Below are 72089 nucleotides of genomic sequence, written 5' to 3' on the forward strand. Positions count from 1 at the left end.
GTAGGTAACCAGAGTTATGTGATTGAGTAATTGTATGCTGTGTATGTTATGTGTTGTACTGCATGATTTCTATGTGATTTATGTAGTGCATGTTATTCAGAGCTAGAACCTGAGGGTTCAAGGAGTTTGGGTGCACGGACCCATAGAGTTATAGCCTCGAGTGGCTAATATGTGTTATATGTGGTATTTTGGGGAACTCACTAAGCTTTGTGCTTACAGTGTTGATGTTATTGTTTCAGGTACTAGTGACGACCGCGGGAAGGCGCCGGCTTGATCCGTACACACACACGTTTGGAGTTTTTACATGTTGATCTTGGGGATTTTGTACTGTTATGTTGAACTATAAAAAAAAAATGGTTGTTTTTATGAGAACAAGTAAATGGTTGTTTTTATGAATACTATCAGGATTACATTTTTAAAAAAAAAAAATTTGGCTTTAAATCCTCGGTGTTACAAATTGGTATCAGAGCCTTGGTTTGAGGGATTCGGGTACACCTTCGGGGGTATTTGAACTCAAACTGAGGAAATGAAGAGATATTTTCAAAATACTAAGAGTAAAAGGTTTTCCAGGAAGAAACGTGTGTACGATCAGTCAGCGCCCGAACGGTGAATTCCCAAAAATACCTTTTATTATGAAATAACTATTACTATGATGTGTTTGCATGCTAGAGCAAGCTAGGTATTGCTGATAGGACTAGGGTGGCCTGTTTTGTGATGCCGTAGCTTAGGGTATGGTGAGCTGCTATGAGATGCTGAGAGTAATTAGGTAGCAGCTAGGGCTGTGTGTGAGAATTGTTCCAGAGCGATTTACGTATAATAGAGTACTTGGGGACTGGGATCCGAAGAGGACGATTTGGGGTGTGTACGGAGACGGTGTGGACAGTAGTATTGGGCCCGTACTACTGAAAGCACCGGAGCGGTACACAGTTCAAATAAGAATCTAAGGATGCCAGGAGTCAAGGAGGGGAGGATTGTTGAATGTAAGAGTATTCGAGTAAATTCTGATTATCGCATGTTGTATTTCAGAGGTTGATCATGGTGAGGACGCGACACATGCCGGAGGATGCCGGGTCTAGTGATGAGGACATTCGGCAGATCATTCACGAGGAGGTGGCTGCGGTCATCAGAGCTGAGATACCAGAGATGTTCGGGTCTATTAAGACCGCCCTGATTGAGACATTTGATGAGCGCTATGCCGCTCTTTCTGAGGCCGCGGTCGCGGCAGCTACCGCAGCGATTGCTGCGGCGAGATCCCAGGGAGGTGATGCGACGTTATTCAGGGAGTTCAGCAACACCAAGCCACCAGAGTTTGATGGTACGCAGGACCCGGTGGCAGCTATGAGATGGATATCCGATATAGATGGATGCTTCTTCACTTGCTCGACCCCTGAGCATTTGAAGGTCCGGTTCGCACTGAACCAGCTTCGCTTGGGAGCGAAGGACTGGTGGAAGTTTGTGTCTGCACATTTCTCACCGACTGAGCTTGCGGCAGTGACCTGGGAGAGGTTCACTTCCATGTTCCGGGATGAGTACGTTCCTCAGGTGGAGAGGGAACGTCTGGCGCAGGAGTTTTTGACCCTCAAGCAGGGTACTGAGTCGGTTACAGCGATTACGAGGATGTTCCAGGAGAGGGCGATGTTCTGCCCTGAGCACGTGTCCACCGAGCAGGCACGTATGAGCCGTTATCTGAGTATTTTGAGGCGGGATATTCGGGAGTTCGCTGCGAACTCCTCGTACCGGACATTTGCCGAGCTTCAGGCAAATGCTCGGAAGAGGGAGATTGAGCTGGAGACCCAGGCTAGGGAGGAGGCGGAGTCTATGGGGAGGGATCGGCGACCGGCACAGTTCCAGCCGGCAGCCAAGCGGGCCAAGCCCGCTGATCCCAAACCCGGGAGTCAGAAGGGCCGCACATGTGGGAAGTGCGGCAAGGGTCACGATGGCGCCTGTCGGGCAGGGTCTTGCTACAAATGTGGCAAGGAGGGGCACATGGCCAAGGACTGCCCCAAGGGATTCGCAGTGTGTTTCCACTGCAATCAGACTGGACACCGGAAGGCGGAGTGTCCGCTGCTACGCGGGGCATCTCAGGGGACTGCTCCCGCCGCCATCAGAGCTGCTACTACAGAGAGTCGGCCTGTGAAGGCCGAAGCACCGAGGGCTCGGGGGAGAGCCTTCCAGCTGACTGCGGAAGAGGTCCGCGCTGCACCCGACGTCGTGGCTGGTATGTTCCCTTTTCATTATTTATTTTCGGTGTTGAGATATTATGCTTATATCATGCTATGCTTAGGTACCTTCCTTGTGAATTCTGTACCCGCTTTAGTGTTATTTGACTCGGGTGCGAGTCGATCTTTTGTATCCTTGGCATTTGGTCAGCATATCAGTGTCAGTCGAGGAGTATTGAGTCGGCCTCTGCGGGTTTCCATAGCCGCCGACAGGGTGATTTGTGCCACAGAGGTTTTCCGGGGATGCGTATTGGAGATATTCGGGGTCGAGTTTCCGATCGACCTGATTCCGATTGCGATGGGTGATGTTTGTGTTATAGTGGGCATGGATTGGTTGAGCCGTTTCGGTGCGGTTATCGATTGCGAGAGACAGCTGGTGACTATACGAGATCCTAGTGGGGGAGTCCTTTCAGTATACGGCGAGGGTACACGTTCTGGATCAGCCTTTTGCTCGGCTGCTAGAGCGAGGCAGTGTTTACAGCAGGGCTGTAAGGGTTATGTAGCGTATGTGATGGATACGCGAGTGATTTCGGAGAGACCGAGCTCTGTGGATGAAGTTCCGGTGGTGCGGGAGTTTCCAGATGTATTTCCCGAAGAGTTACCAGGTGTGCCTCCCGTGAGGCAAGTAGAGTTTGGCATCGATTTGGTTCCTGGAGCTGCGCCTATTGCTAAGGTGCCGTATCGCCTTGCGCCTCCAGAGATGCAGGAATTATCCTCGCAACTTCAGGAGTTGCTGGGGAAGGGGTTTATTCGGCCAAGTAGCTCGCCGTGGGGAGCACCCATCCTGTTTGTGAAAAAGAAGGATGGCTCGCATCGCATGTGTATCGATTATCGGGAATTGAATAAGTTGACGGTCAAGAATCGTTACCCGTTACCGAGGATCGACGATTTATTCGATCAGCTTCAGGGGGCATCTTGGTTTTCCAAGATAGACTTGAGGTCGGGCTATCATCAGGTAAGAGTGCGGGACGAGGACGTCCAGAAGACAGCATTCAGGACGCGTTATGGGCATTATGAGTTTGTGGTGATGCCTTTCGGGCTCACCAATGCCCCAGCTGTGTTCATGGACCTCATGAACAGGGTATGTCGGCCGATGTTGGATCGGTCGGTGATTGTTTTCATTGATGATATTCTGGTATATTCTAGATCCAGAGAGCAGCACGAGGAGCATCTGAGGGAGGTGCTTGGGGTTTTGAGAGCGGAGAAGCTTTACGCAAAGTTCTCCAAATGCGATTTCTGGTTACGGGAGGTCCAGTTTCTGGGACATCTCGTTAACCCGAAGGGGATATTAGTCGACCCGGCCAAGGTTGACGCAGTGATGAGGTGGGAGGTGCCGAGGTCACCTTCTGAGATCCGGAGTTTTCTCGGGTTGGCAGGGTATTATCGGAGATTTATTAAGGATTTCTCCAAGATTGCGGTTCCCCTCACCAGATTGACCCGGAAGGGTGTGGCATTTGCATGGGGTCCTGAGCAGCAGGCTTCCTTTGAGACGCTTCGCCAGAGGTTGTGTGAAGCTCCAGTATTAGCCCTTCCGGAAGGGATGGAAGGTTTTGTGGTATTCTGTGATGCATCGATCCTAGGGCTGGGAGCGGTATTGATGCAGAGGGGTCATGTGATAGCGTATGCTTCGAGGCAGTTAAAGCCTCACGAGACGAGGTACCCCACACACGATTTGGAGTTGGGGGCAGTGGTGTTCGCTCTCAAGATTTGGCGGCACTATTTGTATGGGGTTCGTTGTACGATTTACACGGACCATAAGAGTTTGAAGTACTTGATGGATCAGCCTAACCTAAATATGCGGCAGAGGAGATGGTTAGATGTGGTCAAAGACTATGATTGCGAGATCTTGTACCACCCGGGCAAGGCTAATGTGGTAGCCGACGCGTTGAGCCGCAGGGCGGAGAGCACTCCCCTGCGAGATGTATGTTTGAGATTGACCGTGATAGCTCCAGTTCTAGATGCCATTCGTGGGGCTCAGGCTGAGGCCGTGCGTCCGGAGATGCAGAAGAAAGAGCGGGTTGTTGGACTGGTTTCTGAGTTTGTATCGGATAGTCGAGGTCTTATGACTTATCAGGGCAGGATCTGGGTACCGTGTGTGGGCGGTACACGTGCTACATTGATGGAAGAGGCTCATAAATCAAAGTTTTCGATCCACCCCGGGGCCACAAAGATGTATTTGGACCTAAGGAAGGAGTATTGGTGGCCCTGTATGAAGAGGGATGTAGCGTGGTTTGTCGAAAGGTGATTGACCTGTCGAAGGGTAAAGGCCGAACACCAGAGACCGCATGGCAAGTTGCAGCCATTGGAGGTTCCCGAGTGGAAGTGGGAACAGGTCACCATGGACTTTATCACCAAATTGCCGAGGACTGCCAGAGGATTTGATACGATCTGGGTGATCGTAGATAGATTGACCAAGAGCGCTCACTTTCTTGCCATCAGTGAGAGTTCTTCGGCGGAGAAGTTGGCGGAGATTTACGTGAGGGAGGTTGTATCTCGGCATGGGGTGCCGATCTCGATTGTTTCAGACCGCGATGTCCGGTTCACTTCCCGTTTTTGGAAGAAATTTCATGAGGAGTTGGGTACTAAGCTGCATTTTAGTACCGCATACCACCCCCAGACCGACGGTCAGAGTGAGCGGACGATACAGACACTCGAGGACATGCTTCGGGCCTGTGTTTTGGACTTCGGGGGTAGTTGGGACACGTACTTGCCTCTGGCGGAGTTTTCCTACAACAACAGCCATCATTCGAGCATCGGTATGCCACCTTTTGAGCTGCTGTATGGTAGGAGGTGTCGGACTCCCATATGTTGGGGAGAGGTTGGGCAAAGAGTGATGGGCAGTACAGAGATCGTGAATCAGACGACAGAGCAGATACAGCTGGTCAGGCAGAGATTATTGACCGCTCAGAGTCGACAGAAGAGTTACGCGGATAGGCGTCGATCTGAGCTGGAATTTCAGGTCGGTGACTTTGTTCTCCTGAAGGTCTCCCCTTGGAAAGGGGTGATCCGGTTCAGGAAGAGGGGCAAATTGGGGCCCCGGTTTATAGGCCCGTTTCGTGTGATTGCCAGGGTAGGTCGGGTAGCCTATCGACTGGAGTTGCCAGCAGAGTTGGGACAGATTCACAACACGTTTCATGTGTCGCAGTTGAGAAAATGTATAGCCGATGAGTCGGCAGTGGTTCCACTTGAGGATATCCAGGTCGATGCGAGCCTGAATTATGCGGAGCGACCAGTGGCTATTAGGGATCGGAAGATCAAGGTTTTGAGGAACAAGGAGGTATCTCTGGTGTTGGTTCAGTGGCAACATCGGAAGGGATCAGAGATGACCTGGGAGCCGGAGAGTATGATGCGGGAGCAGCATCCGGAGCTGTTCTAGAATAGGACTTCGGGGGCGAAGTCCAGTTCTAGTGGGGGAGAGTTGTAACATCCGGATTTTTACCAGGTATCTTGAAAGTTTAAATTTTTGTTATTTGTGAGAGGGACTCGGCGAGTCAGAGCTCAGACTCGCCGAGTAGAGGCGCGGGTTTGAGCAAGGATGCGCGCTTGGACTCGGCGAGTCCAGGGCATGGACTCGGCGAGTCTGCGCTGTGTTGAGAAACCCTAAAACCCCGGGTTTGTGGCCTATTTAAAGGACCTTATGGCCGACTTTGTGCACACCCAACCCCAGAGAGAGACCCTAAAGAGATCTAGAGCGTTTGTGAGGAAGGAGAGGCCAATCTTGAGCTTTTGTGTGTGTTGTTGCAAGGAGGAAGTGTTCAAGGCAAGAGGAGGCTGAAGAAGGTGCAACTTTTGAGGTCTTTGCGTTCATAGAGGCTGTATTGAGGTATTATTCCCGAACCTTCTTCACTTTTGGTGTGGATTCTTAGTGTTAGGGTTTTCTAACCCTTTTTGAGGACGATTAAGTGGAGTAGTTGGTCCCTCCTCGAGTTTGTGCCTTGGATCTGGACCCAAAGAGGTCCAGAGACCTTAACCCATGAAGCTTTATGAGTTATTTTGGGAGTCTTGAGCTTGGAATGTCACTTTTGGGGCTAAATCGCCATTATGAACCATTTAGTTGTTATATGAGCGTCAAGATCGTAACTTTACGTGGTTATCATGCTTGGGGAGGCCAGATCTATGATTTTATGGAACAGATCTGACCTTAGAAGTCGTTTTGAGTTCGTGCATGGCATGAACTCGCCGAGTCCAAGAACAGACTCGGCGAGTCGGATGAAGGTTGCCCGATAACCACTCAGCGAGTGGACTTGTCGAGTTGGGGAATGACTCGGTGAGTCTGGGAGAGTCAGGGGTCTGAGTTCAAGTTGGAACTCGCCGAGTTGTTCTTGGACTCGGCGAGTTGAGTCGTGGTAGCCCCACAACTCGTGCCAGGTGGAGCTCGTCGAGTAGGAAGAAATACTCGACGAGTCAAGGAAGGATTTCAGGGAAGTTGGTGCATGCGCATGAACTCGCCGAGTCGCCATGGTGCACTCGCCGAGTCCGGTCAAAGTTGACCGTTGACCAGCGTTGACCAAGAGTGATTGTTATAGTGTGATCAACTTCAGATTGAGAGAGAGTTAATTAGGGATGTGTTGTGCTATAGGTGGACTTCAGCTCGGCGGATCGAGTGTTTAGTGATTTCAGGGTTACGAGTTACCGAGACACACCCGAGGTGAGTCTCCTCTCTATACTTTACCTTGAGTAGGTAACCAGAGTTATGTGATTGAGTAATTGTATGCTGTGTATGTTATGTGTTGTACTGCATGATTTCTATGTGATTTATGTAGTGCATGTTATTCAGAGCTAGAACCTGAGGGTTCAAGGAGTTTGGGTGCACGGACCCATAGAGTTATAGCCTCGAGTGGCTAATATGTGTTATATGTGGTATTTTGGGGAACTCACTAAGCTTTGTGCTTACAGTGTTGATGTTATTGTTTCAGGTACTAGTGACGACCGCGGGAAGGCGCCGGCTTGATCCGTACACACACACGTTTGGAGTTTTTACATGTTGATCTTGGGGATTTTGTACTGTTATGTTGAACTATAAAAAAAAAATGGTTGTTTTTATGAGAACAAGTAAATGGTTGTTTTTATGAATACTATCAGGATTACATTTTTAAAAAAAAAAATTTTGGCTTTAAATCCTCGGTGTTACAAGACCCTTCTCCCTGATCTGGGTCTCAACATTCTTAGCAGCCCAGATGGCAGCTTTCAATGTGGTTGCTCGCTTAACCATTATACCAAAATCCGTTGGTAAACCATGTGTAAAATTATTGACCTTAGAGAGTTCAGTTGGAAATAAGTATGGAATAAGCTTCATCTTTTCTGTGAAACAAGTAGCATATTCAGTAACGCTCATTTTTCCTTTCTTCAAATTCTAAAACTCATTATTGATTTCCAGAAGATCCTGCTCAGAGCAGAATTGCAATTTCAGTTGTACCACAAAGTCTTCCCAATACATCTTGCTAGCTTCTCCCTTGGGCATCGAGTTAGCTAGTAACTTCCACCAACTCAATACACCAAATTTTAACAGAGGAATTGCAAGTGCGGTCTTCTATTTGTTGCTGCACTCACAACTTTCAAACATTGTCTATATTTCGGAGATCCAATTTATAACTTCCACCAGTGTCGGACTTCCGGATAGACACGGTGGTTTGGATGCCATGAAATCTTTGTATTTGCATCCACGTCCATCACCTCCTCCATCCTGGTTGTTTTGTCTAACTATCTGTGGGTTGGCTTGACCAACAGTCCGACTGTAGTTCCCTCCTTTTGATTGCCCTTCATTCAATTCAGGTTGTTCAACATGTATCGTAGTTTCTTCCCTATTCTGTTACAGTAATCGCCTTGTCTCCTCCATTTGGAGATCCAACATCATCTGTATCATCGCTTGTACTCCATCCATCGTCATTGGCTCAGGTGCAGCTCCTGCATCAGGTGCTTGCTCAAGTACTGGGGGTTGATTCCTATTCCCATTTGCATTCCCAGCTCCACTGTGGGTTCTTGCCATCTTGATCTATACACCGAATAGGGTAAATTTAGATCTTTATTCACTATAGACTTCGAAACGTTTACATGCTAGTTCTAATATCGTAGTCATATGCTTAGAATGCTACACACATAAGGTTTCCAGATCCGGTTGGCAACAGACCATAGATCTGAACAATTAATGGCATAGATGGTAAACATATATCATTTAGCACATAAAGGCATTTTAGGCAACTTTCCTAAAATATACTATTGCTCGTGTCTTAAATATGGTAGACACTCATCTCACAATCATCACTTAGCATTCTAAGTTTAAGTCTAGAAATCCTACAAATTCCTAGTTCGCTTAAACTAATGCTCTGATACCAACTGTGACATCCCCAATTTCACGGCCAGAAAAGACCAATTTAGGTTATGCTTTTATAATAAAATCAGAGTAATCATTTGATTAAAAGTGTTGCGGAATTTGTTCCTAAAATAATAATATGATAAAGATTTATCAAATCATTTACGTAGAAATGTATTTCATTAAAAAGATTCAGGATGTCATGTTCGATACAGATCAAAAGCATAAACAGTATACTACAAGCCTTACAACAGTTATTTACAAATACTGGCCTAGAATCCAAAAATCCCTCATCATCATCCAAATTATGCTCTGGGTCCACTACATGTAAAAAAGAAAGCTGAGTGGGTCAGGCTTGGGAGCCTGGTGAGCATATAGGGTTTTCAACCCACAAATATTAATAAATTTATTAATTATATAGACCAACAATAAATTTATTAATTTCATCAAACCAATAATAACCCTGATTACCCATTCCCGTTATCCTCACTTTACGTTCCTAAACACATATATAAGGAACCTAGTCTAAGGATTTTATCATCGGGATGGACTTTACTACTAAGGGGATTCCTCAGCCATATATGTCCGTAAGGCAACCATGAGGGGGATGGAGTACACCAGCGAACATATAGTTCACCAACACCTACAGGTTGCGAGCCTGCTAGCGTTCCACTGGACTATCTAGAAGGGTCCGTGGTCGTCATCTATACTCCGGTAGATGACTAGAACAACAACAACAACAACATCAAGGTCTCTCATCATTTTATCACACATCAACTATTTCATCTACCCATGTTTTACCCAACATATTTGTAGATAAAAATACATATACAGTTTAAATCATTCTAAACGTGTATAAAATATTCATTAGACATACATCTCAAATAAACAAACAATATATATATACACATAGCACGTATTTTATATAAAATACTTCATATTTATGTGTAAGATGAAAGTGACTATACACTCACATGATTTAACGATAATCGGGCAGCACTTTGTTCCCTAAAACGATCGTTTCCAATAAAATCGGGATGTTTCCTAAAAAACCGGGCTTCACGCTGGCAGAGTTTCGACTCCAAAAACTCTTTTTCTTGAAGACGCCGGGCTCTCCGGGGCTTTCTTATGATGCTAGGAAGGTATTCTAGGCTTAGGGTATTTATTGCAGCTTAAAAGAAAGTATCAGGTGTAAAGGAGTAAAAGTTGTAAACAAAAATTGGAATGCCTCGCGTTCTACTTATAGTGCATGTATCATGCTTAATATTCAAAATATCTCTCTTTGATGTCGTGTATGGCAATTCGTAATGCAACGTATCTTTTAACAAAGGCATCCACGTCCTTCTATTAATTAAATTATATCCATTCTATAGCATCTTGATTGCCACGTTCCAAACCATTTTGAATGCCACGTTATGAAGTCAATGTTAATAGATAACCTTCCTTTATGGTCAAAAGTCATATATATATATATATATATATATATATATATATATATATATATATACATGTTATGAATTCAACGTGATTAAGATATGTTAAAAAATAAACTAAAATAACATACATAAAGAAACTTGATGGAGAAGAAGATTTAGAAAGATATATGATATTTTATCTTTTGTGAAATTGTTGCACCTTATTCTTACAAGAGCATGTTATATATATACAACAAAACTACCTATCATACGTAATATAAATAGTATGGCATGATATCTTTTACCAATTCACCAATTATTGGTTCCATTCAATAATTTACAACACTCCCCCTTGGATGACACCATTTCTAATTTAGAGTTTAGTTTTGAAGTACTGCCTCATTAAAAACCTTGCTAAAGAAAACCCAGTGGGAAAAAACTTTAGCGAAGGGAAAAAGAGAGCAGTGTATAGTTGACTCCCCCTTATTTAGACATATGTTGCATTATATTCTATGCACATGTCGCATTCCAATGCCATGTACATGTTTCCTGAAGGTTGTAGTAGGAAGTGCCTTCATAAAAACGTCTGCTACATTGTTGCTGGATTGAACATTTTTGATTTCAACTTGATGATTCTTTATAAGCTCTTGAGTGTACTCAAAAAACTTTGGAGGTATATGTTTTGTCTTGTCGCTCTTGATATATCCTTCTTTCATTTGAGTGACACATACTGAGTTATCTTCATATATCAAAGTTGGACCTATATCTTTTTCAACTCCACATGAAGTTAAAACTAGTTGTGTCATCGATCTCAACCATGTACATTCTTTACTTGCTTCATTTAGTGCAATCACTTCAGCATGATTTGAGGATGTGTCAATAAGTGTTTGCTTTTGAGAACGCCAGGAAAGTGCAGTACCTCCATTCATGAATACGTATCCAGTTTGAGATCTAGCTTGATGAGGATCAGACAAATAACCTGCATCTGCATAACCAATTAAACCTTGTTTTGAATTGTTAGGATAAAATAATCCTAAATCACTAGTTCCTCGAAGGTATCGAAAAATATGTTTGATTCTATTCCAATGTCTTTTTGCTGGGGCTGAACTAAATCTTGCTAGCAAGTTTACAACAAAAGAAATGTCAGGTCTAGTACAATTGGTAAGATACATAAGAGCTCCAATTGCATTAAGGTATGGTACCTCTGGACCAAGGATTTCTTCATTTTCTTCGCATGGACGAAATGGATCCTTGTCAATATTTAATGATCTAACAACCATTGGAGTGCTTAAAGGATTAGCATTGTCCATATTAAAATGTCTCAATACTCGTTCTGTGTAATTTGATTGATGTACAAGTATTCCGTTAGGCATATGCTCAATCTGTAAACCAAGACAATATTTGGTTTTTCCAAGATCTTTCATTTCAAAATCTTTCTTTAAAAGTTCAATCACTTCAAGGATTTCTTTATTCGTTCCAATGATGTTTAGATCATCAACATAGACAGCTATGATCACATACCCAGATGTTGTTTTCTTAATAAATACACATGGACAAATAATGTTATTTTTATAACATTTACTTGTCAAATAATCTCTCAAACAATTGTACCACATGCATCCAGATTGCTTCAACCCATACAAAGATCTTTGTAATTTTATAGAATACATTTTTTTGGGTTTTGCACTTAATGCTTAGGGCATTTTAAATCCTTCAGAGATTTTCATATAGATATCACTATCAAGTGATCCATATAAGTAAGCTGTAACAACATCCATAAGACGCATCTCTAAATTTTTAGAGACTTCCAAGCTAATTAAATATCTAAAAGTGGTTGCATCCATTGCCGGTGAATAAGTTTCCTCATAATCAATTCCAGGTCTTTGAGAGAAACCTTGAGCAACAAGTCTAGCCTTGTATCTTACAATTTCATCTTTCTCATTTCTTTTTCGTACGAAGATCCATCTATACCCTAATGGTTTCACAACTCCAGGTGTGAGGATAATGGTCCCAAAAACCTTTCTCTTGTTAAGAGAATTTAACTCAACTTGCATAGCTTCCTTCCATTTAGCCCAATCACTTCTTCTTTGACATTCAATGATAGATTGTGGTTCGGGATCATCATTCATAATATCACATGCAACTGAATAAGAAAATGTTGTACTTATATTTTCAGTTTCATTTTGGTCACATATTCTATTTGTTTGACCATAATTTTGTGCATCATCCTCCTTTCCTGGGGGAATTTGAATAATTTGTGTCTCTCCATGAACACTTTCCTCATGATCCAGTGCAGTTTCTGATCCTCTTCTTTTTCGTGGGTTCATATCCTTAGAACCAAATGGTCTTCCACGCTTTAGGCGTGTTTTAGAATCTTGAGTGACTTTATCATCAGATTGTCCATGTGGAATTTCAATTCGAGCTGGAACATTGACAGCCGGTATATATGATTTAGTCAATCTTTTTGTTTCAGTAAATGCATCAGGCAATTGACTTGCCATTTCTTGGAAATGCATTATCCTTTGAATTTCCATATCACATTGCTTTGTGCGAGGGTCAAGATATGATAAAGAAGGCTCATGCGATGACACATCTTTTTCCATAATCTTCTTTTCTCCCCTTAATGATGGGAAATTTGCCTCATCAAATTGGCAATCTGCTAGGCGTGCTGTAAAAACATCACCTGTTAACGGTTCAAGATATCTTATAATAGATACTGACTCAAAACCAACATATATCCCTAACCTTCTTTGAGGACCCATTTTGGTCCGTTGAGGTGGTGCAATAGGGACATATACTGCACACCCAAAAATTCTCAAATGGGATATATTTGGTTCTTGACCAAAAGCAAGTTGTAGTGGAGAATATACATGATATGAACTTGGTCTCATGCGTATCAATGATCCAGCATGTAAGATTGCATGGCCCCAAACAGATACAGGAAGTTTGGTCCTCATTATCAATGGTCTAGCTACCAGTTGGAGACGTTTAATCAATGATTCAGCTAAACCATTTTGTGTATGTACATGAGCAACTCGATGCTCAACAACAATCCCTACAGACATACAATAGTCATTAAATGCTTGTGAAGTAAATTCACCAGCATTATCAAGTCTCACTCTTTTGATAGTATAATCAGGGAAATGTGCCCTTAATTTAATAATTTGGGCAAGAAATTTTGCAAATGCCATATTACGAGTTGATAATAGGCAAACATGAGACCATTTGCTGGATGCATCTATTAAGACCATAAAGTATCTAAATGGTCCAGATGGTGGGTGAATCGGTCCACATATATCACCTTGAACTCTTTCTAAAAATCTAGGTGACTCCCTTTCAACTTTTATTCGAGAATGCTTTATAATTAACTTTCCAAGGGAACAAGATGCACATGGTTTTATGTTGTTGGATTGAGGGAACGTTTGGTCCTTCAATGGATGCCCATTCGTATTTTCAATTATCCTTCGCATCATTGTTAATCCTGGGTGGCCCAACCTATCATGCCATAAACTGAATGTCCCGGGATCACAATTTTTTTCTTTAATTATCATATTTGATTCATTCATATGTATATATGTATAATGAAGACCAGAATCAAGCGTTGGTAGTTTTTCAAGCACATGATTTTTGTCTATAATATACATGTATTTCTTATTTTCAATGGTCACAGTTTTTGTATCATATCCTTTGAAATATATGTCATTGAAACTGAGTAAGTTTCTATTAGACTTTGGAGAAAATAAAGCATTTTCTATACAAAAACTTGTACCATTTGGTAATATAAAATGGGCTTTCCCGGTTCCCTCTATCATGTCTGCAGGACCTGATATTGTATGTATGATTGTTTTTGTTGGTACTAATTTTGAAAAATATTTATTTGATTTCAGAATAGTATGTGTACTACCACTATCTGCTATACAAAGATCTCCAATCTTTTCTTGGTGTTGCGCTTCAGTTGGACTCATATTAAACTTCACATATAAAAGGAATAATAAGTGAATAAACATAATAATAATTATTATTAAAAAAGAAAATTCATTTATTGAAGGAAAGGCATTACATAAAAAAAAACAAACGAAGGAAAAACAGTTTTACTAGAACAATAATAGATTTTTTTTTTTTTAGTTTATGTCTTCCATGTCATTGCAGAAATCAGCAACATTTAGCGGAGTGAATTCAACATTATCAATGAGGTTTGCTTCTTTTCCTTTTCCTTTAATGGACTCTTGATAAAGTTGACAAAGATGTGCAGGTGTGCGATAGGTCCTTGACCAATGGCCTGTGCTACCACATCTATAACATGAACCATCTGATTTTTGTGACGTCCCAACATCATGCTTTGACCCTTTGGTCTTATCTTGTGTATGGACATTGCTTCTTTGTGAAGATTGGTAATTATATCCTTTCTGGCCACGACCACGATTATTACCTTGTCCACGACCAAAATTATGGTTTTGATTATGGATTTGGTTTCGATTAAAATAGCCACGGCCTCGTCCTCGGCCACGACCACGCCCTCATCCACGTGTATTGTTTCGATTACCATCAGTATTTGTAGCATTTGCTTCAGGAAGTGCTACTGATCCTGTTGGACGAGATTCATGGTTTTTCATCAAGAGCTCGTTGTTTTGCTCTGCAACAAGCAGGAATGCATTTAGTTCAGAATATCTTGTGAACTTTTGCATTCGATATTGTTGCATCAATGTAATGTTTGTCGCATGAAATGTGGAGTAAGTTTTCTCCAACATATCTTCATCAGTAACTTCTTGTCCATGATACTTGCGTTGTGAACATATTCTGAACAAAGTTGAGTTGTATTCATTCACTTTCTTGAAGTCTTGAAACCTTAGTGTTCTCCATTCATCTCTAGCATTTGGAAGTATAACTTCCTTTTGATGATCAAATCTTTCTTTCAAAAGATTCCAGAGAATACTTGGATCAGTAACATCAAGATATTCAAATCTCAACATTTCATCAATATGCTTACGAAGGAAAACTTGTGCTTTTGCTTTGTCTTGTGCCAAGCAATTATTAAATTCGTATATAGCATTTGAGATTCCCATGGACTCAAGATGCATTTTTACATCTATCATCCATGGCACATAGTTTTTCCCACTAACTTCAAGTGCTGCAAACTCGAGCTTTGCAATGTTGGACATAATGTAACTATAAATTTTAAACAAAATAAAAAAAATTAAAATTAAAATCCATTTGTTTCAATAAATATTACACAAAAAAGAAGCAGTAAAGCTAATATTGTATACAAGCCTAAAAGTAGATGAAATTCCATATTATCTTCGATGTTAAGAATTGGAATGAGAAGTAACATGACTATTATAGTCATGATTATCACAAAAGGGTGAATCATCTTGAAGCTTGATTTCTTGAAATTGATTTGTTTGATAGAAAAGAGAAAATATTTATTGTGGGTAAAATAAACAGGGTAAAGATGTTTATTTATAGTAAAAAAATATAGCCGTTGTTTTTGCTGTTTATAACCGTTACATATATATATTTGTTGTGTGTATATGTATTCTATAAATCATCTAATAACACTTATAACCAATACATAACCTTACTTGGCATAATTTAATAATTAGAAACATAAATAAATATTAGTAAATGTTTAAATAAAATTAAGAAGAGTATCTAAAATATAAATAAACATTGACATGTATAAATAAATATAATTTAAGTGTTAGTATGCATAAATAAAAGTTAGTTGCATAATGTAAATGTTAGTTTGCATAAATAAAAATTAGTTGCATAATGTAAATGTTAGTATAGATAAAAATTAGAATACATAAAGAAATGTTAGTATCAGAAATAAAAAAAATTGTTAGTAGTCCATAATGTATAATTTTATTAATTCATTAGTATTATTGTTATTTTAATATGATGGGGGGTTTTTATAATTAATATTGTTTTACTAAGTAATACACACCTTGATTAAGATATATGTGATTTCCACTTGGTTAATAACTTTGATAAGAGCTTTCGTGATGATAACGTGTTATGAATTCAAAGTGATTAAGATATGTTAAAAAATAAACTAAAATAACATACGTAAAGAAACTTGATGGAGAAGAAGATTTAGAAAGATATCAGATATTTTATCTTTTGTGAAATTGTTGCACCTTATTCTTACAAGAGCATGTTATATATATACAACAAAACTACCTATCATACGTAATATAAATAGTATGACATGATATCTTTTACCAATTCACTAATTATTGGTATCATTCAATAATTTACAACAAATATATATATATATATATATATATATATATATATATATATATATATATATATATTAAACGTCTTCACATTTCTCTTATTATATGCATATAGATAATTTAATGCATAGAATGACTTTAGATCAAAACATTTATTTATTTATATTAATCATATAAGCTTTAGTTTATTTTATTAATATGAATATATTTTAAATCTAATAACTAGACATATAATATTTGTTTAATTAATTTATTGAGCCTTTTTTTTTATAATGAATAAAGTATTTATCAAAAAAATAAAATTTGTATATATAATATACGAATTCCAAATATTATTAAATAAATGTTATTTCACGACCTATCTAAATTTATAATAGATGGATTCTTATTTACGAGTATATCAACTCTCGTTTATATTGTTTTGGCTAACAAGTCACCAATATTTGTTTCATAACTTCATCGTTATAACTTGGATTTCGATTTTCTTTATATATCCGGAATCCTTGTCACGACCACTACAACTTCCTTTATAATCAGCTTTATCTAAAATTTATTTTCGATGTTTATTTTTTTTATTGTTAGTTTATTAAATTAAAATAATTAAGCATAAAACACATAATTCATCTTTATTTCTTCAAAATGAGTTACAAAGGTTGACCTAGACTATTACACCATTATTAATGCTTTAGCCCAGAAACACGGGTGTTACAATCCACCACCTCCAGTAGGCTTTGGTCATGGACAACACAAACAGGATGGTAAGTCTTATTATGATATATTTATTAGCTATTTTTATCCATTTATTATAAGCTATCGTGAATAATATTTTTAGTTATATTGTTCAACCAAGCTTTCTAAAAGGAGAACAGGCATAGCAAAAAACATCTATCTATCAGAGCTGACACGAGCAAACAAGGGAAAGGCCCTGGATTTGTATTTCTACAGAGAGCTCACATATACCCCTATCGAGAACCGTGGTAACTGGTTTACCCGTGAGATTGGGAGGTATATGTGTATGAACATCCCTTTGAACATATTTGGTTGGGAAAATGTTTCTCCTACTTTAAGGAATGCCACCGTCATGCATCTAAAGGTAAATTGGATAATATTTTAAGTTTAGTTGTGATTGATATTTAATTAACTAAATTTTTTATATTTATAGAATAAGTTGTATTTGGATAAGGTTAAGTTGGATCCCGAGCATGCTCAGTTGTTGCAGAGCATTGATGAGAATTAACAAATAGTTTATAGAGGCTGAAAAATAAAGTGCATACTAATTTTCAGAATGTTAGGGGGCTTACATATATCCTAAGGGCATTAGCCACCCCCCCTCTCGGCGCCCGCCCCGATGATATGTCATGTGAAAATTAGGCGCAAGCAGTCGAACATATTTAAACTCCCAAAAGTTTAAAGCGTTCGGTGTCAAACAAACGAGTCTGTGCACAACGACAAGTTATAAACAGAGGGGGGGGGGGGGGTCGTGCTCGTATAACAGTGCATGTTTCAAAGAAGTAAGCTATGATATATTTAACTGTTTATTTAAAGTATAATTAATCTAATTTTTAATGTTAATTAGGACATCACTCAAACCGAATCATTTCATAAGGCTAACATTGATCGTCAAGGGGTATTTAGTAGTCTTGCAGTCGAGCAACAATACGTAAGTGGTTATTTTGTATTTTCATATAAGTGTTTATATCGTCAAGGGGGTATTTAGTAATCTAGTTTTTATGATATTTATCATTTTCTGAAAACACAGAATGTTTTACTCCTTGAGATCAGTCAACAAACTCAAGCTTCTTTTGAAGCTAGCGGTATAACACCAAAGGATACAAAAAATTGTTTTGAAAGAATATTGGGTGTTCGACGAGGCCATATAAGAGGCATCGGGCGTAAACCTTATACGATTGTGTCAATGTACGACGAGGAACAACCACTAATACAATCACAGGTGACAAAACTATTTAATTTTGGCAGTTGTTTCAAATGTTGGTTATTGTTGGTTTAGTAATAGTTTCAAATGTTGGTAATTGTTAGTTTAATAATAGTTTATATGTTGGTAATTGCTAGTTTGGTTATAGTTTGATATATTGGTATTTTTGTAGTTTGGTAATTGTTAGTTTATGAAAGTACAATGCTATAATGGAAAAAATGAAAAAAAAAGTACAATGCTATAATGTGTTATATGCAATATGTGTAGTTTGATAATTGTTAGTTTATGAAACTACAATGCTATAATGGTATTCTATAGTTTGATAATTGTTAGTTATAGTGCAATGCTATAATATGTTACCTACAATATGTGTAATTTGGTAATTGTTATTTTATGAAAGTACAATGCTATAATGGTATTTTGTAGGTTGCTAATATTTAGTTATAGTACAATGCTATAATGTGTTATATGCAATATGTGTAATTTGGTAATTGTTAGTTTATGAAAGTACAATGCTATAATAGTATTTTGTAGTTTGGTAATTGTTAGTTATTGTACAATGCTTTATTTTGTACTTTGTTTGTATGTGGAACGTATATTTTGTATATAGAATGTTATAATCTTGGTTTAACTTATAAGACTATGTTGTTTTATTTGTAGTTGTGAATGCTTCAAACAATTAAAAGATCCGTCATGTAGTGCCGCACTTGAAGATTGGTTTCGTTCGTTGCCACAACAAAATGAAACCGGAGGAAACAAGGAGAGCGATGATTACGAGTAGCTGGTTGTAGGATTTTTATATGTTTTGTTTGTGTAAGTATTTTAGACTAGTATTTTCGGTATTTGGTATTATGTTAAATTGGATGAGTATTCTAAACGAATGTTGGGTTAATATTTTGGAATGGAATGATGTATGATTAGATTAATTAATATCATAACAGATTTTATATTTTCCTATACATTTTTTTTTCCAGTTTTAATGTGATATAAAAAAATACCAATACTGGCGACGCTCGATTATTAGAGGCAACATGCCTTTAGCGGCGACATTTTGATTATCAGTGAAAAAGTATCAGCGGCGACCTTTTAGCGACGACCTGTCGCCGCTAATACTATTAGCGTGACAAACGCTACTTTTAGCGGCGACGTCTGTCGTCGGTAATATTCTAATTTCTTATAGTGAAATGACATTGCACGAGTGTCAATGTTGTTGTATCATTATTTTTTACCTTGCGAACTTGATTTAATATGATTATACATACTCCTTATATCATTATTTTTTACCTTGTTGATTTAACATGATTGATACTTCTAAGTTACTCATTAAACCTCAATTTATTGTCTGTGCTTTACTATCTACATAGCTTCCAATTTCTTTAACTAAATCAGTTTACCTAAGTTATATATTTAGTCCCACTTTTATGAATTTGCGTTTTACATTTGTTATTAATTTAATTTCCTTTTTAGTTTTCCCTCGTGACAATTCACTAGAAGAGAGAGCAATATATCGAAAATCTTAACCTGACTCGACTCGGTTCCGAATTATTATATTTGTATAATTGGTTCGACACTCAGTACCATATTTTATGTTGCGAAATTAAATAGCCTCTTACATTTTATTCGTATTCATCCTCCTATCATATTGATAAGTGGATTAAAATATTATCAATTTCATTAAATGTATCATTAATATGTACATGTGTCATATTTAATAACACATTTAATGAAATTAATAATATTTTAATCCATTTGTTACCATTTGATATGGTAGAAGGATGAGCAAGAAAATGTAGGAGAATATTTAATTTCTCTATTATATTTGGTTCAATACTCGGTTTTGTTTTTGCACCCAATTCATTACTCGATATCACGCACATCCCTACAATTCACCACAAATTTATATTCCATTTATAAAAAAGTGTATTTAGAGGCCCATTTTTACTCTTCCGAGTCTTCAAAATTAATGTAACAACCCTGGTTAGTATAGTAGTTATCTTTGATAAAAATAATAAACAGTAAAACTTCATTTGAAGGTCCTTGATTGGTTATCTATTAACTGACATCCTCACCCAACAATTTTTTTCCCTAAAGTTTAAAAAGATCACATGATTTTCATTTAAATGATATCTTTAGACAAACGAAAGTGAGCAATGCATATTGTGTGAATGTTCACTTTCCAGGCGAGGATGAATTCATATGTGTCTTAAACCACTTAACGTTTAATTCTTAATTGATGTCGTGATAAAATTGTACGAGGACAGGTAAGTGCAAGGATCTCTGATCAAATCAAATACTAATATGAGTATTAACATTATACCCATGAACCCATGAGTATAATTAGTGGTTTGTACTACAAAATGTACACTACAGTGAACTTATTTGTAATTCTTTTTTCAATAAAATAGAAATATACATCTATATCAGTTCCCAATGCGAAAAAGAAAGATGATCGAATTTATCTCTCTATAATACAATGGGAATATGGAACCGAAGTTAATTCTAAGAGTATTTGTGACATATACTTCATAGTATGATTTGATGATGATATAATATAAAAATTTTGTAAACTAATGTAAAATAACAGGCATACTTTGACATGATTAACAATAGAGACATAAAAATAGCAACACTTGGAGAATATGTTTTCTAAAACTGTATAAGTATATTGAACAAATTTAGAAAAACTATAGTTTACACTAGGTAATTTTTAATGTACATTTTAAAATGTAAGCAGAAAATAATTTTTAATGTACATTTTAAAATAAGAAAAAAAAAAGCGTATTTATTGTAATTTAATATAATATATATGATTTTTAATACTTTACATATATAAGTATGACTTTAATTTTAAAAAGTAAAACAAATCAAAAATTGATAAGTGGATAATATTTATTTTAAAAATACTACAAAATAACAATTGTCAAAACTAATGAAAGATTGACATGTGGCAAAAAAACATTCATTTATTAAGGAGAAAATTTATTGGTTTCACGTTGATCAGGAAAGGACTTTTTGTTGGTTAAGTTCGTTGCAAAAAGAACAAAATGTTATCTTTATTATTTTCTACCAATAGTTGTATACCTTTTAATTGATATGAATATATTATAATTCAAAAATCAGAAGGCTAATTGCAACTAAAATAGAAGAAAAAAACAAGGCCAAAGGTTCATAGCCCCATAATGTTATGTAGTTTGATTCAAATGTTGATTCTTCTTCAATTCACAAACTTGCACCTGTAAATTCTACATCCAACACTATCTTAAATGCCAACCATATATATATATATATATATATATATATATATATATATATATATATATATATATATATATATATATACATACACACACACGATTAATGACTACAAAATTTATGTGCACACAGGTCGGTCCAAAATCCAAATATATAGTGGCCCATGACGAAAAGAAAAAATAGGTCCGGCCCCAAAGTAATAAATATAATAAAAATTAACTCGAAAATAGACACAACGTTATAAAATTCACTATTAATACTAAAAAATATTAATATGACAACAATATTACCAAAACAACTAATTTAAAGAAAAATATTTTTCCTAACATTTTTAGATAAGTTGATTCTCTCTTCGAGGTCGACCCTAGAGGGAGGGCAAGTTGGCTGAACGCCCCGGATCTCACCATATCTCCCCCCCCCTCTGTGAGTTGCGGTTAATATTTATACATATAGTTTTAGTACATATACAATTACTATGGAGCAAAAACCTAAGGAATTTGTGTCCCCTTTGCAACATTTTGTTAGAGACAGAGTCCCATCTCATTCTGAATTGTTTAGTCGTTAGGGAGGTGCGTGCTACCATCAACAATTGGTGGAATCAGGTTCCGGTGGATAACAGCTCTCGCCATGACCTCTTCGGTTGTGTGTCCAGTTCTGGTACCCCTGGGTGCGTAAGCAAGGTTGTTTCGGTTGTGCTTTTTGCTTTTGCTTGGATTATCAGGACTTACCGGCGTGATAAGATATTTAATGGCAAGGTTAGGAGTTTCCGTGTGTTGGCTAGTGAGGTGAAGATGTTGGCCTTCGAAGGGATTAAATACCGATCTAGAAAATGTTATTTCTTTAACTGGGTCAATTGTTTTCTTAACCCTTCACGAGAATGTATCAAACTCATGTAATTCTAGCTTCTTGCTAGCTTATTTTCTATAAAATTCTTGTTGTTAATTTTTTTTTGTAGTTGAGATGACTGAGGCCCACAAAACTTTAGAGTGGTAGATCTTAGTTTGAACCTGGTTTTTAATTGGTTTGACATAGTTTTTGAATGTTTTAGCGACTTCTCGGTTTTCAATAACATTTTCACGTTCTCCTGATTCCTAAACCGACCTCTCATTTTTCAAGAACCAACCTTTCTAAAATGATTCTTCACTACACATAGAGTTCTAGGTACTTTTCACTACACCATCGATTCTTCGTTCAGAGGCCATCCTTCAAGAATCAAGCTTTTTTGGGTTTAATCAAAGTCCAGAAATCGTCAATCAACCTTCCATCTTGTTTGATAATTCCTTCAACGATATTGATCGTAAGTTTGTTAGTTTTTCTTATGCAAACTTGGTTTTGATTTTTGGTTGCTTAAGATGGATTTGCTTACAAAGAGTTGTAGTCTGTAGGTTCTATTGGGCTTAACTGTTGAAGCTCACTTTTGTGTATGTGATTTTCTTTGTTCGTTTGGTTGTATAAAAACTGAATATCGGTACATAATATGAAGTTGTTAATTTTCAGGTATTGAAAATTATAGAGAGGCAGAGGTACTAGAATAGGCTAAATGAGAGATATATAATCGTTATTGAGGAAAGATAGAATGACATCTTGAAGCTTGTTCTTCCCTTTAGTAGGTATGGACACCACATGTTTGATAAAATGCCTAAGAGACTTATACAATTTAGAGTTAAGCATTTGGTTATTTGTTTGATGATTTTATAACAATTCGGGTAGATTGAATTCTTAAATTGTAGTTATGGCTCAAAATTTGGATCCTATTGGAAGTTTAAGAACATTTTCTATCCCACCTTGTTTGTTGTTCAAGAGCTCAAAGCACCATAAATTGTTGAACTGAACTTGTAAGTTTAAGACAATAGCCAATGTGTTTTAGATATGCACAAGTGCAATTGAGGTTGTTTTTGCTTAAAATTTTCTTTTCAATACCTTAGATGATTGGATTTTACAACCTATAGTTTACTGACATCAAAAGATATTTGATATTTTCTTAAACGTTTTACCTACAATGCACAAAAAACATTCTCATTTTATTGTCTTTGTATTTGCTAGGTATATGATAGCCTTTTAATTTATAAAATCTCTTAATGTTCATAAAAATACTAATTTTTAAATTTTAAAGGGCCTCATTTTTTTTATTTGCCTCGGGCCCCAAATCAGCTTGGAACGTTCCTCTCTCTCTGTCTATATATATATATATATATATATATATATATATATATATATATATATATATATATATATATATTCCCCAAATCAGCTTAGAATGGTCCTCTCTCTCTCTCTCTCTCTCTCTATATATATATATATATATATATATATATATATATATATATATATATATATATATATATATATATATATTTATGAATCAACAATTATATTGACTACGAACGCATGCTTATTCGCAGTTATATGACTTTGGACATGTATAATCAACTGCTGATTATGGAGTTCGTAAATTCACATGTTTTTTTAGTTTTCACAATAACTCAGCCATATATATATATATATATATATATATATATATATATATATATATATATATATATATATATATATATATATATATATATATATATATATATATATATATATGGCTGAGTTATTGTGAAAACTAAAAAAACATGTGAATTTACGAACTCCATAATCAGCAGTTGATTATACATGTCCAAAGTCATATAACTGCGAATAAGCATGCGTTCGTAGTCAATATAATTGTTGATTTATAAATATGCATGCTATATATATATATATATATATATATATATATATATATATATATATATATATATATATATATATATATATATATATATAGAGAGAGAGAGAGAGAGAGAGAGAGAGAGAGGAAGCTAGGTTCAAATGTTTCTAATATCTTATTCTGTGCTAAAGTGCACCAATAAGAATTTAGTAAAAATTAATTTATTATTTAATCAAATAAAGTTAGGTATTAAATGATTTCCATAATTATATATCTATATTAAATGATATCCATAATTATAATTCATTTTGTATGGAAACTAATTAAACTCGTCATTAATATCAACAATAATATTACTTCAGAATGAATTCGCTTCTAGGTTTTCATGTATGAGTTCATATTTTGTTTTATGACCAACTCACTCAAATGTGGATTGACATCTATTCTATTGTGCTATTCTATATGGATCCACATCTAATGTGCATCTACATTTGGACTGTGCTATTCTTTGTGGATTGACACACACACATACACACACATACACACACACACACACACACACATATATATATATATATATATATATATATATATATATATATATATAGAGAGAGAGAGAGAGAGTTAGGTTCAAATGTAGATTAGCATCTATTGTGTGGATGTTTGGATAATGCTATTCTATGAGAATGACAAAGAAAATATATTGTTTGTTAATATGAATACGTTCAATCTTAAATAACTATTGTCATTATCATACATTCTCACTAATTAAATAGTCTATAAGGTTATTATAGACTTTTTTATTATTATTCTCACTATGTCAGAATGCTAGTTGAGTCGTATTCTGTCAGAATGAAAATGAGTGAAAAACAATGTATGAGAACAAAAATGTATAAGAATTACTGAGAATGTGTCACACCCCAAACCGGAATGACGGAAACGTTCGGGGGCAGAGGACGTGATGCACAGTATCACAACGATTGCATGATAGTAATTAAAGTACAACAACCATTCCATTGAAAAACTATAGTTTTATGTTCGTGTTCAAATCAATGTATACTTGACACCAATATGTATAACAAAAGTTAAAATACATGAAGCTCCGTCTTCTTAAAACATGTGGATACCTGTTTACTGATTTCCTTAGAATACAATTAGTTTTGAAAAAAGAGTGTTAACAATTAAGTTGTTGAGTTCATTAGCATATTTGTAACTGAAATTTGTTATTTGTTCCTTGAAAATGTAAGTATGTTTTCTCTGCACTGGAATAGTATTTTCTATTTGTACTTGTATGAAAAGTGTGTAATTTCAAATGCTTGGATTCACCAGTTGTATTTATAAGATATTGTATTACAGTTTTATTAATTAATAAAACTATGTGAAGTTGTTTGTTTGTTCATTCACTTATAGTATTATTCAATACCAAATTGTGAGTTATCAAAACTATGCTTGATGACCTAAGATGGCCTGAACACGACGTTGTTCAGGCGTCGAAATTGGTACAACATTTTTCACCTCGAGCCTTCCGGCCTAACTGTAGCGAATAGTTAAGGTGCGAGATTGTCAGTCCCGTATAGATCTATACACAAGTGTCATGCTCTCCCTCTAGGAGACTCTGGTTATAATTTCAGGACTTGGGTGGTACTTAGATAAGTACGTGAAGTATATCTCACAAATGCTATATTGACGGTTACGTGTAGAATATTGAAAAGTTACTTTGTAATAGATAAACTGTAAGTATATCTCTTAAACTATATTTATTATAGTTTATATGTTTTTTTTTTCCGTAAGGTATTTTTAATATGTAAAGTAGTGTATATGATCCATAAACTATACCAATTATAGTTTATATGTTTGTTTTCCGTATTGTAACCTAAACTTTGAAAAGCAATATGTAAGTTCCATTAACTATATTTATTATAGTTTATATGTTTGTGTTTCACTAAATTGAAAACCTTTGTATTGTTAATAATTCAGTAAGTTTAAATAGTAAAATCTGTGATACGGTTATTCAGTGAAATTCAACATTTATGTTCAATTTATACGAAAACGGATTGCAAACATAATATTTTTGTTTAACAAGTTTTAAATGGTTTTATACTTATATAAATATAATATTTATATAATTATGATTAAATAGACAGTCGAATAAATAATTCTACCCCTAGCCTACAACCAAACAAGGAATAGGAAATGGAGTCAAATTATCAATTCTAAGCATGTTGAATCTTAATTATATAATTTACACATATATAAATATATATGTTTTTAATAATGGCAATGATTAATAAAATATTGAAAACATTTAGATATTAACACAAATTTTCTTGTGTAACACTTGTATTCCCCCTAAAACACTGAAAAATCATGAAAATGTAAGGGTACGAACTCACCTCGAGTGCATTTTCTTGATTGGTTATGATGTGGTTGTGATGATTTCCGGGTTAAAACATGTTTTAACAAACGTAACTTATTAATATTATACACACGATATTGTATTTAAAATTAGTTAAATGAATGATTAATAAGTGTTATATTAACACTAAAGTATATATGATACTTACCAAAAACTTGAAATTATTTGGAAGAATTTGTTCACTGTGAGTGTTGGAAAGGAAATCGTTCGGAATTTGGGAGAGAAATGAGATGAAAAAGTCTACTAGAAGTGTGTAAATGATCCTTTTTATTGCTTATATATGAAGGAAAAAGGTAGTTGGTTTGGAGATTTCGGCCAAGAAAGGAAGAGATTTCGGTCAAGAAGGCTTTGCGGTCAAGGCTGTTTGTGGTTCGAAGAAGGTTCCTGGTGCACGAGGTTTTCGGTGGAGGTTCTCGGTCCAAATTGTTTGCGGTGTAGTTGATTAGGGTCTGAGGTGGGGTGTCATGCGAGGGTTCTCGGTCTTGTATGAAATCACCAAATGGTGATTACGACCATATTTTGGGATTTACTACTCAATATCGAAGTATGTAAAATGTATAAATAAATAATAACAGTATTTGTCCTAAGATTTGATGTGTTTTGACTTGTTTTAACATGTTTGAATTTTGTTGACTCGCATTGACTTTTATTGATTCGAAACAATGGGTTGTTACATTATCCCCCGGTTAGAGGAAATTTCGTCCACTCATGGACTAGAGAAAAGATGCGGGTACTTTTCTTTCATTTGATCTTCCCGTTCCCAAGTGTATTCAGGTCCCCGCTAGGCATTCCAACGAACCTTCACTATTGGTATACGGCTTTGTTTTGTTCTTTTGATTTCCCTGTTCACGACTTCCACTGGTTCTTCTACAAAGGGTAGACTCTCGTTTAACTCGATTTCGTCGAGGGGGATTACAAAATTCTCGTCAGACAGACACTTCTTGAGATTAGAGATGCGAAAAGTGGGATGAATGTTAATAAGTTCATGCGGTAGTTTGAGTTTATAAGCAACCAGACCAATTCTAGCAAGAATCCCGAATGGTCCGATGTACCTTTGATTTTGTTTTCCATGTTTGCTGAAACGTATCATTCCTTTGCAGGGTGAGACCTTTATCAAGATGTGGTCACCAACTTGAAATTCCAAGGGTTTTCTTCGTTTGTCCGCGTAACTCTTTTGTCTGTCTCCAGAAGCTTCCAATCGTTCTCGGATTTATACAATCTTTTCTGTGGTTTCTCGAATGATCTCGGGTTCGGTTAATGTACTTTTGGGTACTTGGTTCTTGGCTAGTTACGTATCACCCACTTCAGCCCAGCACAGAGGGGATCTGCACTTACTGCCATAGAGGGCTTCAAATTGAGCAACTTTGATGCTAGTGTGATAGTTGTTTTTGTACGAGAATTCAACTAGTGGTAAATGGGTATCCCAAGATTTACCAAAATCTATCACACAAGCCCTCAACATGTCTTATTGCGTTTATATGGTTCTCTCACTTTGCCCATCCGTCTGAGGATGGTATGCTGTACTCATGTCAAGTGTAACACCGGAATTTAAAAGCCAATTTTTTTTTTTTAAAACATGATTCCATTAATATTTATAAAACAACCCTTTTTGTTTCTCATAAAAACAACCATTTAACTGTTCAACACATTAGTACAAAAATCCCCAAGATCAACATGTAAAAATCTCCAAACGTGTGTGTGTACGGATCAAGCCGGCGCCTTCCCGCGGTCGTCACTAGTACCTGAAACAATAACATCAACACTGTAAGCACAAAGCTTAGTGAGTTCCCCAAAATACCACATACAACACATATTAGCCACTCGAGGCTATAACTCTATGGGTCCGTGCACCCAAACTCCTTGAACCCTCAGGTTCTAGCTCTGAATAACATGCACTACATAAATCACATAGAAATCATGCAGTACAACACATAACATACACAGCATACAATTACTCAATCACATAACTCTGGTTACCTACTCAAGGTAAAGTATAGAGAGGAGACTCACCTCGGGTGTGTCTCGGTAACTCGTAACCCTGAAATCACTAAACACTCGACCCGCCGAGCTGAAGTCCACCTATAGCACAACACATCCCTAATTAACTCTCTCTCAATCTGAAGTTGATCACACTATAACAATCACTCTTGGTCAACGCTGGTCAACGGTCAACTTTGACCGGACTCGGCGAGTGCACCATGGCGACTCGGCGAGTTCATGCGCATGCACCAACTTCCCTGAAATCCTTCCTTGACTCGTCGAGTATTTCTCCCTACTCGACGAGCTCCACCTGGCACGAGTTGTGGGGCTACCACGACTCAACTCGCCGAGTCCAAGAACAACTCGGCGAGTTCCAACTTGAACTCAGACCCCTGACTCTCCCAGACTCACCGAGTCATTCCCCAACTCGACAAGTCCACTCGCTGAGTGGTTATCGGGCAACCTTCATCCGACTCGCCGAGTCTGTTCTTGGACTCGGCGAGTTCATGCCATGCACGAACTCAAAACGACTTCTAAGGTCAGATCTGTTCCATAAAATCATAGATCTGGCCTCCCCAAGCATGATAACCACGTAAAGTTACGATCTTGACGCTCATATAACAACTAAATGGTCCATAATGGCGATTTAGTCCCAAAAGTGACATTCCAAGCTCAAGACTCCCAAAATAACTCATAAAGCTTCATGGGTTAAGGTCTCTGGACCTCTTTGGGTCCAGATCCAAGGCACAAACTCGAGAAGGGACCAACTACTCCACTTAATCGTCCTCAAAAAGGGTTAGAAAACCCTAACACTAAGAATCCACACCAAAAGTGAAGAAGGTTCGGGAATAATACCTCAATACAGTCTCTATGAACGCAAAGACCTCAAAAGTCGCACCTTCTTCAGCCTCCTCTTGCCTTGAACACTTCCTCCTTGCAACAACACACACAAAAGCTCAAGATTGGCCTCTCCTTCCTCACAAACGCTCTAGATCTCTTTAGGGTCTCTCTCTGGGGTTGGGTGTGCACAAAGTCGGCCATAAGGCCCTTTAAATAGGCCACAAACCCGGGGTTTTAGGGTTTCTCAACACAGCGCAGACTCGCCGAGTCCATGCCCTGGACTCGCCGAGTCCAAGCGCGCATCCTTGCTCAAACCCGCGCCTCTACTCGGCGAGTCTGAGCTCTGACTCGCCGAGTCCCTCTCACAAATAACAAAAATTTAAACTTTCAAGATACCTGGTAAAAATCCGGATGTTACAACTCTCCCCCACTAGAACTGGACTTCGCCCCCGAAGTCCTATTCTAGAACAGCTCCGGATGCTGCTCCCGCATCATACTCTCCGGCTCCCAGGTCATCTCTGATCCCTTCCGATGTTGCCACTGAACCAACACCAGAGATACCTCCTTGTTCCTCAAAACCTTGATCTTCCGATCCCTAATAGCCACTGGTCGCTCCGCATAATTCAGGCTCGCATCGACCTGGATATCCTCAAGTGGAACCACTGCCGACTCATCGGCTATACATTTTCTCAACTGCGACACATGAAACGTGTTGTGAATCTGTCCCAACTCCGCTGGCAACTCCAGTCGATAGGCTACCCGACCTACCCTGGCAATCACACGAAACGGGCCTATAAACCGGGGCCCCAATTTGCCCCTCTTCCTGAACCGGATCACCCCTTTCCAAGGGGAGACCTTCAGGAGAACAAAGTCACCGACCTGAAATTCCAGCTCAGATCGACGCCTATCCGCGTAACTCTTCTGTCGACTCTGAGCGGTCAATAATCTCTGCCTGACCAGCTGTATCTGCTCTGTCGTCTGATTCACGATCTCTGTACTGCCCATCACTCTTTGCCCAACCTCTCCCCAACATATGGGAGTCCGACACCTCCTACCATACAGCAGCTCAAAAGGTGGCATACCGATGCTCGAATGATGGCTGTTGTTGTAGGAAAACTCCGCCAGAGGCAAGTACGTGTCCCAACTACCCCCGAAGTCCAAAACACAGGCCCGAAGCATGTCCTCGAGTGTCTGTATCGTCCGCTCACTCTGACCGTCGGTCTGGGGGTGGTATGTGGTACTAAAATGCAGCTTAGTACCCAACTCCTCATGAAATTTCTTCCAAAAACGGGAAGTGAACCGCACATCGCGGTCTGAAACAATCGAGATCGGCACCCCATGCCGAGATACAACCTCCCTCACGTAAATCTCCGCCAACTTCTCCGCCGAAGAACTCTCACTGATGGCAAGAAAGTGAGCGCTCTTGGTCAATCTATCTACGATCACCCAGATCGTATCAAATCCTCTGGCAGTCCTCGGCAATTTGGTGATAAAGTCCATGGTGACCTGTTCCCACTTCCACTCGGGAACCTCCAATGGCTGCAACTTGCCATGCGGTCTCTGGTGTTCGGCCTTTACCCTTCGACAGGTCAAACACCTTTCGACAAACCACGCTACATCCCTCTTCATACAGGGCCACCAATACTCCTTCCTTAGGTCCAAATACATCTTTGTGGCCCCGGGGTGGATCGAAAACTTTGATTTATGAGCCTCTTCCATCAATGTAGCACGTGTACCGCCCACAAACGGTACCCAGATCCTGCCCTGATAAGTCATAAGACCTCGACTATCTGATACAAACTCAGAAACCAGTCCAACAACCCGCTCTTTCTTCTGCATCTCCGGACGCACGGCCTCAGCCTGAGCCCCACGAATGGCATCTAGAACTGGAGCTATCACGGTCAATCTCAAACATACATCTCGCAGGGGAGTGCTCTCCGCCCTGCGGCTCAACGCGTCGGCTACCACATTAGCCTTGCCCGGGTGGTACAAGATCTCGCAATCATAGTCCTTGACCACATCTAACCATCTCCTCTGCCGCATATTTAGGTTAGGCTGATCCATCAAGTACTTCAAACTCTTATGGTCCGTGTAAATCGTACAACGAACCCCATACAAATAGTGCCGCCAAATCTTGAGAGCGAACACCACTGCCCCCAATTCCAAATCGTGTGTGGGGTACCTCGTTTCGTGAGGCTTTAACTGCCTTGAAGCATACGCTATCACATGACCCCTCTGCATCAATACCGCTCCCAGCCCTAGGATCGATGCATCACAGAATACCACAAAACCTTCCATCCCTTCCGGAAGGGCTAATACTGGAGCTTCACACAACCTCTGGCGAAGCGTCTCAAAGGAAGCCTGCTGCTCAGGACCCCATGCAAATGCCACACCCTTCCGGGTCAATCTGGTGAGGGGAACCGCAATCTTGGAGAAATCCTTAATAAATCTCCGATAATACCCTGCCAACCCGAGAAAACTCCGGATCTCAGAAGGTGACCTCGGTGCCTCCCACCTCATCACTGCGTCAACCTTGGCCGGGTCGACTAATATCCCCTTCTGGTTAACGAGATGTCCCAGAAACTGGACCTCCCGTAACCAGAAATCGCATTTGGAGAACTTTGCGAAAAGCTTCTCCGCTCTCAAAACCCCAAGCACCTCCCTCAGATGCTCCTCGTGCTGCTCTCTGGATCTAGAATATACCAGAATATCATCAATGAAAACAATCACCGACCGATCCAACATCGGCCGACATACCCTGTTCATGAGGTCCATGAACACGGCTGGGGCATTGGTGAGTCCAAAAGGCATCACCACAAACTCATAATGCCCATAACGCGTCCTGAATGCTGTCTTCTGGACGTCCTCGTCCCGCACTCTTACCTGATGATAGCCCGACCTCAAATCTATCTTGGAAAACCAAGATGCCCCCTGAAGCTGATCGAATAAATCGTCGATCCTCGGTAGCGGGTAACGATTCTTGACCGTCAACTTATTCAATTCCCGATAATCTATACACATGCGATGCGAGCCATCCTTCTTTTTCACAAACAGGATGGGTGCTCCCCACGGCGAACTACTTGGCCGAATAAACCCCTTCCCCAGCAACTCCTGAAGTTGCGAGGATAATTCCTGCATCTCTGGAGGCGCAAGGCGATACGGCACCTTAGCAATAGGCGCAGCTCCAGGAACCAAATCGATGCCAAACTCTACTTGCCTCACAGGAGGCACACCTGGTAACTCTTCGGGAAATACATCTGGAAACTCCCGCACCACCGGAACTTCATCCACAGAGCTCGGTCTCTCCGAAATCACCCGCGTATCCATCACATACGCTACATAACCCTTACAGCCCTGCTGTAAACACTGCCTTGCTCTAGCAGCCGAGCAAAAGGCTGATCCAGAACGTGTACCCTCGCCGTATACCGAAAGAACTCCCCCACTAGGATCTCGAATAGTCACCAGCTGTCGCTCGCAATCGATAACCGCACCGAAACGGCTCAACCAATCCATACCTACTATAACACAAACATCACCCATCGCAATCGGAATCAGATCGATCGGAAACTCGACCCCGAATATCTCCAATACACATCCCCGGAAAACCTCTGTAGCACAAATCACCCTGTCGGCGGCTATGGAAACCCGCAGAGGCCGACTCAACACTCCACGACTAACACTGATATGCTGACTAAATGCCAAGGATACAAAAGATCGACTCGCACCCGAGTCAAATAACACTAAAGCGGGTATAGAATTCACAAGGAAGGTACCTAAGCATAGCATGATATAAGCATGATATCTCAACACCGAAAATAAATAATGAAAAGGAACATACCAGCCACGACGTCGGGTGCAGCGCGGACCTCTTCCGCAGTCAGCTGGAAGGCTCTCCCCCGAGCCCTCGGTGCCTCGGTCTTCACAGGCCGACTCTCTGTAGTAGCAGCTCTGATGGCGGCGGGAGCAGTCCCCTGAGATGCCCCTCGTAGCAGCGGACACTCCGCCTTCCGGTGTCCAGTCTGATTGCAGTAGAAACACACTGCGAATCCCTTGGGGCAGTCCTTGGCCATGTGCCCCTCCTTGCCACATTTGTAGCAAGACCCTGCCCGACAGGCGCCATCGTGACCCTTGCCGCACTTCCCACATGTGCGGCCCTTCTGACTCCCGGGTCTGGGATCAGCGGGCTTGGCCCGCTTGGCTGCCGGCTGGAACTGTGCCGGTCGCCGATCCCTCCCCATAGACTCCGCCTCCTCCCTAGCCTGGGTCTCCAGCTCAATCTCCCTCTTCCGAGCATTTGCCTGAAGCTCGGCAAATGTCCGGTACGAGGAGTTCGCAGCGAACTCCCGAATATCCCGCCTCAAAATACTCAGATAACGGCTCATACGTGCCTGCTCGGAGGACACGTGCTCAGGGCAGAACATCGCCCTCTCCTGGAACATCCTCGTAATCGCTGTAACCGACTCAGTACCCTGCTTGAGGGTCAAAAACTCCTGCGCCAGACGTTCCCTCTCCACCTGAGGAACGTACTCATCCCGGAACATGGAAGTGAACCTCTCCCAGGTCACTGCCGCAAGCTCAGTCGGTGAGAAATGTGCAGACACAAACTTCCACCAGTCCTTCGCTCCCAAGCGAAGCTGGTTCAGTGCGAACCGGACCTTCAAATGCTCAGGGGTCGAGCAAGTGAAGAAGCATCCATCCATATCGGATATCCATCTCATAGCTGCCACCGGGTCCTGCGTACCATCAAACTCTGGTGGCTTGGTGTTGCTGAACTCCCTGAATAACGTCGCATCACCTCCCTGGGGTCTCGCCGCAGCAATCGCTGCGGTAGCTGCTGCGACCGCGGCCTCAGAAAGAGCGGCATAGCGCTCATCAAATGTCTCAATCAGGGCGGTCTTAATAGACCCGAACATCTCTGGTATCTCAGCTCTGATGACCGCAGCCACCTCCTCGTGAATGATCTGCCGAATGTCCTCATCACTAGACCCGGCATCCTCCGGCATGTGTCGCGTCCTCACCATGATCAACCTCTGAAATACAACATGCGATAATCAGAATTTACTCGAATACTCTTACATTCAACAATCCTCCCCTCCTTGACTCCTGGCATCCTCAGATTCTTATTTGAACTGTGTACCGCTCCGGTGCTTTCAGTAGTACGGGCCCAATACTACTGTCCACACCGTCTCCGTACACACCCCAAATCGTCCTCTTCGGATCCCAGTCCCCAAGTACTCTATTATACGTAATTCGCTCTGGAACAATTCTCACACACAGCCCTAGCTGCTACCTAATTACTCTCAGCATCTCATAGCAGCTCACCATACCCTAAGCTACGGCATCACAAAACAGGCCACCCTAGTCCTATCAGCAATACCTAGCTCGCTCTAGCATGCAAACACATCATAGTAATAGTTATTTCATAATAAAAGGTATTTTTGGGAATTCACCGTTCGGGCGCTGACTGATCGTACACACGTTTCTTCCTGGAAAACCTTTTACTCTTAGTATTTTGAAAATATCTCTTCATTTCCTCAGTTTGAGTTCAAATACCCCCGAAGGTGTACCCGAATCCCTCAAACCAAGGCTCTGATACCAATTTGTAACACCGGAATTTAAAAGCCAATTTTTTTTTTTAAAACATGATTCCATTAATATTTATAAAACAACCCTTTTTGTTTCTCATAAAAACAACCATTTAACTGTTCAACACATTAGTACAAAAATCCCCAAGATCAACATGTAAAAATCTCCAAACGTGTGTGTGTACGGATCAAGCCGGCGCCTTCCCGCGGTCGTCACTAGTACCTGAAACAATAACATCAACACTGTAAGCACAAAGCTTAGTGAGTTCCCCAAAATACCACATACAACACATATTAGCCACTCGAGGCTATAACTCTATGGGTCCGTGCACCCAAACTCCTTGAACCCTCAGGTTCTAGCTCTGAATAACATGCACTACATAAATCACATAGAAATCATGCAGTACAACACATAACATACACAGCATACAATTACTCAATCACATAACTCTGGTTACCTACTCAAGGTAAAGTATAGAGAGGAGACTCACCTCGGGTGTGTCTCGGTAACTCGTAACCCTGAAATCACTAAACACTCGACCCGCCGAGCTGAAGTCCACCTATAGCACAACACATCCCTAATTAACTCTCTCTCAATCTGAAGTTGATCACACTATAACAATCACTCTTGGTCAACGCTGGTCAACGGTCAACTTTGACCGGACTCGGCGAGTGCACCATGGCGACTCGGCGAGTTCATGCGCATGCACCAACTTCCCTGAAATCCTTCCTTGACTCGTCGAGTATTTCTCCCTACTCGACGAGCTCCACCTGGCACGAGTTGTGGGGCTACCACGACTCAACTCGCCGAGTCCAAGAACAACTCGGCGAGTTCCAACTTGAACTCAGACCCCTGACTCTCCCAGACTCACCGAGTCATTCCCCAACTCGACAAGTCCACTCGCTGAGTGGTTATCGGGCAACCTTCATCCGACTCGCCGAGTCTGTTCTTGGACTCGGCGAGTTCATGCCATGCACGAACTCAAAACGACTTCTAAGGTCAGATCTGTTCCATAAAATCATAGATCTGGCCTCCCCAAGCATGATAACCACGTAAAGTTACGATCTTGACGCTCATATAACAACTAAATGGTCCATAATGGCGATTTAGTCCCAAAAGTGACATTCCAAGCTCAAGACTCCCAAAATAACTCATAAAGCTTCATGGGTTAAGGTCTCTGGACCTCTTTGGGTCCAGATCCAAGGCACAAACTCGAGAAGGGACCAACTACTCCACTTAATCGTCCTCAAAAAGGGTTAGAAAACCCTAACACTAAGAATCCACACCAAAAGTGAAGAAGGTTCGGGAATAATACCTCAATACAGTCTCTATGAACGCAAAGACCTCAAAAGTCGCACCTTCTTCAGCCTCCTCTTGCCTTGAACACTTCCTCCTTGCAACAACACACACAAAAGCTCAAGATTGGCCTCTCCTTCCTCACAAACGCTCTAGATCTCTTTAGGGTCTCTCTCTGGGGTTGGGTGTGCACAAAGTCGGCCATAAGGCCCTTTAAATAGGCCACAAACCCGGGGTTTTAGGGTTTCTCAACACAGCGCAGACTCGCCGAGTCCATGCCCTGGACTCGCCGAGTCCAAGCGCGCATCCTTGCTCAAACCCGCGCCTCTACTCGGCGAGTCTGAGCTCTGACTCGCCGAGTCCCTCTCACAAATAACAAAAATTTAAACTTTCAAGATACCTGGTAAAAATCCGGATGTTACATCAAGATTGGGTCCCAAGGACTTTTTGTAGTGATTGCCAAAACTGCGAGGTAAATCTACTATCTCGGTCAGAGATAATGAATATTGGCACACCATGCAATCGTACTATCTCTTTAATGTACGTCCTAGTTAACTTCTCCATTTTGTCAGTTTCTTTTATTGGCAGGAAATGTGCAGATTTGGTTAATCTGTCGACGATCACCCAAATAGTGTCATGACCACCCTCTGTCCTGGGTAACTTGGTTATGAAATCCATTATAATCCGCTCCTACTTCGACTCAGGTATTTCTGGTTCTTGTAGTAAACATAAGGGTTTTTGATTTTCTACCTTAACTTTGGCGCAAGTGTGACATCACCCAATTTATCGGCCAGAAAAGACCAATTTAGTTAATGCTTTTAAAATAAAATCAGAGTAATCTCTCCGATAAAAATATGTGGAATTTGTCCCAAAACAAAACATGATAAAAATTTATCAGAGCATTTCTTAAAGAAATGTAATATTTATTTCATTTCAAAACTCGGGATGTCCACATCGATATAGACCAAAGGCATAAACAACATATTATAGACCTTACAACAAATATTTACATCTAATGGCCTATAATAAAAAAAATTCATTGTCATCATCCAACTATTCTTTGGGTCCACTACCTGTAATATAAAAAGCTGAGTGAGTCAGGCTTGGGAGCCTGGTGAGCATATAGGGTTTTCAACCCACAATAAATAAATTTATTAATTTCATCAACCAACAATAAATTTATTAATTTCATCAACCAACAATAAATTTATTAATTTCATCAACCAACAATATCCACTACTAGAAAAACAGCCTTTTACGACGCTCATTGCGCGTCGTAAAAGGCTCAGACGACGCGCAAATGCGCGTCAAGGAAGGCCCTATCATAAAGAGAGACGACTCGCTTTTGCGCGTCGTCTATAGACGACGCGCATTTACGACGCTCATTTACGACGCGCAATTACGACGTGCGTTTACGACACGCATTGCGTATCAAGGATCCTCCAAAATATGACTCTTTCTCTGGTGTGTACAATCAAGCCGGTGCCGTCCCGTGATACTGAAAGAAACCTGCAAAACATCAAACAAAACACTGTAAGCACGAAGCTTAGTGAGTTCCCCAAAATACCACCCATAATACATATTAGCCACTCGAGGCTATAACTCTATGGGTTCGTGCACCCAAACTCTGTGAACCCTCAGGTTCTAACTCTGGGAACCTTCCGGTTCCAACTCTGATAACATGCACAGCATAAATCACATAGAAATAATGCAGTACAACACATCACATACAAATAGCATACAAATACTCTGATCACATAACTCTGGTTACCTACTCAAGGTAAAGTATAGTGAGGAGACTCACCTGGCAAGCAGAAAGCAGATATCCCCACACTTGAATCTCGAGCCCTCCACCGCCTAACATGTAAGGCAAATACTCTCATGAATATAACTCTCGAGACTAGAATCAACCCTCTCATGGCACCCTCTTAAGGGTAAAAGACTATTTTACCCCTTTCTTGGCCCAAAGGCCACATTGCTGACTAAGCCTTAAAAGTCAACGGTCAACTCTTGGCTGACTCTACTCGCCGAGTCAACCCTATGACTCGTCGAGTTCCCATAATCAGAACTTCCCCATATCGTGACTCAACTCGTCGAGTCACTACGAGACTCGCCGAGTCCCACAACTCTGAGTCCACTCACACCCAACTCACCGAGTCATCCCTTGACTCACCGATTCTCGACTCAACCAGGAAATATTTGGGACTCTTCGTCAAGACTCGTCGAGTCCAAGAACAAACTCGCCGAGTCTACGGCTATCTTCAACCTACTCGCCGAGTTGTTCATACAACTCGCCGAGTTCCAGGCCATCTTCATCCAACTCGTCGAGTCTACCCATGTGACTCGCCGAGTACCGCCGGTCTGAATACATTCCGAAGCATTCCAGGCCATGCAACTGCTCCAAGACATAGATCTAGCCTCCTACCACTCACCCATCACGTAAAGTGGCAAACTTTACGTGAATCCAAAGAGATCTAAGCCATTTGCACATTGGGCTCGGATTTGGGACAAGATGGCTCCATCAACCACTCACAAACAGGGACTTTCATGCACTCTAGACCTTCTCCCTTCCAGATTTGAGGTAGCAACCTCAGATCTAGCCTCTAAACTCCAATACATCCAAAGATATGATCTCCAACACCCCCAAAATGATGCATCTAAGAAATAGCAACTCAAAAAAACGAGATTTTACCTCAAAGGAATGCCCCAACTGAAATGAGACTCGAATCCAAACAAAGCTCCTTGCTCCAAGCCTTCAATCTCCCAAAATTCCTTCACAATTACTCCTCCAAGCTCCAATCCATTCAACAATGGAGCTTCTTCGTGATTTAGGGTTTTCTGGGGCTCAAGGGGTGATAAGGAGGCTGGGAGGAAGACATAATGATCATTATATAAGGCTCAGCCCCGGGAATTAGGGTTTTCTCCACCCAGCGCCTACTCGCCGAGTCCAATACACTGACTCGCCGAGTCGGCCACTTAACACGCGACCAAGTCGCGACTCTACTCGCCGAGTCCACACACGGACTCGCCGAGTCGCTCTTTCCCAAATTACTCTTTTAGCCCTTCAACTCTACCCTTGGTATTTCGGGATGTTACAGACGAGCTCCACCTGGCACGAGTTGTGGGGCCACCACGACTCAACTCGCCGAGTCCCAAGAACAACTCGGCGAGTTCCAACTTGAACTTAGACCCCTGACTCTCCCAGACTCACCGAGTCATTTCCCCAACTCGACAAGTCCACTCACTGAGTGGTTAACGGGCAACCTTCATACGACTCGCCGAGTCTGTTCTTGGACTCGGCGAGTTCATGCCATGCACGAACTCAAAACGACTTCTGAGGTCAGATCTGTTCCATAAAATCATAGATCTGGCCTCCCCAAGCATGATAACCACGTAAAGTTAAGATCTTGACGCACATATAACAGCTAAATGGTCCAAAATGGTGATTTAGCCCCAAAAGTGACATCCCAAGCTCAAGACTCCCAAAATGACTCATAAAGCCCCATGGGTTAAGGTCTCTGGACCTCTTTGGGTCCAGATCTAAGACACAAACTCGAGAAGGGACCAACCACTCCGCTTAATCAACCTCTAAAAGGGTTAGAAAACCCTAACACTAAGAATCCACATCAAAAGTGAAGAAGGTTCGGGAATAATACCTCAATACAGCCTCTATGAACACAAAGACCTCAAAAGTCGCACCTCCTTCAGCCTCCTCTTGCCTTGAACACTTCCTCCTTGCAACAACACCCACAAAAGTTCAAGATTGGCCTCTCCTTCCTCACAAACGCTCTAGATCTCTTTAGGGTCTCTCTCTGGGGTTGGGTGAGCACAAAGTCGGCCATAAGGCCCTTTAAATAGGCCTCAAACCCGGAGATTTAGGGTTTCATTACACAGCGCAGACTCGCCGAGTCCTTACCCTGGACTCGCCGAGTCCAAGCGCGCACCAGTCGATCAATTCCGCGTCCCTACTCGGCGAGTCTGAGCTCCAACTCGCCGAGTCCCTCTCACATAATAACAAAATTAAACTTACAAGATACCTGGTAAAAATCCGGATGTTACAAGGAGGGACACTTACAACTCTTTCATCTTTGAATCAAATTGAGCCTCATGAAAATAAGATCCTTCATGAACCATAGTCGCCATGACTGCACAAATTGCAGCAATAATCACTCTTAAGCAAAAGAAACCACGTGAAACGTCTGATTATCATAAGCAAGATACAGTGAGAATACAGGGTTCTTGATTACCAGGGTTATAAGAACTCGTAGAACCAAAAACCCTATTTCCCTAAATTTATTTAATAATAAACCACGTGATGGATGCAGGTATACAACCTTGCTTGTGGTTTAGAGCAACATTGACTAAAGGAGTCGACTAATTGGGTGAAGGACCTTCTAAGATGGATCCAAAAGCATAAGTAGCTCCTTCCCTTTGTCTCCAATCTGGTTTTGTTATCTTTTCTTCAATGGAAGGCATCACAAGTGGAACAATATCATTTCCTACTGTTCTTGCAACTAAACCAAGACAAGTTGCTTCACAAACAACTCTCATAATATAATCACGTTCCATTTCATTGGTGAAATTTGCTTGAGCAAAACCAAGAGCATTGTAAAGTGCTCTAGTTACAGCGAGTCTTACATCATTACTAGCTTCACTTGCATTCATGCCTCGAACAACAGCTGTGAGGATTTTATTCACATGATCTTGTTCTACAACATCTAGAGAAACTTCTTCACACAAATACCCCAGAGTTTCTAAAGTGGCTTGCTTGACATGAACAGGGACTTGGTGAATGTTTGATAGACGAGAGTTTTTGTGGAATCTCTATTCCAGCAACTTTAGCTATAACTTGTGATGCACTTCATCTTGCCTCATGAACAGGAGAGGTGAGTGTCTGTAATAGGTATGTCTTGATTTGTGATTTAACACCCACATCAAGTGATAACCATCTTTGGATGAGTTCATATTTTCTATGTTGCTCTTTTGCATCTAAAGCATTCTTGAGAATCAAACCAGCTAGTTTACGACTATCAACAGGCTTCTCATCATGAGCAAGTTCTCCAGAGAGAGATAATAGAAATCCAGGTAGATTTTGCTCCTGAAATTCCTCTTACAGATCCATCAACAGCTTGTGCATTCAACAGAATTTGGGTAACTTCCAATGCCATAAATTTTTCTGGCGAACACTGCTTCACCATAAAAACAGGTTAAGATTATTTAAAACTAAAAACACCAACAACACGTTACAAAAGCAACATAAAATCCATATTTCCAACATTTACAAAGAACTGAATTTGAAATGTATGCAAGGTTTAAAAAATTAGAAAAACAAAAGCCAGAGAAAAAATCCCCAACATTTGTAGAAAAAGCTGGAACAACTATGAAAGTTGTTGCTGCACAAACTAAGGCAATTGCAGGTGATTTGGAAATGAATATATGTTTTATTTTTCATTTTTAAATTGTTTAATCGTTTTTTTACAATGTGAAAGTAACAAACATCTATCATTTTCATGATTTTTTTTTTTAATTTGCAGATAAGATAAAAAACTGGGATAATGTTTGGGCTATTGGAACCGGAAAGGTTGCTACCCCGGCTCAGGCTCAAGAAGTAAGTAGAAGGGTATTTATGTCTTTCTGGATTGTGTTATTGTTGAAAGATTGAAAACCTTCTGAAAAAGGGCTTCCAGAAACCCATGAAGACAATTCCTGTAAGGAAGAGACTAGATAACATGAAAAAGAGAGAAAAGACTATGAGAAACAAATCTGCCTCCTAGGTCGTTCATTTTCCTCTTCCAAACGTGAGATTTTGTTCTCCAGCTCATGTGTGTAAGCCTGTTAAACAATACAACATTTTCTCATCACATATTTATAAAAGGTAAAATGAGAAAGAAGACAGAACAGGTCAATAAGGTATACTTAGTCACCCAAAAAAAAGCCTTTTGTACTCTGAACTCTTGTTTGTTGTACCCATAATCCCATATTACTTCCTCTGCATCTTTTTTTTTTTATCTTTTTCTGAGGCAGACTCCATTATGGGGTCTTAGTTCCTTGATAAATTCGATGGATAAACATGTGTTCCCAGGGATAATAATAATCTTGCCATATGAAGATTGACCAACCCCATTCACGATATCTGATAATAACATTAAAAAAATTAATATATATCATAAAAAATAATATATATATATATATATATATATATATATATATATATATATAATCAAGATTAAAAAAAGTAATAATAATAATAATAGAACATACTTTGAATCTTCTGTGATACGATATAGAACAAACAATGATTCAACGGTTTTAGGGCGCAAAAGGTTATGGCGATCAGCATGTTTGACGACAATGTCATGAATATACTCTGAACTCTTGTTTCCTCCATCAAGATTTTCCTTAGAGTAGCCCTGATTTATCAAAAACACTAATATTTATTAAAAAAAACAAGTAACATCTGAATAAAAATAAGTTACCACTATAGAAGGATTATAACTCTTAAGCCTTTCCCTTCCTTCATATCCAAGAAGCATCGCATACAGGGGCAAAACCGTCAATGCACCAGGGACCCATCATCCTTCTTTTCCTTTTCCTTTGATGAATCTGATTATTTCAGATCAGATTTACCTGTATAGATAATATTTAAAAAAAAAAAAACATCAAAAGTTTAGTAAGTTATAACTTATAATAATAAATAAAGAGAAAGTTGATATAGAATCATGGAATCATACAAGAGCAATCTCCTGCCCTAGATCTGGATGCCTAGGAGCAATTATGGCAAGAATATTGATGTGCTTTTGCACTAAGGCTCTATGAACTAATACCATTACTATAAAAAATTGATCAAAATGTATTACCACTTCTGTTAAAAGAATGTTGAAAGTTTTAGTATTCAGTTGAACTAACATCCCCTGTGAGAAGACCCACGTCAAACTTCCTAGAAAAGTCCCTTGTACAATGCTGCATAAAAACTTTAGAAATAAAAAAAGGGTTAATGTCATAAATGGAAACCAACTATTCCAATTATGCCTTCCACTTCTAATTCTAAATCTCACACCACCAAACTTTTTAATGTTGTTACAATCAGGTCAATGATCCAATTTATGATGAGGAGGGCATTTACGTCTTTTGAATAGACAAGATATCAAGAGTAAGATATTGTACTTTTGATGCGAGTGCAAAGGCGTACTCTGCAACAACAGTCTTTCCAGTTGAAGTATGAGCTGCTACAAAAACTGATTCCCCTTTCTCAAGATAATATATAGCCTATAATCATAAAGCAAAAAGATGTATATGAGTTTAACCCTATTTAATTTTATATCAAATTAATATTAATATTACCTCCTTTTGGAATGCATCTAGTTCAAAAGGGAAATCCAATGCCCTATCAGGAACAAGTTCATTAAAATTATCTGCAATCCCATCACTACCCCCTGTAACTGCCCAAACCTGCAAAGCAAACACACCCGTTAAGAAAAAAAGAATCATGCAAAAAAGTTTGAAGAATTTCAATCCTAATCAAAAGATACTTTTGGCTCCTTCTGTCGACCACCATCTCCGGAATCGGAATCATCCAATCCTTTGGTCAAGCCTTCGGATCCCGTTGACAAAATTTGATCAATAACAGATGATTCAGTGTCAAGTGAATCCGGTTTATTTTCATCTTCTAATGGAACAGATTTTGGAAACCCCAATTCAATAACATTCATTTCTAACTCAGCTGTATCTCCTACACGATGAGAAATGTTATCATTATCAACCTCCCACAAAAAGATACTCATAGTCATAATACAAAGATATAAAAAAGAGGAGTAAGGGTGTTTGTGTTCTAAACCGGATATCGGAAATGTCAGATACTAGATTAATCCAACAATCATTCCCTCATTCCATTGTCAAACTCAAACCACTGGAATTGGATTCCATTCAGTTTAATAGTGGTCTAAATCCCGAAAAGAAGGGAAGAATAATTGGAGGAAAAGAGTTGAATCACACATACCATCAATGGGAACTTCCATAACATCCTCTTCCCAAGCTCTTTAAAATAAGTCGTCAAACTGAACAGATAAAGTACTCTGTAGAGACAGCAACATATTAACTAGAAAGAATGAAACAATGGAGTCTGATTTTGATTTTGAGAATTGAACCTTATACTTCTCACATAAAATGCAAGAAAGTACGTTTCTATTTCTTGCATTTAACCCTTTACAGAATTGTAAAAGACATTATTTGTTTCAAGTTTAAAAATATGATGTCATTCCGGTACTTTGTTGTTTTTAATCTACAACAAAACATTTTTAATTAGAAAGGTAACTCGTTACACTTGGTATTTAATTGTGGGGTCTTAAACCAATCCTTGAGCCTTCATCAAGTTCCTAAGGTTGCTGTGAGCATCAACCTACATAAATATATATATATATATATATATATATATATATATATATATATATATATATATATATATATATATATAATTAGAAACCAAATAAGCAATAAATCAGAAGTAAACTCATTCAAACTATCAGCTATGGTATAACAAGACCAAAAGGCTAAAAATGTAATATTGTCAAAACCTTGATTTGTCTTCTGAGTATATTTTCAACCTTAATAAACCTTCTTTTCAAGTCATCCCAGCCACATACACACTAGGAAAATAAAAGTGTCAAAAATTGTTCAATTAGCAAGTCATAGAGAAATTACAAGTTGATTCATGAAAAAAGGGCTAAAATGTAAGTGCAAGAAACACCTGTATTGTGTGGAGCAGATTACAAGTTGCTTCAAGAAAGTCAGAATGTAATGTGTGGAGCAGATTACAAGTTGCTTCAGGAAAGTCATAGCTCTCCTTAATCCATCTGCATTGTTCTTCAATACTCAATGCTTCAGGGATGAAATAGAAACCTGACAACACATAGTTATCAAGTATCAAGTATATGTATAAACAAATTAACCACATAACATAACTAGAAGAGAATGGAGAAGAAATATCAAGAGAAAAAAAGGGGGGAGAATGAAGAAGAAATATCGAGAGAAAAAAAGAGCGAGAAGTTGTAAAACCCTAAATCTCCTTGACGGGGAGGAACAACAAAGATATATTGCGATTTATTTTTGGAGGAGGCACTACCAACTTTACCTTAGACGATGCTTGAATCGTACCTATCTAGGGCTTCATTAGTTCATAGATGGCGATAGGGAGAAGTTGTAAAGCCCTAAATCTCCTTCTAATTCTGACACAAGCACAATGTAACAAGCCCTAAATCGTAGTCTTGTAAGCGTGAGGATCCGAAAATGGTTGGCTCTTAAACAAATGCTTGTAAACTTGAGCAGTCGTTACAGTCTCGGTGAGGTGAGGTGAGGTGAGCTCGAGGTTGCCGGCAGGAAGAGGTGAGCGGAGGTCGCCAGTGGGAAGAGGTGAGTGGAGATAAGCAGAAGTGAGCAGATGTAGTGAATAGAGATCAACATTTTAAAAAAACCCTAGATCCCCTGCGACTTTGTTATAAGAAGCGCGTTCATTTTTAAGAATTATAAAGCGACATGCCTGCACGACGCACCTTTTTAATGGGTGCCCTCCGTGTTTTTTTTTTTTTTTTAAATTATAAAGCGACATGCCTGCACGTCACGCTTTTCATAATGGGTGCCCTCCGAGTTTTTTTTCTGACAGTAATTTTAGGTCACGCAAAAAGTGCGCGTCCAAAATCCTTCATATTTTTTGGGAGATGACATTATTTTTAGGGTACACACTTTTGCGTATCGTAAATCACCGCATGTCATTGTTTGCGCGTCATTAAAGGCCTATATTCTAGTAGTGATCCCTGATTACTCGTTCCCATTATCCTCACTTTACATCCCTAAACACCTATCACAAGGGACCTAGTCTAATGATTATCATCAGGACGACAACATTGCTTAGGGGATTCCTCAGCAATACATGTCAAATAAGGCAATCGGGGGGGGGGGGGGGGATGGAGTACACTAACGAACACTGAGTTCAAAAACACCTACAGGTTGCGAGCCTGCTAGCGTTGCACAGGACAGTCTATAATAATCCATGGTCATCATCTATACTCTGCTAGATGACTGAAACAACAACATCGAGGCCTTTTATCATTTAAACAGACATCAACTATTTCATCTACCCATGTTATACCCAACATATTTGTAGACAAAAATCCATATACAGTTTAAATCATTCTAAACATGTATAAAAACTTCATTCAACATCCATCTCAAATAAACAAACAATATTTATACACATAGGAGTAAGGAGGTGATGCGAAGGAGTAGGGGGTGATGGACTCTGGATCACTTGCACGAGTACGCTGGGCGTACTCTTTCGGACCACACTTGAAGTTTGTGCCCAAAAATTCAAAAATTCGTAACTTTCTCATATGTACTCCATTTTTGACGTTCTTTATATCCACGCATAGTTGAAATTGTGCTCTACAACTTTCGTTCAGACTCCGTCGGCTAATTTTGACTTTATTTTTTAAGTTATATTTTTAACTGGATGTGACAAGAAAATTCCGTTAAAAGTTCATAACTTCTTCATCCGACGTCTGTTTTTGTCTGTCTTTTTACCTTTAAACTACAATTGACAAGATCTTCGATTATCGTTTAGGTTGTGTCGGCTAAAAATTGGTCGATTTAAAATTCGAGTTTCGGGCTGCATACTTCTATATCAAATCTTAGAAAATTCATAAGTTCCTCATACGAAGTTAGATTTGGACATTTCTTTTTATGCACACTCTCAGTTTAACGTATACTACAATTTTGATTTAGATCGCTAAGGCTAAAAATCACTTTATCGTAAATTTACTTTTTACGTCATATAGCGTTGTGTCGGTTCTATCGTGAAACTTCGGCATGTCATAACTTCTCCGTTATAACTCTGATTCAGAATTCTTTATATCTCCGGAATCCTTGTTTCAACCGCTACAACTTTCTTCATAGATATCGGGTTTATCTAGCATTTATTTTCTACGCTTATTTTTATCCTTAATTAATAAAATCATAATAATTAAATATAAGCACATAATACTCAAATAATACATCTTTATTACTTAAAAACAAGTTACAAAGGTTGACATAGACTATTGCATCATCATTAATGCCTAGCCTAGAAACATGAGCGTTACAATTCTCTCCCTTTAAGATGATTCTGTTCCCGGAATCATACATCAGCAAACAAATGCGGTTAGCGACTCATCATGTCACTCTCCGTTTCCTAGGTGAGATTTGGCCCATTAGTATGTTTCCATCGCACAAGCACGAAATCGACCATCTTCCGTCTCAACTTCTTAGTATTACGGTCAACGATTGCCTCCGGTTTTTCAATTAACCTTTTGCTTTCATCCAACCTTATTTCAGAAATTGGAAGTATATCGGGAACTTCTCTCGTAAACTTTCTCAAATAACACACACAGAAATTGTTATGAATACCATCTAGTTCTTCTGGTAATTCTAGCTAGCAATCTTCGTTCCTAATCTTCTGAAGAACTTTAAACGGTCAAATAAACCTTGGACTCAACTTTCCCCTGTTACCAAGTCTTATAAGTCCCTTCCATGGAGAGACTTTAAGTAAAACCGAATCTCCAACTTCAAATGTTATCGGTTGTCATTTCTTGTCAGCATAGCTCTTTTGATGATCTTGAGATGCTAACATCCTTTCCCTAATCACTTTCAACTTTTCAGCAGTCTGAGGAACTATCTTAGGTCCTATAAACTGCTTTTCTCCAGCTTTAAGCCAACATGACGGCGTTTGACACTTTTTTCCATACAAAGCTTGATAAGGCCCCAACTTAATGCTCAAGTGGAAACTATTATTGTAGGAAAATTCTACCAAAGGTAAATGTTCTTCCCAGTTACCTTAGAATTCCAGGGTACGTGCTCTCAGCATATCCTCCAATGTTTGAATCGTTCATTTGCTCTAACCATCAGTTGTAAGCTGTACTTGAACATAATTTCGTACCTATTCCTCTTGTAGACTTCTCCAAAACCTTAACGTGAAAAGACTATCACAATCTGATACAATCGTTAAAGGAACACCGTGAAGTCTCACTATCTCTTTCACGTAAGCATTTTCAAGCTTATCCATAGACCATTTTTCATTGGCTGCTATGAAGTGTGCACTTTTAGTAAACCGATCAACGACTACCCGAATCATGTTGTGACCGCTCTTCGTTCTGGGGAGTTTAGTCACAAAATCAATGGTGATGTCTTCCCAATTACCAATGGGAATAACTAAAGGTTCTAAATTCCTATACGGTTTCTGATGTTATGCCTTAACCCTCGCACATGTCACACACTCGGCCACATACTTTGCGACATTAAGCTTCTTCATCGGCCACCAACAATAGGGTTTTAGATCCCTATACATTTTCGTGCTGCTGGGATGAATCGAGTACATGGTCTTGTGAGCTTCCTCCATAGAAGATCTCTTATTCCTCCTATTTTAGGTACCCAAATCCTATCTTGGAATACCTTCAGTCCTTGACCGTTTGTATCGAACACTAAAGTTTTGCCCAAACATTCTTCTTTTCAGTTATTTTTCTCTAAAGCTTCTATCTTAGCTTTCTTAATGCTTTCTACAATTGTTGAGACAACTTCGATTCTTAAAGCTCTTGGTGTTTTCCTTTCAAGGCTCATTTTTCTGATTAAAGCGTCAGCTACAACATTCACTTTACCAAGGTGGTAAAGTATTTCATAGTCATAATCCTTAAGCAACTCTAGCCAGCATCATTGTCTGATGTTCAATTCCTTCTGATTAAATAGATACCGTAGACTCTTATGATCAGTGAGAAGTGTCCACTTTGTTCCATAAAGATAATGTCACCATATCTTTAGGGTGAATACTACCGCTGCCAACTCTAGATCATGAGTGGGGTATTTCTTTTCATGTTCTTTCAATTGTCTCTATGCATATGCTATCACCTTATCCCTTTGGGTCAGAACACAACCTAACCCAACTCTAGATGCGTTGCTATAAACTGCGAAGTCTTCAACTTCTTCAGGTAAAGAAAGAATCGGTGCTTCACATAATTTCTTCTTTAACTTCTCAAAGCCTTCCTTATGCTTTTCACTCCAAGTATAAGTAGCTCCTTTGTGGGTCAAAACTGTCAATGGAGCAGCTATCGAAGAAAAACCTTGGATAAACCTTTGGTAATATCAAGATAATGCTAGAAAGCTTCGGATCTCCGTAGAACTCTTTGTTTGTTCCCACTTTATTATAGCTTCAATCTTAGCTAGGTCAACCATAATCCCTTCTTGGTTAGCCACATAACCCAAAAATTGGACTACTTGAATCCAAAAATCACAGTTGGAGAACTTTCCATACAACTTCTCATTCTTTAATACTTCTAACACTTATCGCAAGTGTTTTCCATGCTCCTCCTGGCATTTCGAGCCAATCAAAATGTCATCTATAAATACTATCATAGATTTATCGAGGAATTATTTATAAACCCTGTTCATCAAATCCATGAATGTTGTTGGAGCATTGGTTAGTCCAAACGACATAACCAAGAACTCATAGTGTCCATACCTTCATCTGAGTGCAGTCTTCTCAATATCCAGCTCTCTCACCTTTAGTTAATGATATCCTGGCCTATGATCGATCTTCGAGAAATAGCTTGAACCTTGAAACTGATCAAACAGGTCATTAATCCTTGGCAATGGGTACTTGTTCTTTATTGTTACCTTGTTCAGGTTTCTATAATCTATACACATTCTCATGCTCCCATGTTTCTTCTTTACGAATAATAGCAAAGCTCCCCAGGGTGATGAACTAGGTCTAATGAAACCATTTTCCAACAACTCCTGAAATTGCATCATAAGCTCCTTCATCTCTGTCGGTGCTAATCAATATGGTGATTTTGCTATTGGTGTTGTTCCTGGTAACAAGTCTATTTTAAGCTCCTTCATTTCTATTGTGCTATTGGACCCTAATGGTCCATCAGTACTGCTAGTGAGGTCGAGAAGTCAAATGCGAGTTGGGCCAAGTGCCTTTCGCATTCCCGATAGCCTTGAATAACTTATGGAAATGAAGGGGGCTTCGTACCCTCCTTTTTCCTTGGTTGACCGGCTTATGAGAATTCGAGTAATCAGATTCGTGGCGTAAATCAAGAGAAGTTAGGGTGGTTGGATTATGTGAGTAGTACGGACGACGCCTTAAGGATCGCTCGTAATTTGTAGTTATAAACTAGTCATTTTCAGTAATGCGTGATTGTAACTCACAAACATTAATTAATCTAATGTCACCTGGGTAATCATAAACAATCATCGTATCGGTATAACCATAAACAAGTCATGTAATTTATGTATTGGGAAAACATCGGGTTTTCCCGGGGAGTTCAACATTTTACCTATGTGATGTAACACCGTAAATTTCAAGACAAAATTTTCATTTAAAATAATCATTTTATTCTTAGAACACTTATTTAAAATGTCATTCATAGCTGATTTACAAAACATGACTCCATTTTTCACTTGCATAGAAAACCAGGATCCTCCAAAATATGACTCTTTCTCTGGTGTGTACAATCAAGCCGGTGCCGTCCCGTGATACTGAAAGAAACCTGAAAAACATCACACAAAACACTGTAAGCACGAAGCTTAGTGAGTTCCCCAAAATACCACACATAACACATATTAGCCACTCGAGGCTATAACTCTATGGGTCCGTGCACCCAAACTCTGTGAACCCTCAGGTTCTAACTCTGGGAACCTTCCGGTTCCAACTCTAATAACATGCACAGCATAAATCACATAGAAATAATGCAGTGCAACACATCACATACAAATAGCATACAAATACTCTGGTCACATAACTCTGGTTACCTACTCAAGGTAAAGTATAGTGAGAAGACTCACCTGGCAAGCAGAAAGCAGATATCCCCACACTTGAATCTCGAACTCGCCACCGCCTAACACGTAAGGCAAATACTCTCATGAATATAACTCTCGAGGCTAGAATAAATCCTCTCATAACACCCTCTTATGGGTAAAAGACTATTTTACCCCTCTCTTGGCCCAAAGGCCACATCGCTGTCCAAACCCTAAAACTCAACGGCCAACCCTTGGTCGAAATCAAAGTCCTCAGTCTAGGTCAACCCTTGGCTGACTCTACTCGCCGAGTCAACCCCGTGACTCGTCGAGTTCCCATAACTCTGAGTCCACTCACACCTAACTCACCGAGTCATCCCTTGACTCACCGATTCTCGACTCAACCAGGAAATATTTGGGACTCTTCGTCAAGACTCGTCGAGTCCAAGAACAGACTCGCCGAGTCTACGGCTATCTTCAACCTACTCGCCGAGTTGTTCATACAACTCGCCGAGTTCCAGGCCATCTTTATCCAACTCGTCGAGTCCACCCATGTGACTCGCCGAGTACCACCGATCTGAATACATTCCGAATCATTCCAGGCCATGCAACTGCTCCAAGACATAGATCTAGCCTCCTACCACTCATCCATCACGTAAAGTGGCAAACTTTACGTGAATCCAAAGAGATCTAAGCCGTTTGCACATTGGGGCTAGGATTTGGGACATGCAAGCTTCACTAAACCCTCCAACACAGGGACTTTCATGCTCTCTGATTCTTCTCCCTTCCAGATCTGAGGTAGCAACCTCAGATCTAACCTCTAGACTTCCCATTTCATCCATAGACAATTTCTCACAAACCCCAAAATGAAGAAACAACATAATCAACAGGTCAAAACGAGATATTACCTCTAAGTGATGCCCCAACTGCAATGCAATTCGAATCCAAGCAAAGCCCCTTGCTCCAAGCCTTCAATCTTCCCAAAATTCCTTCAACCATTACTTCTCCAAGCTCCAATCCACTCAACAATGGTGCTTCTCCGCGATTTAGGGTTTTCTGGGGCTCAAGGGGTGATAAAGAGGTTGGGAGGAAGACATAAGGATCAATATATATAAGGCTCAACCCCGAGAATTAGGGTTCTCTCCACTCAGCGCCTACTCGCCGAGTCCAATATACTGACTCGCCGAGTCGGCCACTTAACACGCGACCAAGTCGCGACTCTACTCGCCGAGTCCACACATGGACTCGCCGAGTCGCTCTTTCCCAATTTACTCTTTTAGACCTTCAACTCTACTTTTGATATTTCGGGATGTTACAATTCTCCCCCACTTAAATTAGGCTTCGCCCTCGAAGCCTACAGTAACTCAACTCCAGAATTACTCCCACAACGTGCCACCTGGCCTTAATCGGACCAGATCTCACAAGGCATACCCATCGAAACTCGAACACACTTTCCCTTTCCTTACGGTGTCCTGACCATTGTCTCAAACCGGGCATCGGATGCACCCTCTAATAACCACACTCAACGATTCGAGAATTACCCATGAAACATCACTGACCCAAATCTCAACAATCACTCGATCCATAAGGGTTAGAAGCCATGAACCATCGGATCCCCGATCCGAATCCCATTCTATCCAATCCGTGACGACAGAAAGGCCTACTTTTCAATCCCAGAGCAACTCTCATGAGTCCTCTTCTTGCAATCAAGCACCCAAGCGGCACCAACCTTCGCACTCTCGGGTTAGGAGAACCCGTCGCACTGATGACATCTCTAACATTCCCGGAGAAACCCACACTACGCACACAGCCCTTGATCAGAATCAAGTTGGGAGTCCCAGACTCTATCCCTGCGTCCATCCTGAGACTCTTGGCTCTACACCCGCGGAATCCTTCCGCGTCCTCAGCAGACATCCCATCATGATGTCATTCCATACCACCGTCACAGGCACAGTGTTCGACCACCATACTCCAAATCATCCATTCTCACTACAACTTTCACTTCCGCGAATCAACACTTTCCCCAGTAACTGAGGATCCAACACTTCCTCCCATACAACAGCACAAAGGGTGGCATACCAATGCACTAATGATGGCTGTTGAAATAGGATAACTCAACCAAGGATAATTACGTGCCGCAACACCCTCCGAAATCTAATACACATGCCCGAAGCATGTCTTTGAGCGTCTGAATCGTTCACTCCCTCTGAGGTGTCCTCCGACATCATCAGGATAAGCTCTAGCTCATCACATATCCCTCCTCGAGACTGAGCACCAGGTCAGCTTTTGACTCCACAGCTGAGCCTCCAAAGGTCACCCAAATCATGATCCAAATATCCCACTAACTTCCTCCCTGTGACCACTATCCCGACCCCGTGACACGCAAGTCACGAAATTCTCATTTCCTTATGCAAGAAAGTACAATCCAACCGAGGATCGTCTCCACTCTGATCTCTGGTTTCTGCTGCGCATATCCCTTGCCATCTCACCACATTCTCCGACGGAGATGGGGACCCTAGTCTCCCCCCCGGTCCAACATCCAGGCTCCAAAAACTCAATACTAGGGCTACTCAAGCCCAAAACTCTTCCACATCGTACACTGATCGGAGAACATTCCATCATCACATTCTCTTGCCATCTAGAGAGCACTACGACTCCCCGCGGTATCACAACACCCTCTGACTAGTGAGTACTACGGCTCCCCGCAGTATCACAACACCCTCTGACTAGTGAGTACTACGGCTCTCCGCAGTATCACAACACCCTCTTACTAGTGAGTACTACGGCTCCCCGCAGTATCACAACACCCTCTGACTAGTGAGTACTACGGCTCCCCGCAGTATCACAACACCCTCTGACTAGTGAGTACTACGGCTCTCCGCAGTATCACAACACCCTCTTACTAGTGAGTACTACGGCTCTCCGCAGTATCACAACACCCTCTTACTAGTGAGTACTACGGCTCTCCGCAGTATCACAACACCCTCTTACTAGTGAGTACTACGGCTCTCCGCAGTATCACAACACCCTCTGACTCCACTAGCTCGTGCTCCACAGACTATCATAGGCGGCTACCCATACTCGTCTCGAATATTCATCACAGACTCTGGAGGCAATCATCATAACAGATGCCCACCCTTGCGAAGATCCACTTTCCCAAGTAATCTCCCTGGATGCCCATACTCGAAGGGCTATCACTAGTTCCATAGATACCTGATATACCACAAGTCGTCTCAACTCAAGATTCACGAATAACTTCGAAATAAAGATATCAATACCCGGATACCTCGGAACACCCTCACCGATCATCACAAGATCCTGCCACAACCACAGGTTTCCTGCCCCAAGCACCATATAGATGCAATAATACATTTCCTCTGAACCCCATAACTAGATCTTCATTTTTTTTTTCCAAGTTGCAACTTCGGTGCATTCAATTTCTCAATTGAAGAAACGCTAACGCTACGAAATACGCTGATAATTCTCCAAAACCCTTTTTCCCGCCGCTCAAAACCCAAACAAGGATATGCTTACCGACCCGGGAGTTGGCTGCCCAACCACTCTTTATCTACTTGCCCAAACACTGACCAATACCAAATTCCTGACTAATAAACACCTGTCGTGGAGACATTCATCCCTCTCAAACAAGTACTTCCCGTATTAACTCACTCTGACCCCTTTCCTCGATCACCGACATCTCTAGTCTCATGATTTCTTACCTCATATCTCTATACTCCACTTATAACTGCTCTTGACAAATCTCTGCTTTCTTACATACAGCACCCGGTTCTCCCCCACTTAGGGATCGAACCATCACCAAATAGCATGCAACTAACCCATAACTATATTCTCCAGCAGAATCGCACCTGCCCCTGGAAAGTGCTACACAACGCCCGATAATCCCCCATTAAGGAAATGAATCGACCTCATATACCCTGAACCTCTGATGAACTCCTCAAGAACTTCTCGTCACGTCTGCCTCTAGTCGTTCCAAATCTCGTACTAATTTAGTACCAAACAACTCAACTGCTCGATAACATCCCTGGCTCATAGACTGAACCATAAAATCACCGTACCCCTCACCTCAACTCATCAACCAACGCTCCAACACCGGGATCACCCCACGAACAAGGACCCACTCCCATATACAACACCCCATGGATAGAAAACTCTCTGCACCACTAAACTCGACTGAACTCCCCACTGATACCACTACCATACACCCGACTATACTCAATTAGGTATAGCGTGGCCCTCGACTATCTTAGTCCCAACTGACTATCTGCTCATGATAGATCACTGCCTCGCGGCACACATGTTACCTGATACTCTGGGGGGGGGGGGAGAAATCATCATCAATGACGACCTGCAGGGTTTACCCCTAAACCCAAAACCAAAACATCATGCTTCTCATATTCTCACACTTACATAATTAGTACCTCCCCGATCATAGGAGGTGACATCTCTCTAATCGACTGATCACTCAACTCAGATCGAAATTCTCCCTTCCACTGACTCTTTACTAGAATACTCTGAGGGACTCCCGATCTCCCTCTCAAGGGACGCCTCTTCGAACTTACTCGTGACCGAATAACCGGAGAACCACAAACATCATTCACTACGAACCATGGTGCTCCTTCCACGACATCTCTTCTCAATATGCCCCGATGTATGGTACCCTAACCATGACATCACTCCCCAATTCACTCCGATGTATGGTACCCGGACCATAACATCACTCCTCAATCTACTCTGATGCATGGTACCCAAACCATAACATCACTTCTCAATCTGCCCTGATGTTTGGTACCCGAACCATAACATCACTCCTCGATCCGCCCTGATGTATGGTACCCGAACCATAACATCACTCCTCGATCCTCTCTGATGTATGGTACGCAAACCATGACATCGCTCCTCAATCTGCTCTGATGTATGGTACCCGAACCATAACATCACTCCTCAATCTGCCCTGATGTATGGTACCCGAACCATAACATCACTCCTCGATCCGCTCTGATGTATGGTACGCAAACCATGACATCGCTCCTCAATCTGCTCTGATGTATGGTACCCGAACCATAACATCACTCCTCAATCTGCCCTGATGTATGGTACCCGAACCATAACATCACTCCTCGATCCTCTCTGATGTATGGTACGCAAACCATGACATCGCTCCTCAATCTGCTCTGATGTATGGTACCCGAACCATAACATCACTCCTCAATCTGCCCTGATGGATGGTACCCGAACCATAACATCACTCCTCGATCCGCTCTGATGTATGGTACACAAACCATAACATCGCTCCTCAATATGCTCTTTAGAACCTTCAGAATACTCCCTGTATCAAGTATGGGTCCTCTGCTTTCAGTAGTACGGGCCCATACTACCTGCCACATCTACCCATACTTTCCACACGGACCATCCCAGAGCTTCTAAATAGCTGCTCGACCTGCTCCTTCACCAATCCCATCACGCGTGCTCGCTCCCCAGCGAAATTCTCTATTCTACAAGCGCACTCATCTGGATAGGTTTACTCCCTAGGCTCTTCCGTCGTCCTCCCACTTCCTTGCTATCAGCTGCTGAAGAGCTCCTAATGATGCCAGCCATCTATCTCCTGAATATCGTCATATTCACTTGGTAGCTGACTCCCATCATCGAGAGTTCCACAAAGCACAAAGCAAGCAGCATTCGAGCATCGAAGGATACATAGGACTCCCTCTCTGTGATAACTCCACCTTCTCAGCTTGTCCTCGAAAGTACCACCGAACTCTGTAACTCTACCCCTCATGGGTTCTAACTGGATACTCTCACTCATCACATACTTAAAACATAACATATATAACAATGAGTCCTAGGCTAAGGCATCACAAATCAGGCCACTCTAGTCCTAACATATGAAATACCTAGCCTGTCTCTAGCATGCAATAATATCTCATAAAGTGCATCATACATATCTCATAACACAAAAAAAAAATAAGGGTATTTTGGGAAATCACCGTTCGGGCTCTGGCTGATTGTACACACTGCTCCTTCTTGCTTTCTCTTTGAACTCTTATTCACTTTTAGAAAATTATTTCTTTAAAAACTTTTCGCACTTCCTCAGTTTGAGTCCAGATTTACCCGAAGGCGCATCCGAATCCCTCAAACCAAGGCTCTGATACCAACTTGTAACACCGTAAATTTCAAGACAAAATTTTCATTTAAAATAATCATTTTATTCTTAGAACACTTATTTAAAATGTCATTCATAGCTGATTTACAAAACATGACTCCATTTTTCACTTGCATAGAAAACCAGGATCCTCCAAAATATGACTCTTTCTCTGGTGTGTACAATCAAGCCGGTGCCGTCCCGTGATACTGAAAGAAACCTGAAAAACATCACACAAAACACTGTAAGCACGAAGCTTAGTGAGTTCCCCAAAATACCACACATAACACATATTAGCCACTCGAGGCTATAACTCTATGGGTCCGTGCACCCAAACTCTGTGAACCCTCAGGTTCTAACTCTGGGAACCTTCCGGTTCCAACTCTAATAACATGCACAACATAAATCACATAGAAATAATGCAGTGCAACACATCACATACAAATAGCATACAAATACTCTGGTCACATAACTCTGGTTACCTACTCAAGGTAAAGTATAGTGAGAAGACTCACCTGGCAAGCAGAAAGCAGATATCCCCACACTTGAATCTCGAACTCGCCACCGCCTAACACGTAAGGCAAATACTCTCATGAATATAACTCTCGAGGCTAGAATAAATCCTCTCATAACACCCTCTTATGGGTAAAAGACTATTTTACCCCTCTCTTGGCCCAAAGGCCACATCGCTGTCCAAACCCTAAAACTCAACGGCCAACCCTTGGTCGAAATCAAAGTCCTCAGTCTAGGTCAACCCTTGGCTGACTCTACTCGCCGAGTCAACCCCGTGACTCGTCGAGTTCCCATAACTCTGAGTCCACTCACACCTAACTCACCGAGTCATCCCTTGACTCACCGATTCTCGACTCAACCAGGAAATATTTGGGACTCTTCGTCAAGACTCGTCGAGTCCAAGAACAGACTCGCCGAGTCTACGGCTATCTTCAACCTACTCGCCGAGTTGTTCATACAACTCGCCGAGTTCCAGGCCATCTTTATCCAACTCGTCGAGTCCACCCATGTGACTCGCCGAGTACCACCGATCTGAATACATTCCGAATCATTCCAGGCCATGCAACTGCTCCAAGACATAGATCTAGCCTCCTACCACTCATCCATCACGTAAAGTGGCAAACTTTACGTGAATCCAAAGAGATCTAAGCCGTTTGCACATTGGGGCTAGGATTTGGGACATGCAAGCTTCACTAAACCCTCCAACACAGGGACTTTCATGCTCTCTGATTCTTCTCCCTTCCAGATCTGAGGTAGCAACCTCAGATCTAACCTCTAGACTTCCCATTTCATCCATAGACAATTTCTCACAAACCCCAAAATGAAGAAACAACATAATCAACAGGTCAAAACGAGATATTACCTCTAAGTGATGCCCCAACTGCAATGCAATTCGAATCCAAGCAAAGCCCCTTGCTCCAAGCCTTCAATCTTCCCAAAATTCCTTCAACCATTACTTCTCCAAGCTCCAATCCACTCAACAATGGTGCTTCTCCGCGATTTAGGGTTTTCTGGGGCTCAAGGGGTGATAAAGAGGTTGGGAGGAAGACATAAGGATCAATATATATAAGGCTCAACCCCGAGAATTAGGGTTCTCTCCACTCAGCGCCTACTCGCCGAGTCCAATATACTGACTCGCCGAGTCGGCCACTTAACACGCGACCAAGTCGCGACTCTACTCGCCGAGTCCACACATGGACTCGCCGAGTCGCTCTTTCCCAATTTACTCTTTTAGACCTTCAACTCTACTTTTGATATTTCGGGATGTTACATGTGATGTATACAAAGTTCAACAACTATACATGTTTACAAAATCGACAAGCATATTTATGGATCTTCACATTTTTTATAAACAAATACTCTTTTTCAGAAAATATCAGATTTTTCTGGGTTTTCAAACTCCACAAAAATCATTTTTCCATAACATTACTTATGAACTCATCAACATTTCATATGTTGACGTTTTTCAAAATAACTTGTATTCTCAGGTAACAGGTAAGCCGAAGAATAAGTACCAAGTTATGTCATGGTGTATTGTTTAGATTTCCTATCGAATGGGTTATGTTATGAAATTGTAATGTCTAAAACAATGTACTGAATGTAAACAATATCAGTTGTACTATTTCAATGCATGGTGATGAATGATGTTATGATTCATGTATAATCATTGTGATGGTATTCAATTTTAGTCACAAGAGCCCTCGGACGTTTCCTGTCACACCCCGAAAACCTAAGGCGGAAACATTTCTGGGGCAGACTCCACATTGAGTATCAAATCCAATGTACATAGTAAGCAAAGTAAACAACCATTACATTACATATTTGAATTTACATTTGTTCAAAAGTAAAGTGTTACAAGTGTGATACATATATCATATGAACAAAAGTTAAGACGAGTCCTCTGTACGCTCCGTCTTCTCCAAAAGGATCATTGGGTACCTGTCTAATATGGACCTAAGAATACAAGCAGTTTGAAAATCAGCATAAAGTTGGTGAGTTCATAAGATGTTTGTTTTCTGAAAATGTACAAGTTCCCTTCGGTTTTTCCGAAAAGTTTGTTTTCCAAGAAAATCCCATATTTTCTTATATGTAAAGTTGGATTAAATGTTTTATTACGCAAATTCGGTTATGTACAATTGTTATCCCAGGAAAATCCTATATTTTCCTAAAAGTAAGTTTAGTTATTGAATTTCGATGTAATGTTTGATTACCTTTCGTACATTTTATATTAGCTAGGTATTCTGACATCCTAATGGTGTTACACTTGAATGTACCTAGACGCGTGCCTTCGTATTCGTATTCTCATTCTTGATCATATTCATATTTGTATTTCATACTTGTGTTCCTATTTATATTTGTAGTCCTATTCGTATTCGTATTCACATTCGTATTCGTATTCCTACTCCTACTCCTAATCCTATTCGTATTCGTATTCGTATTCGCATTCATATTCGCAGTCGTATTCCTATTCCTATTCCTACTCCTTATACTATTCGTATCCGTATTAGTATTCGTATTCTCATTCGCAGTCGTATTCGTATCCCTTTACCTACTCCTAATACTATTCGTATTCGTATTCGTATTCGCATTCGTATTCGTTCTATTCCTAGTTATACTTTCGTATTTGTTCTGTTCCTATTTACTTTCGTGTTCGTATTTGTATTAATTCTAATTAATGATTAGTATGAATTATTCGTAGATTATGAAATATGATTTAGATTGTAACATTTTATCAAGAAATCTATGATTAGTCTGAAAGCTAACTTCGTAATTCGAACTATATGATAAACACAGTTTTCGATATTAAAACATACAGAATATAGACATTTAAATGGAAAACAATAAGTATGAGTACAAGATATCCTTGTACTTTTGCTTGTATTCCCCCTGAAAACATTTGAAAAAGGGTAGGGGTATGAACTCACCGGTCGAGAAGCATGTCGGATTGGATGCTAAGTATCAGTTCGGGGCTTGATAACGCGTGAGGTTCCTATGTAATGTGAAATGATATACAATGGTATTTAATTAGACTTTAAATCACTAATTAGATATGATTATACACTCCAAGACGCGAAAACACTTCGAATCAAGTGTTCAGAGTGACCCGGGTGACATCTAAGGACGTGTAGGACCTAGATATGGAGTTTACTCTTCATGAGTAAACTCCTTGAGGAGTTCACGGTCCATTGAATATATCCCCATGAGCTTACGGGTGTAAACTCATGGGTGGTGGGTTCCTTGATGCCAAATGGTCATACAATGCACACGGGAAGGTTCTAGGATTGATTCCATGGCTTAGGAAGCGATTGGGACTCTAAATGACTTTGGATAAGATTTTACGGTCTATGAAGATGTTCTTTGGGAGTTTACTACCTTAAACACGAGTTTACTACCTTAAACATGAGTTTACTACCTTAAACACGAGGTTACTACCTTAAACACGTGTTTACTACCTTAAACACGAGTTTACTACCTTAAACACGAGTTTACTACCTTAAACACGTGTTTGTCCATGATTCACGAGTTTTAGTGGTTGAAAGTTAAGCATACTAAGTTCTAGACACATTTCTAAGCCATACAAGGTGTTAAGGGCACTTTAACACCCTTTAAGGTCTAAGGAGATGAGTTTACGGTCTAAGAATGTTCTTGGACCATAAACTCAAGCTTCTCGCATTAGAATAAGTTTTGGTGTATTTCTTGAAGGATTATAAGGTTCTATACTCTCATGAAAGCTTGTTGGAGGTGTTTAGGGGCAAACTAACACCTTAAGTTGAGTTTACTCGCTAAGAATGGGTGTTTACGGTCCAAGAATGTGCTTGGGCCGTAAACTCATGCTTATGTCCTAATTGAAGAGTTAAAGGTGTTCTAAGTCCATGCAAACAAGTCCATAGGTCATATCTAGGCTCCAAATGAGTTTTGGAAGGGTTTTATGGCACAAAAACCCCATTTACATGAGTTCACGGCCTAGGGATGTTCTAGGACCGTAAACTCAAGCTAATGCTCCTAATATTCATATAAATCTCAAATTTGAAGGTCAAAAGTGTTAAACTAGAAGCTAGGATAATTACCTTGATGTTTTGAAGCTTGATTTGGGTGTTTTTGGCTCAAAATCGGATTTTAGAGAGAGAGAGTAGCGAGAGAGTGTAAAGGCTTCAAATGAGGCTCTCTCAACTTTATATATGCTGAAATTTTTGGACACGGTGGAATTCTACCCGATACTGTCGTCAAGCGAGGCTTTTGGTCGTACCCGATTTAATTATTTTTATAATTCAACGGAATAAAACAATTATTCTTCAAATTAATAAATTGAAGTGTTTCCATGGATTTCTAACATATTTGGGCAATTATTAAGTCATAATAACAAACTTAAAATAAATGACTTAATTTAGAAACGAACGGAAACAATTTAAGACGACGAATTTTTATTGACGTATCGGGTTACGACGACGGAACGAACTTCGGGTTGTCGCATTTCCGCCGTTCGGTTCGGGGGTTTGACAGGCGGCTCTTCCGTTAATCATATCTTCAACAAAACTTGGCAGCCTAGATAGCTACCTCCAGAGTAAGTACCTGACGCACTGGCACCGCATACTCCTATGGAAGTCCCTTTGTGTATCTGTCAATTTTTGTCAGCTCATCTGGGACAATACGCAAGGCAAACTCCATTTTGTCTGTGAAGTTATTGGTGTATTCATCAATGGACATGCTTCCCTTCTTTAATATCAGAAATCGATTTTCTAACTCAAACAGATTTTGGGTCGAGCAATACTCGCGCTTGAATTACACCATGAACTCTGCCCAAGTCAGTTGCAGTGGTTCAATAGGGCTTAAGGTTTTCCCCAGGATGTTCCATTAGCAAACAACACCACCTTTAAACTGACGTACTACAAATATGGTTTTTATCTTGCCTTTACATGTAACACCGTAAATTTCAAAAAAAAATTTTCAATTTTTTTATAAAACATAATTCCATCAATATTCATCAAAACAACCATTTTAATTATCCAAATAAGATAATGCAAAATCCCAAGATCATAATGTCAAAGCTTCGAGTGTGTGTGTGTACGGATCAAGCCGGCGCCTTCCCGCGATCGTCACTAGTACCTGAAACAATAACATCAAACACTGTAAGCACAAGGCTTAGTGAGTTCCCCAAAATACCACCCATAACACATATTAGCCACTCGAGGCTATAACTCTGTGGGTCCGTGCACCCAAACTCTGTGAACCCTCAGGCTCTAGCTCTGATAAACATGCACTACATAAATCACATAGAAATAATGCAGTACAACACATAACATGCATAGCATACAATACTCTATCACATAACTCAGGTTACCTACTCAAGGTAATATAGTATAGTGAGAAGACTCACCTCGCGTGTCTCGGTAAGTCGTAAATCTGAAATCGCTAACGCTCGATCTGCTGAGCTATAGTCCTCCTATAGCACAATACATCTCTAATTAACACTTTCCCAACTAAGGTTGACCACACTATAAGAAGTCAACTTAGGTCAACGCTGGTCAACGGTCAACGGTCAACTTTGACCGGACTCGGCGAGTGCATTATAGCGACTCGGCGAGTCTGAGCGTATACACTGATTTCCCTGGAATCCTCCCTTGACACGTCGAGTATTCTCCTAACTCGACGAGTTCCACCTGGCATGAGTTATGGGGCCACCACGACTCAACTCGCCGAGTCTCAAGAACAACTCGGCGAGTCCAGCTTGACTCAGTCCACCTGTCCACTCTGATTCCCCCCTGACTCACTGAGTCACCCTCCCCAACTCGGCAAGACCACTTGCTGTGTGGTTGGGCAATATTCATACTACTCGCCGAGTCTGTTCTTCGGACTCGGCAAGTCCGTGCCATGCAATGACTCAAACTTGCTCATAAGGTCAGATCCATTCCATTAACCCATAGATCCAGTCCTTCCAAGCTCATTTAGCACGTAAAGTTATAATCTTGATGCACATACAATCTCTATATGACCATATATGATGTTTTTGACTCAAATACTACAACACAAGGTCATAAACTCCATTGCCATACATAAAGCTTGATGAGTGAGGCTCTCTGGACCTCTATGGATCCAGATCCAAAACCTCAACACAAGGAGGGAACCATTGGGCATCAAATCATCCCATAAATGTCCATAGGAAACCCTAAATCCCATAATACTTCACCAAAACAGAATATAAACCGAAATCATACCTCTAGATTGATGATCTAAGCTTCAAATCCACGAAATAGCAACCTCCTTTGCTTCCTCTTGCCAAGAATCTTCTCCTTCTTTGCTAAATGACACACACAAGGTCAAGAAATGCTTCCTTCCTCTCTCAAAATGTTCAAGCACTCAAGGGTTTCTCTCTAAGGGTTGGGTGAGCACAAATGACGGCCATAAGGCCCTTTAAATAGGTCTCAAACCCGAGAATTTAGGGTTTCATTACTCAGCGCAGACTCGCCGAGTCCATATCCTGGACTCGCCGAGTCCAGGCGCGATCCTTCGTCCAAATCCGCGTCTCTACTCGGCGAGTCTGAGCTCCAACTCGCCGAGTCCCCCTCACAATTCAACAAAGTACAATTTACATGATACCTGATAAAAGTCCGGATGTTACATTACAACCACATGTCATAAAGGCTAATTCCATCTTCGAGATCCAATCTATTACTCCGATAGGATCTTCTTTTACTGTGAAAGTTGATGGCTTGAAAGTCATAAAATCTTTGTACTTAAATCCATTTTTCTCGAATCCTTCCTCTTGATTATTCCTCTTATCCAAAAGTGGTTCAGTCTGACGAACATATCTACTGTAATTTCCATCCTCTGACTAACCGCCATTTAATTCCGGCTGTTCAACAAACATTGAAGGTTCACTCTTGTTGTTCAGCAACAACTGCCTCATTTCTTCCCTTTGTTCAACCATCATGGCTTGAATCATGGTTTGCACTCCATTTATTATGACTGGTTCTAGTGCAGCTTCTGCTATAGGTACCTGCTCCATCACTTGGGGTTGAGGTTGCTGATTTCTGTTTGCATTTCTAGCTCCACTTCGGGATTTCGCCATTTTGATCTATACACCAAATTAGGCGAATTTAGATCCTTATCACACCAAAACCGTTACATGCTAGTTCTAATATCGTAGTCGTACACTTAGAATCTTGAACACATAAGGTTTCCAGATCCGGTCGGCAACAGACCATAGACCCAAACAATTAATGTCATATATGGCAAACATATAGCTTTTAGCACATAAAAGCAGTTTAGGCATCTTTCCTAAAATATACTTGTGCTCGTGTCTAAAATATGGTAGACACTCATATCACAATCATCACTTAGCATTCAAAGTTTAAGTCTACAAATCCTACAAATTCCTGGTTCACTTAAACTAATGCTATGATACCAACTGTGACATCCCCCAATTTCTCGGCTAGAAAAGTCCGATTTAGTTTATGCTTTTAAAATAAAATCAGAGTAATCTCTCCAATAAAAATATGCGGAATTTGTCCCAAAAGAAAACATGATAAAAATTTATCAAAGCATTTCTTAAAGAAATATAATTTTCATTTCATTACAAAACTCGAGATGTCCACATCGATACAAACAGAAAGCATAAACAACATATTATAGAGCTTACAAGAAATATTTACATCTAATGGCCTATAGTAAAAAATCCCTCATAGTCATCCAACTATGCTCTGGGTCCAATGCCTGTAATATAAAAAGCTGAGTGGGTCTGGCTTGGGAGCCTAGTGAGCATATAGGGTTTTCAACCTACAATTAATAAATTTATTAATTTCATCAACCAACAATAAATTTATTAATTTTATCAACCAAAAATATCCCTGATTACTCATTCCCGTTATCCTCACTTTACGTCCCTAAACACCTATCACAAGGGACCTAGTCTAAGGATAATCATCGGGGTGACAACATTGTTTAGGGGATTCCTCAGCAATACATGCCAAATAAGGCAACCATTGGGGGGGGGGGGTGGAGTACACCAGCGAACACTAAGTTCAAAAACAACATGTTATGAGTTTGCTAGCGTTCCACGAGACTATCTAGAATAGTCTGTGGTCATCATCTATACTCCGCTAGATGACTGAAATAACAACATCGAGGCCTCTCATTATTTTAACACACATCAACTATTTCATCTACCAATGTTATACCCAACATATTTGTAGATAAAAATACATATACAATTTAAATCACTCTAAACATGTATTAAAACTTCATTCAACATCCATCTCAAATAAACAAACAATATTTATACACATAACACATATTTTATGTAAAAATACTTCATATCTATGTGTAAGATGAAAGTGACTACACACTCACTTGATAAAACGATAATTGGGCAACACTTCGTCTCTTAAAATAATATTTTCTGATAAAACCGAGATATTTTCTCAAAAACCGGGCTTCACGTGGACAAAGTTTCCATATATATAAAAACTCTTTTTCTCGGGATCTTTGGGCTTTCTTATGATGGTAGGATGATATTAAAGGCTTGGGGATATTTAGTGAAGCTTGGAAAAGAGAAAAAGGGCTTTCTTACCCGCCACCACCAACCTCACCCACCACCGCTATCACCACCCGCCGCCACCATTACCCACCCACCACCACTATCCACCTCCACCACTCATCACTACCACCCACCATCATTATGACCACCACCCACCACTATTTCCAACCACCACCCGCCACCATCACCATCACCTCCACCCACCACCCACCATCATCACCACCACCCACTACAACCACTACCCACCCACCTCTACCACCTAGCCACTACCCACCATTATGATCACCAACCACAACTACCACTAACTACCACCCACCACCCATCACCACCAATACCCATCACCACCACCCACCACTATCCATCACTACCGACCACCACCACCTATCACCACCACCCGCCACACCACCTGCTCCATTAGCCCCACCCATCATCTACCAAAACCACCACCCACTACCATCACCACCACTCACACACCTCTACCACCCATCACTACCACCTACCCAATACCCACCATTATAACCACCACCTACCATTACCACCACCCACCACCACCACTCTCCACCACCACCCATGACCACCACCCGCCTCTACTACCTATCATCATCACCACCACCACCACCACCACCCCCACCACCACCACCACCACCCATTACCACCACCCACCAAAACCATTGACCACCAAAAACCACCGACCACCACCCATCACAGCCACCCGCCACCACCATCCCACCACCACCCACCAAAACCACAATACACCATCACCACCTTCACCACCAACCACTACCCACTCACCCACTACCACCTCCACCACCTATCACCCTCACCCATCTCCATCACCCATCACCACTGCTCGCCACCATCACCTACCATCCACTATAATCACCACCCCATGGTGGTTGTCGAGGCCAACAAAATAAATACCCTAAATACTACACGCTAAAGTAGTGTACAGCGGTAAAGGGATCATTTCCATGGAGATTGGTTCAATTTAAATCTCTATATAAATCACTTGTTCAAGTACTTGTAAAACAAAAGTACGGAAAAGGGGGGGGGGTTTAATTCTCTTTGATTGTTTGACAAAATTAAAACTAAGTTAGAATATAAGTATGAAATGTAAACAAGTAAAAGATTTGATTAAATTCAATGAAGTGAAATTGGTTGGTTTTGGGTACACCACATAAATGACATGGTTGATTTATCATTAGACTAAATGGAACAACACATGTGAATTAGTTTTACTTGGCTATAGCAATCCATAAGCACAAATTACCTCAACTCTTCATTGTTATTAAAATGGCTAGAGGAACCCTTAACACATTTCCTTAATTAAAGTAAAAAAAAATCAATGAAGCATATAATCTTGTGAAAATCAATTAGCTTTAAGTTCTAAGAGTTACCAAGTCCAAAAGATAATTAAATGCTTACATTATCATTATAGAGGGAACATGTCCATGGTCTAAATAAAATGAAAACAAACATATAAACCATTTGTTGCTTACTAATTTGAGGGTCCGTTACTTAAGCAAGAAATTAGTCAACAAAGATAAGCATTCAATCATCATGTAACACCGAAATTTTAAAGCCAAATTATTTATTTATTTTTTTTTTTAAAAAAAAACATGATTCCATTAATATTTATAAAACAACCCTTGTTTTTGTTTCTCATAAAACAACCATTTAACTGTTCAACATATCAGTACAAAATCCCCAAGATCAACATGTAAAAACTCCAAACGTGTGTGTACGGATCAAGCCGGCGCCTTCCCGCGGTCGTCACTAGTACCTGAAACAAATAACATCAACACTGTAAGCACAAAGCTTAGTGAGTTCCCCAAAATACCACATACAACACATATTAGCCACTCGAGGCTATAACTCTATGGGTCCGTGCACCCAAACTCCTTGAACCCTCAGGTTCTAGCTCTGAATAACATGCACTACATAAATCACATAGAAATCATGCAGTACAACACATAACATACACAGCATACAATTACTCAATCACATAACTCTGGTTACCTACTCAAGGTAAAGTATAGAGAGGAGACTCACCTCGGGTGTGTCTCGGTAACTCGTAACCCTGAAATCACTAAACACTCGAGCCGCCGAGCTGAAGTCCACCTATAGCACAACACATCCCTAATTAACACTCTCTCAATCTGGAGTTGATCACACTATAACAATCACTCTTGGTCAACGCTGGTCAACGGTCAACTTTGACCGGACTCGGCGAGTGCACCATGGCGACTCGGCGAGTTCGTGCGCATGCACCAACTTCCCTGAAATCCTTCCTTGACTCGTCGAGTATCTCTCCCTACTCGACGAGCTCCACCTGGCACGAGTTGTGGGGCTACCACGACTCAACTCGCCGAGTCCAAGCACAACTCGGCGAGTTCCAACTTGAACTCAGACCCCTGACTCTCCCAGACTCACCGAGTCATTCCCCCAACTCGACAAGTCCACTCACTGAGTGGTTAACGGGCAACCTTCATACGACTCGCCGAGTCTGTTCTTGGACTCGGCGAGTTCATGCCATGCACGAACTCAAAACGACTTCTGAGGTCAGATCTGCTCCATAAAATCATAGATCTGGCCTCCCCAAGCATGATAACCACGTAAAGTTACGATCTTGACGCTCATATAACGGCTAAATGGTCCCAAATGGTGATTTAGCCCCAAAAGTGACATTCCAAGCTCAAGACTCCCAAAATAACTCATAAAGCCTCATGGGTTAAGGTCTCTGGACCTCTTTGGGTCCAGATCCAAGACACAAACTCGAGAAGGGACCAACTACTCCACTTAATCAACCTCTAAAAGGGTTAGAAAACCCTAACACTAAGAATCCACATCAAAAATGAAGAAGGTTCGGGAATAGTACCTCAATACAGCCTCTATGAACACAAAGACCTCAAAAGTCGCACCTCCTTCAGCCTCCTCTTGCCTTGAACACTTCTTCCTTGCAACAACACCCACAAAAGCTCAAGATTGGCCTCTCCTTCCTCACAAACGCTCTAGATCTCTTTAGGGTCTCTCTCTGGGGTTGGGTGAGCACAAGGTCGGCCATAAGGCCCTTTAAATAGGCCACAAACCCGGGGATTTAGGGTTTCTCAACACAGCGCAGACTCGCCGAGTCCATGCCCTGGACTCGCCGAGTCCAAGCGCGCATCCTTGCTCAATCCCGCGTCTCTACTCGGCGAGTCTGAGCTCTGACTCGCCGAGTCCCTCTCACAAATAACAAAATTAAACTTACAAGGTACCTGGTAAAAATCCGGATGTTACAACTCTCCCCCACTAGAACTGGGCTTCGCCCCCGAAGTCCCATTCTAAAACAGCTCCGGATGCTGCTCCCGCATCATACTCTCCGGCTCCCAGGTCATCTCTGATCCCTTCCGATGTTGCCACTGAACCAACACCAGAGATACCTCCTTGTTCCTCAAGACCTTGATCTTCCGATCCCTAATAGCCACAGGTCTCTCCGCATAATTCAGGCTCGCATCGACCTGGATATCCTCAAGTGGAACCACTGCCGACTCATCGGCTATACATTTCCTTAACTGCGACACATGAAACGTGTTGTGAATCTGTCCCAACTCTGCTGGCAACTCCAGACGATAGGCTACCCGCCCTACCCTGGCAATCACCCGAAACGGGCCTATAAACCGGGGCCCCAAGTTGCCCCTCTTCCTGAACCGGATCACCCCTTTCCAAGGGGAGACCTTCAGGAGAACAAAGTCACCGACCTGAAATTCCAGCTCGGATCGACGTCTATCCGCGTAACTCTTCTGTCGGTTCTGGGCGGTCAATAACCTCTGCCTGACCAGCTGTATCTGCTCTGTCGTCTGATTCACGATCTCTGTACTGCCCATCACTCTTTGCCCAACCTCTCCCCAACATATGGGAGTCCGACACCTCCTACCATACAGCAGCTCAAAAGGTGGCATACCGATGCTCGAATGATGGCTGTTGTTGTAGGAAAACTCCGCTAGAGGCAAGTACGTGTCCCAACTACCCCCGAAGTCCAAAACACAGGCCCGAAGCATGTCCTCGAGTGTCTGTATCGTCCGCTCACTCTGACCGTCGGTCTGGGGGTGGTATGCGGTACTAAAATGCAGCTTAGTACCCAACTCCTCATGAAATTTCTTCCAAAAACGGGAAGTGAACCGCACATCGCGGTCTGAAACAATCGAGATCGGCACCCCATGCCGAGATACAACCTCCCTCACGTAAATCTCTGCCAACTTCTCTGCCGAAGAACTCTCACTGATGGCAAGAAAGTGAGCGCTCTTGGTCAATCTATCCACGATCACCCAGATCGTATCAAATCCTCTGGCAGTCCTCGGCAACTTGGTGATAAAGTCCATAGTGACCTGTTCCCACTTCCACTCGGGAACCTCCAATGGCTGCAACTTGCCATGCGGTCTCTGGTGTTCGGCCTTTACCCTTCGACAGGTCAAACACCTTTCGACAAACCACACTACATCCCTCTTCATACAGGGCCACCAATACTCCTTCCTCAGGTCCAAATACATCTTTGTGGCCCCGGGGTGGATCGAAAATTTCGATTTATGAGCCTCTTCCATCAATGTAGCACGTGTACCGCCCACAAACGGTACCCAGATCCTGTCCTGATAAGTCATAAGACCTCGACTATCCGACACAAACTCAGAAACCAGTCCAACAACCCGCTCTCTCTTCTGCATCTCCGGATGTACGGCCTCAGCCTGAGCCCCACGAATGGCATCCAGAACTGGAGCTATCACGGTCAATCTCAAACATACATCTCGCAGGGGAGTGCTCTCCGCCCTGCGGCTCAACGCGTCGGCTACCACATTAGCCTTGCCCGGGTGGTACAAGATCTCGCAATCATAGTCCTTGACCACGTCTAACCATCTCCTCTGCCGCATATTTAGGTTAGGCTGATCCATCAAGTACTTCAAACTCTTATGGTCCGTGTAAATCGTACAACGAACCCCATACAAGTAGTGCCGCCAAATCTTGAGGGCGAACACCACTGCCCCCAACTCCAAATCGTGTGTGGGGTACCTCGTCTCGTGAGGCTTCAACTGCCTCGAAGCGTACGCTATCACATGACCCCTCTGCATCAATACCGCTCCCAGCCCTAGGATCGATGCATCACAGAATACCACAAAACCTTCCATCCCTTCCGGAAGGGCTAATACCGGAGCTTCACACAACCTCCGGCGAAGCGTCTCAAAGGAAGTCTGCTGCTCAGGACCCCATGCAAATGCCACACCCTTCCGGGTCAATCTGGTGAGGGGAACCGCAATCTTGGAGAAATCCTTAATAAATCTCCGATAATACCCTGCCAACCCGAGAAAACTCCGGATCTCAGAAGGTGACCTCGGCACCTCCCACCTCATCACTGCGTCAACCTTGGCCGGGTCGACTAATATCCCCTTCTGGTTAACGAGATGTCCCAGAAACTGGACCTCCCGTAACCAGAAATCGCATTTGGAGAACTTTGCGTAAAGCTTCTCCGCTCTCAAAACCCCAAGCACCTCCCTCAGATGCTCCTCGTGCTGCTCTCTGGATCTAGAATATACCAGAATATCATCAATGAAAACAATCACCGACCGATCCAACATCGGCCGACATACCCTGTTCATGAGGTCCATGAACACGGCTGGGGCATTGGTGAGCCCAAAAGGCATCACCACAAACTCATAATGCCCGTAACGCGTCCTGAATGCTGTCTTCTGGACGTCCTCGTCCCGCACTCTTACCTGATGATAGCCCGACCTCAAATCTATCTTGGAAAACCAAGATGCCCCCTGAAGCTGATCGAATAAATCGTCGATCCTCGGTAGCGGGTAACGATTCTTGACCGTCAACTTATTCAATTCCCGATAATCGATACACATGCGATG

The 72089-nt window shown here is 40.8% G+C and overlaps 2 protein-coding genes and 1 long non-coding RNA gene across 4 annotated transcripts; all 3 read right to left on the reverse strand.

The window, feature by feature from the left end:
* Positions 1-14065: 14065 nt before the first annotated feature.
* LOC145006182 (uncharacterized) lies at positions 14066-15288 on the reverse strand. The gene is made up of 3 exons (XM_078965282.1): positions 15209-15288; positions 14488-15110; positions 14066-14373 (listed from the first exon to the last, which is right to left on the reverse strand). The coding sequence occupies exons 1-3, from the start codon at positions 15286-15288 to the stop codon at positions 14066-14068; spliced, it is 1011 nt and encodes a 336-aa protein (XP_078821408.1).
* A 22034-nt stretch (positions 15289-37322) lies between these two features.
* On the reverse strand, positions 37323-42828 carry LOC144998153 (uncharacterized). 2 transcript variants are annotated; one of them, XR_013660157.1, is made up of 9 exons: positions 42678-42828; positions 42443-42591; positions 42098-42314; positions 40516-42013; positions 40219-40326; positions 39838-39915; positions 38874-39045; positions 37986-38038; positions 37323-37690 (listed from the first exon to the last, which is right to left on the reverse strand). It is a non-coding gene; the product is annotated as an uncharacterized LOC144998153 (long non-coding RNA). The 2 variants fall into 2 exon arrangements; XR_013660160.1 differs by having other exon boundaries at positions 40429-42013.
* A 78-nt stretch (positions 42829-42906) lies between these two features.
* Positions 42907-45067, reverse strand: LOC145006192 (uncharacterized). The gene is made up of 8 exons (XM_078965291.1): positions 44925-45067; positions 44752-44823; positions 44500-44576; positions 44178-44253; positions 43711-43910; positions 43523-43630; positions 43346-43447; positions 42907-43152 (listed from the first exon to the last, which is right to left on the reverse strand). The coding sequence occupies exons 4-8, from the start codon at positions 44194-44196 to the stop codon at positions 42907-42909; spliced, it is 675 nt and encodes a 224-aa protein (XP_078821417.1). The 5' UTR covers positions 44197-44253; positions 44500-44576; positions 44752-44823; positions 44925-45067.
* Between the last annotated feature and the right edge of the window lie 27022 nt (positions 45068-72089).

Source organism: Lactuca saligna, chromosome 1 (assembly GCF_052625555.1).
Source record: "Lactuca saligna cultivar CGN05327 chromosome 1, ASM5262555v1, whole genome shotgun sequence".
Lineage (NCBI taxonomy): Eukaryota > Viridiplantae > Streptophyta > Magnoliopsida > Asterales > Asteraceae > Lactuca > Lactuca saligna.

What these genes read in the sequence shown, in the direction of transcription:
- LOC145006182 (XM_078965282.1), bottom strand. Translation starts at nt 15,288, where the DNA reads ATGACTATAATAGTCATGTTACTTCTCATTCCAATTCTTAACATCGAA. An exon ending in TTTCATCTACTTTTAGGCTT is followed by an intron (nt 15,111 to 15,208) that starts GTATACAATATT and finishes TAAAATTTATAG; the next exon opens with TTACATTATGTCCAACATTG. An exon ending in AAATGCTACAAATACTGATG is followed by an intron (nt 14,374 to 14,487) that starts GTAATCGAAACA and finishes GTCGTGGACAAG; the next exon opens with GTAATAATCGTGGTCGTGGC.
- LOC145006192 (XM_078965291.1), bottom strand. An exon ending in TAGATGCATTCCAAAAGGAG is followed by an intron (nt 43,448 to 43,522) that starts GTAATATTAATA and finishes TTATGATTATAG; the next exon opens with GCTATATATTATCTTGAGAA. An exon ending in CCTTTGCACTCGCATCAAAA is followed by an intron (nt 43,153 to 43,345) that starts GTACAATATCTT and finishes TTATTTCTAAAG; the next exon opens with TTTTTATGCAGCATTGTACA.